Here is a 72,089-nt window from a genome sequence, read left to right on the forward strand (position 1 = left end):
ATATTGTCTCTAGAAACATCATTGGAACCAGGAGATGTCATTGCATGTGTGGGTGGTGGAACTAATAGGTTGGATAAGGTATAGTGAGCAGGACTAGAGGCTCTACAGTGAAATAAGCCAATAAACACTAACCAGAACAGCAATGGACAAGACATATTGACATTAAGGAGAGGCATGCTTAGTCGCGTGATCAAAAGGGTCCAGTGAGTGGAGAGGTTGGTTGGGGGTCACGGCGATTTAGACAGCTAGCCAGGCCATCGGTAGCAAGCTAGCATAAGATGGAGGTCTGTTATTAGCCACCTCTTACGTTCCGTCAGTAGATTAGTGGGGTTCCGTGTGGTAGAGGGGATTAATCCAAATCACACAACAACAACAAAAATAAAAACAATAGATATAGTTATAGAGGCCCAAGAAGAAAACATAATAATAATAAAAATAAATAAATTGTCCGATTGTCTATTCAGATAGCAGCCGGTAAGACAGCTAACGGTTAGCAGGCCGCAGATGGGCGTTCAGGTAACGTTGCGACGGAGGAGCCAGCCGGATAACTCCTTCGGGTAGATAACGTCGGCAGTCCAGTTGTGAAGGCCCGGTGGGGCTCTGCGTAGGCAGTAAAACGGGTCCGGATAGTTGACTGCAGCCCAGGAGTGATTGATGGAACTCAGGAGTGATTGACGGAGCTGGCTAGCTCCGGAATAATTGATGTTTGCTCCGGAATCGACGAAAGCCGATAGTCACACGGATAGCAGCTAGCTAGCTGTGAGATCCAGGTATGAATGTCCAGAAAGCAGTTGAAATCCAGGGACATGGAGAGAAAAATTGGTCCGGTATGTTCCGTTCCGAGCCGCGCTGCGCTGCGCCGTACAAAACTGGCGATATATTTTCGAGCTAAAGGATAGCTGATGACCACAAACCGTGGTTAGCTGAATACTAACGATTTGCCAGTAAAGAAGCTAACTAGCTTCTGAACTAGCTTCTGATTAGCTTCTGGATTAGCTTCTGGGCTAGCTTCTGGCTAGCTCCTGGCTAGTTTCTGGCTAGCTTCTTGGAGTTTCTGGCTAGCTTCTTGGAGGATTACAGATTTGAGGTAAATAATACTTTTTTATAAATATAAATTGGTGAGGCGGGTTGCAGGAGAGTGTTTTGAAGATGAGTTGATGGAAAATAAAAATAAAATGTATGTGAAAAAAGTTGTAAATATATATATATATACGGGACACGACAAGACGTGGACAAAAGACGTCTGAACTGCTATGCCATCTTGGAAAGCCAAGCCATTATCAGGTGTGGCAGGTAGCCTAGTGTTTATAGCATTGGGCCAGTAACTGAAAGGTTGCTGGATCGAATCCCTTAGCTGACAAGGTAAAAATCTGTCATTCTACCCCTGCTGTCATTGTAAATAAGAATTTGTTCTTAACTGTCTTGCCTAGTTAAATAAAGGTAGAAATAATAATAATTATGAATGTTGATGATTATATGACGCGCTCAATATGTCTCTACAGTATACCTCCATCAACCCAATCTCATAGCTCATCAAACCTCAGAATTCCATGGTGGCCATCTTGTGAATGCTCACACTTTCGGTGTCAGTATTTTTAGGCATGGTCAGGGACCTCTACAAAACTTAATATGGGAATGGAATCCTCCCTCTCTCTGTCACCCATACCTTCTCCCCTCCCTGACACTAGGTATGTCTCTCTCTCTTCTCGCTCCGTAGCCATGGCATCCAACAGGTGGCCCTAAGATAGCCCCTCCCACGTGTCCACCCATTTGCTATTTTCTAAACCCCCCAAACCCCTCGTCAGTAAGACCCCCCCTTCTACTTTCTCTCCCTACTTTTTCAGCGGTCAACTCTCCCTGGGTCTTCAGCCTGCTTCTCTCTCCCTCCAACTCACTCTCGTTATTGGAACCACTCCCCTCCCTCACCCCCCTGGCCAGTAGCGTCTAAGCCCACGCACCATTTTTTTTAAAGGGGGATTCAACACTCCGACCTGCTCTTCTCTGGCCGGCGTCGAAACGAAGTGGACCTTGTTCCTAGGTGTAGTGTTTTGTGTATTTTAGGAACAACGTAAAACATATATATATATATTTTTTTTTTACGAAACATTCAACTATTCATCCATTGACGTCCGAGTTGTGGGAGACTTGAGTGTCGGGAACCAACAATAACCTGGAACCATGAAGTGGGGTTGGGTGTTTCTGGGGGCCCTGCTCTCCTTGGGGTCCCTGTCCTGGGGGGAGAAGGGTCTGGAGATCCCTGAGTATGATGGGAAAGACCGCGTCCATGATCTCAACGCTAAGAATTACAAATCTGTGATGAAGAAGTACGATGTGATGGTGATCTACTACCATGTACATGTGGAGAACAACAAAAACGCCCAGAAAGCTTTTGAGATGGAGGAACTCGCCCTGGAGGTAGGTCCTATAAAGGGAATGAATGGAAAGATGGAGGGTGGGTGGATTGAGAGGATGAGTGAGGTAGTGAGGGAACAGTTAAGAGTCTTTGAGATGGAGTTGGCCCTCAAGGTGTGTCCCAAGGAGCATGAACAATCGGAGGGATGAGGGGAATAAGGGTTGTAGAGGCACAGAGTGGATGGAGGGATGTGAGTATGAGGGAGATGGAGGACATGACCCTGTAGGTAGGTGTTGGGACAGCATGACGAAGTGGAGGGATGAGGGGAAAAGGGTATTGAGGGATGAAGGGTTGAGGGTGGAGGAATGAGGGAGATGCAGGAGATGGTCCCGGAGGTCGGTCCTAGAGAGGTGCAGAGAAGAAGTTGAAGGGTGGAAGAGTGGATGTAAGGAAGCCGAGGAATGAGAGAATGGAAGGAGGGGCAACAATGAGGGAGAGACACACAGCATCAGTGGAGCTGTAGGTACATCCCAGGAAGCCAGCATCATCAAGCCAGAAGATATTGAGGAAAGAGATGATGAGAGAGAGGGGAGACAAGATGGCAGGGGAGAAGACTAAATGCTGAGAGATGCTGAAAAAAACACCTTAATAGCTGCGTCGATCAGTCTTTACCAAGTCTATTGTCTATCCCAAGTCAGTCTAACCTGGTTAGACATAGCCAGGATAGGGAGTGCTCCAAATGAGTGGACCTCGGTCACGTCATGTTATTGGTTGTTGTTAACAGAGTTGAAGCTGGTCTGGTTTGCATTGCTGAGTCCTAAATACATAGGTTTTTGCTTTGGGCTTCTCTAGGTTATTTGGTCCTGGTTGATGGTGTCCAATCAGCTTCTGTGTGTATGCAAGAATAGTATGTGGCTACAGTGGACGAACGGCCAAACTGATGAATCGGTAATGGGTCGGAAATAGACTATGACATCATAACAACAACCGATATGTTCTTCTTCACACTGCCCTCCCTGCAAGTGCACAGCCGACCAGGCTAAACCTGGGGCTGTATGCATCAGTCGTCTCAGAGTTGGAGTGCTGATCTAGGGTCAGTTTTTTAGATCCTAATCAATTACATGGACACAAGGGACCTGGGACTGTATGTATCAATCGTTAGAGTAGGATTGCTGATCTAGGATCGGGAACCCCCCCATCCATTTAATCTTATTCATTGTAATGAAAAGGAAAACACTGATCCTAGATCTGCACTCATACTCTGAGACTGACAGTGTCTTCTTCCAGGTCTAGAGTAGGGCTATCTGTAAACCACGACTCTAAATTGCTCTGGACAGGGGTGACGTGGTTAGGAAGAAGGCCTCTGGGGAGAGAGAGAGCATATCTCATAGCTCTAACTGTAAGGTGGCAGGTAGCCTAGTGGTTAGAGTGTTGGGCCAGTAACTGAAAGGTTGGTGGCTCAAATCCCCAAGCTGTTTAGGTAAAAAGTGCTTGTTCTGCCCCTGAACAAGGCAGTTAACCTACTGTTCCTAGGCTGTCATTGTAAACAAGAAATTGTTCTTAACTGACTTGCCTGGTTTAAAAAATTAACTGCTCTTTATGTGCCATAACACACAATGCTTGGTCTCAGGTTAGTGTCTTAAATCATTGTTTTTGTACCTATCACGCTTTGGATGTGATCAGTGGACTGGGTGAATGTGCCTGAGTTGAGCAGGTTTGCGAGTGTGAGGAGTTGTTGAGTAGCTAGACCCCTATTTTCATACTGCTGACTCCTAGCCAATCGGTAACTAGCTCTCAGGGGTCTAAAATACATACTGAAAATTGCAGGTCATTACTACCAAATGGGATTCATTCATTATACATTTACATTTACATTTAAGTCATTTAGCAGACGCTCTTATCCAGAGCGACTTACAAATTGGTGCATTCACCTTATGACATCCAGTGGAGCAGCCACTTATTAAATTATGGACCCAATAGAAAAATATGTTATTGGTTTTATCTCAAGATCTCAAGATATTGATCAGAGGAATGGTTTTGCATGGTGGTTTAGGTTGTGTGACATGCTCTGACACATTTCACAGCTGGGAACATTTCCTATGTCTGTGTGATGTCTTGTAATGCTATTGGACAGATGAGTAGCATAAGATGTGTAATCTAATGTTCTCTATCTAGCTCTAACTGTGTTGATCAGACTTCTGAAACTGCTGTCTCCTCATGGATATCCCAAAACCATAAAGAGGCTCAGCGTGGATACGATTGATTTAACCGTTAGATACAAATTACAGCAGTCTAGCCACATGGCATCATTTTTGTTGAGGCTTGTTTCTTTCTTTAGATTGAGCATTGTTGTTGAGGTTGTGACAGTGTCTGGATTCAAAAGCAGTGTTTATGTGAAAAGCTTATTTAATTGGTAGTCTAGAGGTTAACTGTTAAGACTGCTGAGTGAGAGATAAAGAGAGAGAGAACGCAGACACACCAGAAACACTGACAGTTAAGACAGGTAGTGTGACTCTCCATGTGTACGAGATCGCAAATATGTCCTCTTGTGTCCATAGCAAATAGGACCCCTGGTTTTACTGCCGCCCGAGACTGAACCATCCTCGTCTAAGTGTGGCTGTCGCGGACGACACCTTCAGCATCTTCTTCTCAGAGAGATCGAAGGTCAAAATGCTAGCGAGAGTCATCCTGGTCTGTCACCCCTCTAACCCTGTTGGAGTCAGGTTATAGTGTATCTCTCTGGGTTGAAAAACAAGACCACTGAGAGGAAGATGCTGTATCTATATGTGGTTGGGCGTATCGGTTTTTGGGTTTATGTGATGTTGAGGAGTATATGATTTTGCCTGAGGATGATTTGGGTGTGGGAGAGTATCAGTGCTCATATCTGTGCAGTTTGTGTTCATGGGGTGTGATTATAACAACCCTGATTGAGAAATGCTGATAGTGAGAGGGAGCGAGAGAGAAGAATAGAGAGAGTTCTTTGTTTTCAATGAAAGTACCAAACCTACTATAAATGGGTCCAGATTGCAGCTGTTTAGTCACTATGGAGATGTTTCTTAACTTGAGTCAGTCAGTGACTGCTGCAGTAGGCCTAACAACATTGACTCATGCTAGCTATAATTGCTGTACTGTAATAGGCTCAAACGCCAATGACTCATGCTAACAAAAGCTAGCATTTCTGCTCGAGGCATAACGACAGTGACTCATGCTAGCTAACATCGCTGCACCAGGCCTAACAACATCAACTCATGCTAGCTAACAATCACTCATGCTAGGAAAAGCTAGCATTGCTGCACTAGGCCTAACAACAGTGACTCATGCTAGCTAGCATTGCTGTACTTTACTAGGCTCGAACAACAATGACTAATGTAAGCTAAGCTAGCATTACTACCTTAAGTCATAGGGAACTGGTTGGCTCCATGGTGGATTCTATTGAAAATGTGTAGCATTGCTGCACTATGTGTAGTACTGGTGAGCTAGCATTTCTACACTACATTATGCCTAGGGAAGTGGTAGCTATGTGGTATTCTATAGAGAATATATTTGTCAGTGACTCATGACAGCTTAGCACACTACACTAAAGATAAGACGAAATGCCACGTTGAGTCAACGTAGTCACATTGATTTATTTGGTTGAAATGACGTGGGAAACAACATTGATTCAACCAGTTTTTACCCAGTGGTTAGGTTAGGGGTAGCTGTACTTGAATTTGTAACATTCTACCCTGAAAGTATCTATGTCTGCCTGTCAGGGTATTTTAACGGTGCAATATGTCTACTGGGTATACACATCCAAATCTCACAGGATTGCATCCAAAGTTAAAGACTTAATATGCTGAGTCCTCGCTAAGGCACCTAAGCATAGTAAAGTATCTAAGTAGCCTACAACATTGTTTTGCACTGTACTTTCAGTTTCACTATGGGACTCTAAAGCCGTTATGTTGACCAGACCTCAGGGTTATACCCAAGAAGAAGAACATGAAGAATGTTGGTATACCAGACATCAGATAACTCTGCAACAAACTTTACAGTGACTTTTCAGTCGTTGTCTGACTAACGCTCCTTGGACCTACATAGCCAATATTGGGCACCATTGCTCTACCACTATTTGCAGGGTAGGGACTGTGAGCTAGGTCTATACCATGTATCTTAGGTAGGGAGACAGAGAGTGGTCGAGGTCTGGTCAGTAAAGGAATACTGTAACCCAAAGCCTGAGGAGTGCCTTGATTTATGCATCTAGGAATGTACTCTAAGCAGAAAGTTCAAGGGTCAACCTCATAGGCTGAATGGGATACTGGCTAAAGGGGGCAGCAGGACATCTGGTTCTTCATGTCATAGAAGGGGGACAGTGGGCAGTTAGGCTTTTATGGCTCAATGGCTTTGAAAAGAGGGGAATAGAGTGAACAAGAGATGCATCCACTGTAGTAAGGTCCACATGATACTGAAGTTTCATGTTGTAGTTTTATCTCTTCTATGGGACAGGACTGACCTGGCCTAACATGAAGTGGGACACTAAGGGACAGCGGGCAGCTATAGGTTTTATGGGTCTATGTCTTTGAAAATATAAATGTACTTTATAGTTTGTATGAAAAGTAAATGGTACATGAGTTCACACGTGATACTGTATTTAACTTTGTCTCTGGTTTCAAACTGCAGTGTAGTTTTAACCCTCCTTTGGGACATGGATTGAGATATGGACTGAGATAGCCTGCAAACAGTGGGCTTACTGTCCCTACCCTATAAACAGTGAGCTCACAGTCCCTACCCTGTAAACAGTGGGCTTACTGTCCCTACCCTATAAACAGTGAGCTCACAGTCCCTACCCTGCAAACAGTGGGCTTACTGTCCCTACCCTATAAACAGTGAGCTCACAGTCACTACCCTGTAAACAGTGGGCTTACTGTCCCTACCCTATAAACAGTGAGCTCACAGTCCCTACCCTGTAAACAGTGGGCTTACTGTCCCTACCCTATAAACAGTGAGCTCACAGTCCCTACCCTGTAAAGCAGTGAACTCACAGCGCCTACCCTATAAGCAGTGAACTCACAGCGCCTACCCTATAAACAGTGAACTCACAGTACCTACCCTGCAAACAGTAATCTCACAGCACCTACCCTGCAAACAGTGAGTTCACAGTCGCTACCCTGCAAACAGTGAGCTCACCGACCCTACCTGTAAACAGTGAGCTCACAGTCCCTACTCTGCAAACATTAGTAGAGTATTGCGGCATCAACAGGCTGCAGTGAGTGCAGGCTTTTGCTCCAGCACAGCGCAAACATATTTAGTTCAACTAATTATTGTCTAGATCAGTTGCACTAGTTGCACACACAGTGGACATCCATAGCCCCTATCGGCCACCCATGGACAATACCACATTACCTTGTTCGTCTACACATCTTCCTTGCATGATTAGCCACATCTTCTACCAGTACCTTGTGGAGTAGACGATCTCTGTAGTATTGAGTTGAAAGGTCAGACTGCCATCATAGCAACCGTGTCACTCTTCATGGGGGGCCATGCCGTTTATGCAAAATAACATAATCACTGCTTGTTCATTAGGCAGCAGCGGGAACAACAAGAAGCTTCAGACTTTGATTACTGCAAGTTCTCCCGAGAGTAACGATGTTATGAAAGCCTTACTGCTAGTAACTAAGAAATGTAAAAACGTTTTAGAGCTGAGTAGAACATTTGGGGATGATTAAAATGCTACAAAGGATGAAGCAGCCTATGGTTAAGTTGTGCAGTGTTCTTGTGTGTCATAGTTTGCATTTTCTATACTCTGTTCCTTGTTCTGAAATGTGATAATCAAACTATTCTTTCAGTCCTGCTCTCTAATTCTTGACTGTTACAGTCCATACATACCTTTCCTCTGATGACACTTTGGAATTAACAGATCAACAGCACAACGTGGACCAGGTCCAGATCATAAGCTTAGTTAATGAGTGAATGAATTAGGAGCTCGTTGAAAGGATTTTCCAAAGCCTGGCGACTCTCTGCCAGTCAGCCAGACTGGAGACCACAGCCAGCCAGCCAGCTAGAAGACCATAGCCTCTTTAACTCTGGCCCTGACTGCAACAGACCCACTGGGCAAAAATTGGCTGAATCAATGTTGTTTCCATGTAATTTCAACAACAAAAAATCTATTTGATGACATTGAATCAACATGGAAAACTGATTGGATTTGCAAAAAGTCATCAACATAAGGGAATTTCATTTTTTTTTTACCCAACAAAAAAAAGACAAATTGTTGTTGATTTCACTTTGAATTCACATTAGTTGACAACTCATTCAAATGTAAATTAAAACTAGACGTTGAAATGACGTCTGTGCCCAGTGGGCAGTGTCATCAGGCATGAACTGAGAGGGAAACGCTAGGCTATATCCTGTAGAGTTTATTCTGGTTATGACAAACTCCTGGTTCTAAAGATGGCCCTAGTCTTCGAGGAAAGGGCGCGAGGAGAGGAAGCTATTTAAGTTATTGAGACACATCCAAGTTAGGAGGACACATTCCGTCATCATCTCACAGCTCCAATGGTTGGGGTATGATGTCACAGGGATTGAGGAATACACTCACACAGAGATTTCTTTCTTTTTCTCAGTGTGTGTGTGTGTGTGTGTGTGTGTGTGTGTGTGTGTGTGTGTGTGTGTGTGTGAGAGAGAGTGTGTGTGTGTGTGTATGTGTGTGTGTGTGTGTGTGTGTGTGTGTGTGTGTGTGTGTGTGTGTGTGTGTGTGTGTGTGTGTGTGTGTGTGTGTGTTGATTCACCCCCATGTGACAACATGTGACAGGAGGAAAACAACTTTATTCATATCCTGTTATTTAGAATAAGCGCAATCTAGAACTTCAACAACTACAGTTTCTCCTTGTGTGTGTGTTTGTGTGTATGTGTGTGTGTGTGTGTGTTTGTGTGAGACATCTCTTACCCAATGTTGATTCTACTGCGTTTCCACACCTTTCTAGGATATTAATAATTTCCAGACCTGAGTTCAAATACTATTCAAAATCAAAAACATTGAGCGTTTGGTGGGACTATTCTATTGTTTCCTCTGCGACAGGCAAGCTCAATCATGTGCAGCTAAAGTAGTTGAAAAGATTTCAAATAGTATTTGAACCCAGGTCTAGAAATGTGCAATATACAGGAGAGGTATGGCAAAACATATGGACAAATATCCTACCTTTGATGCTGTTACTGTACACCTTTCTGAGCAAGATGGACTCTGCACTAGAGAGATTTATTGCACATCAATCATTCGGATGACTATGCATTTGTGTGGGTATATGTAAGGTATACAGCATATGATGTCAGAGACATTTAATGTGATATGAAGATACTTTTGCATGAGAGTCAGGCTGTGTCCAAAATATCTAGGATTAAGTAGGTACTGATCATGGCATAGGTTACTATGCCTGCGTTAACACAGGCAGCCCAATTCTGATATTATTTCTACCAATTGGTCTTTTGACCAATCACATCAGATCGTTTTACATCAGATCTTTTTTCAGAGCTGATCTGATTGGTCAAAAGACCAATTGATGAAAAATGTACATTATAATTGGGCGTCCTGTGTAAACGCAGCCTATGAGTCATAAAAAGATATGTGTGTATACTCTAACTCTGAACACGGCCCTAACAGTAGATATGCAGTTTGTCAGTTTGTTGATGGTATGAACGTCTGTAGATCATCTATGGGGGACTATCTAAATAAGTGTGACCTAAATAGGTTACATGGTATAGGAGGTTATTGTCAGTCATAAAACGATGTGTTTACTGTGCATTCCGTAAAGTATTCAGACCCCTTCACTTTTTCCACATTTTGTTACGTTACAGACTTATTCTAAAATGTATTAAATTGTTTGTTTTTTCAATCTACACATACTACCCCATAGTGACAAAGTAAAAACAGGTTTCTAGAAATTTATAAAAAAAATTTAAACTGAAATATCACATTTTATCACACAATATCACACTTTACTCAGTACTTTATTGAATGACCTTTGGCAGCGATTACAACCTCGAGTCTTCTTGGTTATGACGCTACAAGCTTGGCACACCTGTATTTGGGGAGTTTCTTCCATTCTTCTCTACAGATCCTCTTAGAAAAAAAGGCTCCAAAAGGGTTATTCGGCTGTCCCAACAGGATAACCCTTTTTGGTTCTAGGTAGAACCCTTTTTGGTTCCAGATAGAACCCTCTAGGCTACACCGCAGTCCTAGCGATTTATTTGGTCATTGCTACAAAAAACAACAGGATATTGGTGTCAGGCCCTTACGCAGTCTCCATCTTCTTCCATCCCAGCAACAGTCTGTTTTCCCCCTACACTACAGCACGCAGCAGTTTTCTAACCTATCAGATAATCAGACTCCTATCCCCAGATTCTGGCAAAAGCACACACGCACGCGCACACACACACACACACACACACACACACACACACACACACACACACACACACACACACACACACACACACACACACACACACACACACACACACACACACACACACACACACACTGATTCTGCAGCGTTGGCTAGCTGCAGCCTGTAGCAGACAGCTATGCGGGTTTGATACTGTACTTGTCAGCAAGTCCCCAAAGCCTTGCCAAAATAGTGCCTGTTGAAGCGGCCGGCCGGCTGCTTTCTCTCTGTCTATGTCGGGCTAAATTTATCCAATGACACTGACATTTCACCCTTTAACGCTTCCCTCAGTCTAGCCTATCTAGTCTGTTTAGGCCCACGTATTTAAGCTAGGAAGTTCTTCTGAGTGGTCTTGTATCAGAGATGATTTGGGTGCTTTTAGTTCTATTACATCCCCTTCTTGTTTCTCACTATTTCCTGTGTGGGTTTGCACTGAATCTGCCCCCTTCTGGAGATTACAGTATGGTACAGTTGATAGTTGTGACTACTAGGTTGCTGAGCTCTATAATTAACGTATGCTGTGTGCACTGGAATAGCGTTTCATTCTAGAATCATTCAGGAAATTTTTGGGCCTCATCATTGCTGTCTGAACATCATATGTAGAATCGGAGGTAGAATTCAGAAGAATGTGGGACATCAAAGCCTTGGAATCTCTTTAATGTCTCAAAGAGAATACATTCCTGTTATTGTGCTTCTATGCGGGTCTGTTTATTGTGCTTCTATGAGGTGGATGATCACTGTTGTGTTCCTTTGAGGTGGATTTGACCTCGTTGAGGTTGTCGTTCCCAGATTTAGTCACAAGCGACAGGCAACGTGACACACTGTTGTTCCATTGTGTTTCTACTGGGAGGCTTAGAGAAGAGGCATACACACGTTGCTGTTGTGTTATAATAGTCTGTACTTCGTGTTTTGCCTAATGATTAATGAATGACCCTTCTCCCTCTCTGTAGGCGTACTGAATGTATTTGGAATGTATTTTTATATCTTATTCATAGGAGAGGTAATGTTAGGGCCGGGAAAGCACACACACACACACACACACACACACACACACACACACACACACACACACACACACACACACACACACACACACACACACACACACACACACACACTGAAAGACAGGGGAGTAAAAAGCCTGGTTAAAGTTTAAAGTTATTTTATTTCTTGCTTTATAGATCGGAACTAGAGGGAGAGGCAAAAGTGGGGAATGTACGTTGTCATGGTTTTCACTTGCTGTTGTCATTGTTACTCTGAAGTATAAACATATATAAACTCCTGTTTATTGGAGTATCATCTTGTAACATCTTGGGCCTAAGATGTACACAGGATTGAGCACATTTTTAGAGATATACAGTATACTACTGTACCATGGCTACTAATAGGAGCTGTAGTTACACAGTTAGTAGTATTGTATTGTCGGTTAAGGTCATGTGGTCAGGAAAAAACACCTAGTATTGTAGTATGGTTTACTGTGTGTTATTGTGCATCTTAGGCCTGTGTTCTGCCTCTTAAATACAGGCAGAATAGCCAGAATGAGGTACTCCAGGAGAATAGACTGTGTTTGATAAAGCTGTGCCACAAGGCCTCTCTTTGATAGATCTATCCTGCTTAGCTAACCAACACCTGACGACTGCAGGGTGATGCGAGGAGGGTATTGGCTGGTTGGCTGGTTTGGTGTGTGACAAAGCAGCGATGGAGTTCATGTAGTGAGCATGAGTCACTCAACAATGGTGACAAACAGAGCTCCTTAACACTCCTCCAGACGCTGATCTTGGGTCAGTTTAGCATTTCCCCCTCGAATGGTTGTAGGATTGAGGGAGGGGAAGCTGACCTTGGATCTGTACCTAGAGGAACCTTAACCCCGGAGCCCTCCAGCAGATACTGTAGTTGTGTTGGTGTTAAGTCTGATATGATTTAGAATGGATATTCAATGGCATGTAAAGCTAGGCTATTAAATGTGCATTCTGTAACTTTCAATTCATTTGATTCCCCCAGTGGAATTAAACTTAAACTGTGACTTAAAACTGACTTAAACTCTGATTCAAACTGTGACTTAAAACGGACTTAAACTCTGACTTAAACTCTGATTCAAACTGTTACTTAAAACTGACTTAAACTTTGATTAAAATTGTGACAAAACTGCCACTCAAACTCTGACTTAATAAGTCACACCCACGTGTTGCCTTTAAACAAAGCTCTGCTGGCTCCTTTTGCTCAGCACGTTTAAATCTGTTGTTTGAATCTTTAATGCACACCCAGTTATGTAACACGTCGCTGTAGGCTGTAGGGATGTGTTCAGCATCAAACATACATACTGTACACACACACACACACACACACACACACACACACACACACACACACACACACACACACACACACACACACAACACACACACACACACACACACACACACACACACACACACACACACACACACACACACACACACACACACACACACACACACACACACACACACACACATACTCAGACACACACAGCTACATCCATGACTTATTTACACTATAGCTGGGAGTCGATGGGATAGAATTGGAAGGCCTTGTTATTCTGCATCCCTGGGCTCTTAGGGATGTCCTGGTGTGTCCAGCACAGTGTTAATTTTGTCAACAAAAATTGTCACTAAAATATTCGTCAAGCACCTATTTTTCAGTGGCGAGACGACAACTGACTAAATAGACCCAGGAAAAACTATAACTAAAGATTTTTCATTTCAGTTGACTTAAAGGAGACCAGACTAAATTATCTCTGCGACTTTCTTGTTTCAACTTGGCTAAGCAGTCACCACCAGCCTTCTAGTTAGCTAACTTTTTCCTGGTTTAGAAACATAAGCTGCTTTACAAAATTAAAAACAATAGCAGCATTAAGTTTAATAGTAAAACAACAATCTACTTTACCAATACTTCTCTCTCTCTCTCTCTCTCTCTCTCTCTCTCTCTCTCTCTCTCTCTCTCATTCTCTCTCTCTCTCTGCTTGTGTGTGTCTGTTTGTTTTCTATGTAATGTGTAATATCTATTTAGGCTGAATTAGTAATTCACATGGCCAGATAATTCCTATATAATATTATTATTCTTTAATATATGTCTGCTGTTGAGAAGAGTATAGGATGTTATACAGAAAAATATGTTGGTAGGACCAGGCAATGTATGTTTGTTCACGTGGAAGCAGTGAATATGTTTACTATGGGTTATTGAGGCAATACAATTGTGACTGAAATGAAAGAGCATTTAGTTGACTTAAATGGCCCACTGTTTTCGTCATTTTGACAATAACTAGACTAAATAATTATTCAATGATATTTTAGTAAAAATGACTAAGACTAGAGACTAAATCTAAAAACAGAGTGCCACACACACACACACACACACACACACACACACACACACACACACACACACACACACACACACACACACACACACGCGTGTCATGAGCGATTCACCACATCCCATGCTAGGATCGGTTCCTGCTGTGCTGTGACACATTCTGTTTTTGCATCACTTTAGTTTTTATTCTGTTCCAGAAAAGTTTGTTTCCTGGTTTGAAAATGGGGAGAAAATCTCTAATTTAACAAAGCAGTCTTGCTATTGACTTTCTTTGTGTATTAGCATACACAGCATACATTAGCATACACAGTTGAGTTGTGAACTCCTAACAGTTATTCAGTAGCTATGGGTAGAAATGTGACTCTTCGTTGTCCTGGGGTCTCATACAGACCTCAAATCTCTCTGCATCAAAACTAAGTGGTTTAATCATAACATTGGTGCAAGGAAAAATGGCTTTTGACACAAATGAGAAGTCGGTTGTGTTAGTAATTGTATCAGTTTGTGTTCTTCTTTCCTTCGGAACAGAGAGGTAGAAGGGATGGATGTAATAAGCATGCACACAGTCATAAACACAGCCTCCTTTCTCGCCCTACCTAATTACATCAGGACAACCACAATATACTGGCGCTGTTAAGACCAAAAACTATGCTATAATAACATCATGGAGGCCGTCAGACGTCCAATGAGCCTCTCCACTCTGTGAGTGACTCACTCAAATCAGATGTGACGCATACACAGATGTGTTGTGACTCATCAAACAACGAGCAGCGTTCAGCTCCCAGATCAGTTTTTCTTTACATCAAAGGTCAGCCACACAGCAAGGTTGAAGATAAACGATTCAGCTCCCAGATCAGTTTCAGCAAGGTTGAGTTGACCTGCTAGAACTACCGCTTTACTTTAACAATGAAGCTATTTTAATTGATGGACATGATGTTAATGCGCGATTTACAGGAAACTAGGGATGTACTACCTCTTTGTTTCCCCTGTTTGCACTTAGACTGTCCTTCATTCACCCATAGAATATGAATGAGGATGCATCTAAGCATTGAAACAGAGGCTGGCATTTCTTCACCCCATTGGTAGGATTGAGGGTTGGTTAATCTGATCCAAGATCTTAGGGGGAATTGTACCCCATCATTCATCAACATTATCAAATTGAGTGTGGGAAGTGCCCTCTACAAATGTATTATTATTATTACTGTTATTATTATTACTGTTATCATGATTCATGTTATTATTATTACTGGTATTATTATTACTGGTATTATCATTATTACTGGTATTATTATTGATGTAATTATGATTACTATTATCATTATTATTGTTATTATTAACACTTTTATCATTATTACTGGTATTATTATTGATGTAATTATTATTACTGTTATCATTATTATTGTTATTATTAACACTTTTATCATTATTACTGTTATTATTATTACTAAAGACAGACAGACAGACAGACAGACAGACAGACAGACAGACAGACAGACAGACAGACAGACAGACAGACAGCGAAAGAGAGAGCGAAAGTGATAGTCACAATGAATCAGATAGGAAATGCAAGTCAGAGAGAAACAGAAGTGACAGTGATTTCTCTGTGAGGAGATGATTGATAGTCTAACATATCAGAGATATAGGTGGAAATGATCAGAAATGGCTAGATAGAAAGTTAGGAGATCAAATGGTCAACCTGTGGGAGGACGACTGGGCTGGCTAGTGGTTTACTATACAGCAGAACTGCATGTCATAATGGATCCTTTGTATGTTGCATAGCAAAATGTTCATTCAAAAAGCTTCTCAGAGTAGGAGTGCTGCTTCTAGATCAGGTCCCTCTTGTCATATTTATTATTATCTAAAATGCCCTACTGATTCTAAATCAGTACTCCTACTTTAAAACTTCTTGATGCACCCATCCCGTTAGCGGGATCATTTTCGTCAACATCCGCTGAATTGCAGAGCGCCAAATTCAAATGAAATTACTAAAAATATTTAATCTTCATGAATTCACAAGTGCAATATAGCAAGACACAGCGTAACTTGTTGTTAATCCACTTGTCGTGTCAGATTTAAAAAATGCTTTTCAGTGAAAGCATACCAAGCGTTTATGTAAGGACATCTCTCTCAGTAGACAAAACATTACAAACAGCTAGCAGCCAAGTAGATTGGTCATGAAAGTCATAAAAGCAATAAAATGAATCGCTTACCTTTGATGATCTTCGGATGTTTGCACTCACGAGACTCCCAGTTACACAATAAATTATTTTTATATCCAAAATACCTCCATTTGGTTGGCACATTATGTTCAGAAATCCACAGGCTCGAGCGGTCACGACCAGGCAGATGAAAATTCCAAATAGTATCCGTATAGTTCGTAGAAACATGTCAAACGTTTTTTATAATCAATCCTCAGTTTTTTTTACAATATATAATCGATAATATTTCAACCAAGACTGTAGCTTCTTCATTAGGAGAGAGAGAGAAAATGTCTGCTCCAAGCTGTTGCGCATGCAAAACGCTGCTGGCACCCAGCCATACAATGACGCGATGTGATCTTTCTCGCTCATTTTTCAAAATAAAAGCCTGAAACTATGTCTAAAGACTGTTCACACCATGGGGAAGCCATAGGAAAAGGAATCTGGTTGATATCCCTTTAAATGGAGCGAAAGCAGGCAATGGAACAGAGAGCATTCAGGAAAAACAGCACTTCCGGGTTGGATTTTCCTGCAATATCAGTTCTGTTATACTCACAGACAATATTTTGACAGTTTTGGACACTTTAGAGTGTTTTCTATCCTAATCTGACAATTATATGCATATTCTAGATTCTGGGCCTGAGAAATAGGCAGTTTCATTTGGGTACGTTTTTCATCCAAACATCAAAATACTGCCCCCTACACTCAACAGGTTTTTAAGACACTTTGTGAATCTTTGTGGTTCAAAGAGCATTTGTGCTTATTCTAAAGTCTGAACTCCGACCTCCATTGAAGTTAGATTGTTCTGTACTCTGCCTCTTGACCCGTCACCATCGCTGTGTTCTATGGACTGTCCTGTATAGTGGAAGTATTCTACATTCTATTCACTGTCCTGTGATGTCATGACTCTGTCCGTATGTTTTAATATCCATATTCATGATACTAACATAATATGTTTTATGATGACGTAATGTAATCGGCAAGTAATCCCACTGGGCACACACTGGTTGAATCAACGTTGTTGCCACGTCATTTCAACGAAATCACGTTGAACCAACATGGAATAGATGTTTAAGTGAAGTCTGTGCCCAGTGGGATATTAGTGAATAGTATATATTTACTATAAAGTAAAAAGTAATATAGTGACAATGCAGTCTACATGAATATGGATATTGGGACACATACACTATGTTATGCTTTGTTCACTGTCCTTGGTTCATTTGTTTACTATCCTTTGTTTACCATCCTTTGTTAACTGTCCCTTGTTTACTCAGTCTTGTAGTGGTTATACAATCAATCAAAGACGCATTGTCAACAACGCACCTTTTAAAGGCAATTTCTCCGTCTTTCGTGGAGATCACATTCATGGTAACTCTGCGGATGTTGGCTCAAGCGTAAATGACCTTAAAGAGTCTAGAGCGGTGCTCTTGTCGTCAACGCACCTTTGATTGAATCCCGGACTACACGTTAATGTCCTGTGCTAAAGCATGACTTCTCTCTACAGTTACTCACCAGTCCAGCTGCCCTGACGTTCCAGGTATGTCCAGGCCTTCGAACCAGCCCTCAACAAAGCTGCTGCCCTACAGCAAAACCCTCAGCAGCTTGCTCTATCGCAGCGTCCCAAATGGCACCATATTCCCTATGGGCTCTGTTCAAAAGTAGTGCACTATACAGGGAATAGGGTGCCATTTGGGAAGCAGGCTATTACTGCTTCTCTGTACTACAGCAGTGAAAGTAATGTTGCAAATTAAGGTCACCGAAATAACAAAACAAACAGAAACAGTCTTACAGTCTAACCCCTTTATCATTTCATTCATTCATTAATTCATTAATTCATTTATCCTTTCAACAATTTCATGCAAAACATAGATGCTGGCCCAAAGGAATTGCTTGGCACGAGAGCAGTACTTGTCACACTGGCTTTATTGTAAACCAGATTGAGCCACATAACGTTGGCCTTCTTGTTTTGCCGCCCATCTTGGTTTGGTGCTATCCGGGAATGGTCCGTGCTATCTGGGATCCTAGGGACTTCCCAAGCCCATTTGAAGTTGACATTTAAAATGGGTTAGGTAACGCTTAAGATTAGGTTTAGATAAGGGTTGTGGTCAGGGTTTAGGATAAGGCAGTCCCAAGGATACCAGGTAGCACAGTCCAAACCAAAATGGATCTCAGGGCTGTTGTTATGGCTGAGGTGGAGTTGAGGCTGGGACCGAACTGTGACCTGGCTATGGTGGATGTTGCCTAGCTTGACTGTGTGGGCTGGACATATCAATGGATATTCCTTGATGGATAGTGCCTGCTTTTGAATGATACCCATTCTGTAGACATTTGTAATTAAGACATTTGTAATTATGTGATTCTTAGACATCAATTGGAGTACAATGTTTTTTCTACTGATATTTTGTTCCATGTACTGCTATAGACTGCTATAAAATGAGAACAAAGTATGTGTGTTTGTGCGTCTGTGTGTGTGGGAGTCTGTGTGTGTGTGTTTGTGTGTGTCTTTGCAAGTAGGTGTTAGTGAGCGTGTGTATGTAAGTTTACTCTCGCAAAGCGTGAGCCCTTCTCCTTTTCCACCAGTCCACTGCACCTGTCGTGACCACGTCTCTTCCTGTTGACACACTAGGACCATGCCCCCCCTTCTCTTCTCTCTCTGCCCTCTCATTCGCTGGGCTAACTATCCATCAATAGGTCCAGTTTCACACAGATTTAGAAAGTGCAAGGCAGCGCTCTAATTCTTTTGCTTTTAAGGCCTTGAAAGAGGGAGGAAATGCTGTGGTTGGGGGTGTGAGTGCTTACAGAGTATGTGGGAAATATATTTTCCATGCAGTCCATTGGAGTGCAATGTGGTCATATGTGTCTAGGACTGGAGTGCTGAGCACCTCATTCCTGAGGTATGGCACATCTATTAACATAGGGGGGGCATACACATATCTATTCCGTTCTAAGTCAACCCCCTGTCCCTTTAGGCAGTTGTGTAGATCTGAAATGATTGGATAGGTATAAGCAATATGTTGAAAATGTCACCTAGCCTATCAGAGGACACAGTTGAGCTATAGCGATATTGCTGATACCTGTCAGATCCATTCAAGGTTGTTCAAATAAGTAAGATCTAGAAATCCAAAAATGGAGCGTAAAACAGACGTTAGGATGCTAGGGTCCATGTGCTCTGATACAGCTCCATCTCCTTTCTTTCTTTCTTTCTTTCTTTCTTTCTTTCTTTCTTTCTTTCTTTCTTTCTTTCTTTCTTTCTTTCTTTCTTTCTTTCTTTCTTTCTTTCTTTCTTTCTTTCTCTCTTCTCTCTCTTCTTTGTAGCTTGCAGCCCAGGTTCTTGATGATATCGATGATGAAGACATTGGATTCGGTCTTGTGGATGAGAAGAAGGACCTCTCTGTCGCCAAGAAGCTGGGTAAAAGCTCACTCATCTCTTGACCCCCTTTTCATCATCGATTAAACCTCAGTCTTTCTGTCTGACTTCACATAGAATCCTGATCTCTCCTGCCCTCTTCTGCCCGAGGTGTGGTATCTTTCCTGTTGAAATAGATGAGAGCAGTGGTATTCAAACCTCTCCTCGGGACCCCCAGACATTTCACAATTTTGTTGTAGCCCTGAACTAACTCAAATGATTCACAGTCAGTGCCTAGTGTAAGTCTAGACACCCCTTGCACACTCTTCACATTTTGCTATCTTAATATTAAATGTAAAAAGGATTAAATTAGATTTTTTTTCCTGCTGTTCTACACAACCTACTCCACATTTTGAAAGTGAAAGAAAAATTATAGAAAATGTTCTTAATGAATCAAATATGAAGATGTTTTGATTGCGTATGTCTTCACACAACAATGTGAATACTTGTTGGAAGCACGCTTGGCAGACAATTACAGCTGTGAATAATTTTGAATAAGATTCTACAAACTTTGCACAACTCTTAAAGCAACATGCTCAGACAATTTGGTTGGGAGTTATTGATGGACAGCAATATTCAAACCTTGTCTCTGAGTTCCTGACTGACTCGACCATTCAGAAACACTCAACACATATTACTCAACACACAAGCTTTAGAATTAACATTAAAATCTTGTGTAATTGTCCCAATGAAAATAAAAACTCCATCCCAGGGTTAGATTTTAGGGAGGTTTTCCTCTAACCGTTTACCTGGGGTTTGCTCATTTTTATTTTGATCCTGACAAACTCCCCAGCTCCTGCAAGTGACAAGCATACCCATAATATGATGCTGCCACCATTCAAAATACAGAGGGTTTCACTCTGTGTAGTGTTGTATTGGATTTGACCCAAACCTATTTTCAAGTTTAAACAAAATATAATAGCAGACCTACAGTAGTAGACCTACAGTTGTAGACTTACAGTAGTAGATCTACATACACATAAAAGCCTCGTTATAAACTGGGTGGTTCGAGCCCTGAATGCTAATTGGCTGCCCGCCGTTGTATATCATATCGTATACCACGGGTTTGACAAAACATATATTTGTACTGCTCTAATTACTTTGGTAACAAGTTTATAATAGCAATACGACACCTCGGGGGTTTGTGATATATGGCCAATATACCATGGCTAAGGACTGTGTCCTGGCACCCCACTTTGCGTTGTGCCTAACAACAGCCCTTAGCAGTCGTATATTGGCCATATATCACTCCCCCTTCGGGCCTTATTGCTTCAGTATCCCCCTCAGTACATCATTCAGCCACCAGAGAGCTGTAGTGGTCAACAAACATTCCTCACAGAAAGATCTGAGTCTCACTTTCAGTTTCTAAATGACTTGCAGCTGCTTATCTCGTACTGTCACTGCCTTGAACAAATAAATGTCTAAAGTTCAGTCCCTACACACCTGATTCCACTAATCAAAGGTTTGCCGATGGGCAAAAAAAGTTTGAAAAGAAACCTTTGCATTTACAGTAGGCAGAACTCTGGACCCAATCTAGTAACTGTGTAAGATATCTTTATAACACGGAACATGTTATATGGGAAGGGCAGAGTTTTTCCCAACAAGAATAAAATCTGTCCTAGTTGTGGTTAGGAAAGGTTATTGTCATGTTACATGTTCAGGAAGAAGTCAGGGCTCTACAGTCTAGACACGTATGAGCTTCACTATCACCCTCAGTAGATCATTCAGCCACCAGAGAGCTGTAGTTGTCCAACAACATTCCTTGCAGAGATCTGAGTTTCACACTCAGTTTCTAACTGAAAAAACATTCCTTTGCAGAGATCTGATTATTTCACACTTTCATTTTCTAACTGACTTGCAGCTCCCTCTGTCTAATACCAATCTTATCCTTATCTTGTACTGTCACTGCCATGGAAGAAAAAAAAGTTCTAGGTGGTTCAGTCACCGGTATGCAATTAAACAACTAATGCATTCTACTTCAGGAGGGAGTAACTCACTTTATGTTCATACTGTGTAGATAAAATAATACATTATTTTACAGGTGAGAAAAATGTCTTGTTACCAACTTACTTGCCCATCCCTTCCCTAGCCCCTATCTCCTAGCCCCTCGACAGAGTCTCTAACATGTCCCCCTAAATCCTCGACCCTAAGTATATTTTCTAACCTGTCCCCTAAACCATAAACCCTAACCAGAGTTCCTAGCATGTCCCCTAAAACCTAGATCCTAAGTAAAGATCTTAATCTGTCCTCTAGACCTTAAGTAGAGTTCAAAACCTGTCCTCTAAACCCTAGTCCCCAGAGTTTCTAACCTGCTTCTAGCCTATCCCTTGCCTAGCCTCTAGCCCCATCCCTTCCCTAGCCTCTAGCCCCATCCCTTCCCTAGCCTCTAGCCCCATCCCTTGCCTATTACCTAGCCCCCATCCCTTCCCTAGCCTCTAGCCCCATCCCTTGCCTAGCCTCTAGCCCCATCCCTTCCCTAGCCTCTAGCCCCATCCCTTGCCTAGCCTCTAGCACCATACCCTGCCTAGCCTCTAGCCCCATCCCTTCCCTAGCCTCTAGCCCCATCCATTGCCTATTACCTAGCTCCCATCCCTTCCATATACTCTAGCCCCATCCCTTGCCTAGCGTCTAGCCCCATCCCTTGCCTAGCCTCTAGCCCCATCCATTCCCTAGCCTCTATCCCCATGCTTTCCCTAAGCCTCTAGCCCCAACCCTTGCCTAGTCTCTAGCCCCATCCCTTGCCTAGCCTCTAGCCCCATCCCTTCCCTAGCCTCTAGCCCCATCCCTTCCCTAGCCTCTAGACTCATCCCTTCCCTAGCATCTAGCCCCATCCCTTCCCTAGCCTCTAGCCCCATCCCTTCCCTAGCCTCTAGCCCCATCCCTTGCCTATTACCTAGCCTCATCCCTTCCCTAGCCTCTATTCCCATCCCTTGCCTATAACCTGGCCCCATCCCTTCCCTAGCCTCTAGCCCCATCCCTTGCCTAGCCTCTAGCCCCATCCCTTGCCTAGCCTCTAGCCCCATCCCTTCCCTAGCCTCTAGCCCCATCCCTTGCCTATTACCTAGCCCCCATCCCTTCCCTAGCCTCTAGCCCCATCCCTTGCCTATAACCTAGCCCCCATCCCTTCCCTAGATTCTAGCCCCATCCCTTCCCTAGCCTCTAGCCCCATCCCTTGCCTATTACCTAGCCCCACCCCTTCCCTAGGCTCTAGCCCCATCCATTCCCTAGCCTCTAGCCCCATCCCTTGCCTATTACCTAGCCCCCATATTTTCCCTAGCCTCTAGTCCCCATCCCTTGCCTTTACACCTAGCCCCATCCCTTCCCTAGCCTCTAGCCCCATCCCTTCCCTAGCCTCTAGCCCCATCCCTTCCCTAGCCTCTAGGCTCATCCCTTCCCTAGCCTCTAGCCCCATCCCTTCCCTAGCCTCTAGCCCCATCCCTTCCCTAGCCTCTAGCCCCTTCCCTTGCCTATTACCTAGCCCCCATCCCCCCCTAGCCTCTATTCCCATCCTTTGCCTAATACCTAGCCCCATCCCTTCCCTAGCCTCTAGCCCCATCCCTTCCCTAGCCTCTAGCCCCATCCCTTGCCTAGCCTCTAGCCCCATCCCTTCCCTAGCTTCTAGCCCCATCCCTTGCCTAATACCTAGCCCCCATCCCTTCCCTAGCCTCTAGCCCCATCCATTCCCTAGCCTCTAGCCCCATCCCTTGCCTATTACCTAGCCCCCATCCCTTCCCTAGCTCTAGCCCCCATCCCTTCCCTAGCCTCTAGCCCCATCCCTTCCCTAGCCTCTAGCCCCATCCCTTGCCTATTACCTAGCCCCCATCCCGTCCCTAGCCCCCAAGCCCCATCCCTTGCCTATGACCTAGCCCCCATCCCTTCCCTAGCCTCTAGCCCCATCCCTTGCCTAATACCTAGCCCCCATCCCTTCCCTAGCCCCCATCCTCCCCTAGCCCCATCCCTTCCCCATTCCCATCCCTTCCCTATACCTAGCCCCCATACTTTTCCTAGCCCCCATTCCCATCCCTTCCCCATACCTAGCCCCCTCCTTTTCCTAGCCCCATCCCTTCCCTATTCCCATCTCTTACCTCTACCTAGCCCCATCCCTTCCATAGCCCCCATCCCTTCCCTAGCCCCCATCCTTTCCCTAGCCCCATCCCTTCCCTAGCCCCCTCCCTTCCCTAGCCCCATCCCTTCCCTATTTCCATCCCATCCCTTGCCTAGCCCCCTCCCTAACCTAGCCCCATCCCTTCCCTAGCCCCCTCCCTAGCCCCTAAACAGCATCTCTAACCTGTCCTCATCCCTCCTCAGGTCTGGACGAGGTGGAGAGCATCTACATCTTTATTGATAATGAGATCATTGAGTATGACGGTGAGCTGGCCGCTGACACCCTAGTGGAGTTCCTCTACGACGTGAGTAACTGTTATAACATTATATAGTCATTTAGTTGTCGTGCCACCTCATTTTGGTTACAGTCATTTGGTTGTAACTTCACTTTAACGTGTTTGTATTACTGTGTAAACACTCTCGGAAGTGAAGTGTATTAACAGGTGATTACATTGTGTTTACTAAATATTGTTCTGAAAAGGATAGAAAAAATAAGGCCAGTAAAATCTTCCTCGACCTTCTAAAATCTTCTCTCCACATCTCTTCTCCCTCATGCAATCTCTGTCCAGGTGATTGAGGACCCCGTGGAGATAATTGATAATGAGCGTGAGCTGAAGGGCTTCCACAACATTGACGAGGACATCAAGCTGGTCGGCTACTTCAAGAGTGAAAAATCGCCCCGTAAGTACAGCCAACAAACTCTGTGGGAAAGACCAGAGAAATCATGACTGAAATTACTAGCCTGGTCCCAGATGTGTTTGTGCTGTCATGCCAACTCCTATGGTCATTGTCACTGAATTGGCACAAACAGATCTGGGATCAGGCTAATGGGTTGCTAGTCACAACTCCTATTTCTGTGAGCCACATGCAGGGATTCTATGCCTGAATTCTGACAATTTTCTCAATCAAGTATGTCAATGACAATATCACGTTAGGTTAATGTTATTTTTCTCTTTTACAGACTTCATTGAGTATGACGATGCTGCCGAGGAGTTCCATCCATTCATCAAGTTCTTCGCCACCTTTGACCCCAAGGTACGGAACCACAGAGCGTAAAATTAGAGTTGACTATTGTTAGAGCCGATTTGGACATATTTGTACGGAGCTCCATATGGAGCTCCATGTATATTTGTGTAAATATATTAAATATGAATGTATATGATGAAATGTTAGGTACGTACCTTTTATGATTTATATTTACCTGATTGAGATATATTCATCTGTTAGTGTAATTCAGTTTTTGCCCCCCCCCTCTCTGGCCTATTCATTGTACTGTGGTAAGTGTGTTAGGATAAAGGCAGGAAGTTGGGCCTTCGGGAAGTTAGTCCTTGCTAGATGCGGGAGCGGTAGTTTTTTGACCATACAGACATACATACAGGTCATAATATGTATTTTCCATATCAAGTAATCTATGCATTAAGTTGATTGGAGAATCATTTCTTTGTTAGATATAAGAAGAATAAACTTTTTTGTTGCACCATATCCCTGGATGTCATTGAATGTTTGGCCGTTTGGAAACCTTGAGTGTGGACTGTATGTGTACCAAACAACCCCTAGCGAAGGGAGGGGGCTTGGGCAGTGGCTATGGTAAAAAGGAAAGGAAGCCACTACAACTATATTCTAAACTCCATTCTGGAATATTTCCATTGTCCCCAATGCAGACCAACTGTCTATACAGTGTACCCTTTTTAGTAGTCTTAACTTGAAAAGATAAGTTACTGCGCTACCTTGAAGTGTTGAGTCAACTTAGGAAATCAAGTTTAGTCCACAAAACATAATATAAGTTACATTGCAAATACTTTAATTCAAAGTGTTAACTCATCTTTTCATGTTGAAACAACAGATTTCTGATAGCCAAATTAATGTTCTTTGTCCATATCCAGATTGCCAAGAAGCTGAATATGAAGTTGAACGAGGTTGACTTCTACGAGCCCTTCATGGAGGAACCAGTGACCATCCCAGGAAAGCCGTACACTGAGGCTGAGCTTGTAGACTACATTGAGGAGCATGACAGGTGAGTTAGGGCCTGCAGTTCAGCTGAACTACAATGCAGAGCCAGAAGGCCTATACTATGTTATGTAGACAAAGTGTGGTTCAAATGACATTACTTATTTTTCCAAGCCACTGTGCTCTTGCTTCAGCCTTTCCTTGCTTGCTCTTTTGGGTCTAGGCCGTGTTACTGTGAATGCACTCTATGACTGCCTATGTAAAAGGGCTTGATAATCTAAATGTGATTGATTGATATCATTCTGATTCCAGGCCCACTCTGAGGAAGCTCGAGCCCCACAGCATGTACGAGACCTGGGTAAGATTTATTCACTCACTATTAAAACATTTAGAAAGCGGAACTGTCCGGTGGGCCTATTTCTCATGGAGATGTACAGTAGGCCTGAGTCACGTTCCTTCTTTCCTTCTTCCTTTAGGAAGATGACATTGATGGAGAGCACATTGTAGCCTTCGCTGAGGAGGATGACCCTGGTATGTACAGTGCACTAGTCCAAAGCAATGTTTCACTATATATTTTTTCTTATATTTACCATTTACTCTATATATATATACTACGTAAAAACATGTAAAAGTTAGATAATAAAAATACAATTGTCTTCCAATGTTGGGGTTTAGAAGGGGCTAAAAGACTACAGTATCTAACCTTTTACTTTTCCAAGATGGTTTTGAGTTCCTGGAGATCCTGAAAGAGGTGGCCCGTGAAAACACTGACAACCCCGACCTCAGCATCATCTGGATCGACCCCGACGACTTCTCCCTGGTAAGAACAGGCTGAAGATATTTGAACTGGCTGAACATACTGTGTACAGTGCATTCGGAAAGTATTCTGACCCCTTAACTTTTTCCTAATTTTGTTACATTACAGCTGAATTTAAAATGGATTACATTTTTTTATCAATCTACACACAATACCACATAATGACAAAGCAAAAACAGCTTTTTAGAAATGTTTGCAAATTAAAATAAATACATCGAAATAACTTATTTACATAAGTATTCATGCCATTTTCTATGAGCCTCAAAATTGAGCTCTGGTGCATCCTGTTTCCATTGATCATCTTTGAGATGTTTGTTCAACTTGATTGGAGTCCACCTGTGTTAAATTAAATGGATTGGACATGATTTGGAAAGGCACACACCTGTCTATATAAGGTCCCCCAGTTGACAGTGCATGTCAGCACAAAAACCAAGCCATGAGGTCGAAGAAATTGTCCATAGAGCTCCGAAACAGGATTGTGTCAAGGCACATATTTTGGGAATGGTACCAAAAACTGTCTGTATAATTGAAGATCCCCAAGAACACAGTGGCCTCCCACATTCTTAAATGGAAGAAATTTGGAACCACCAAGACACTTCCTAGAGCTGGCCGCCCGGCCAAACTGAGCAATCGGGAGAGAAGGGCCTTGGTCAGGGAGGTGAACAAGAACCCGATGGTCACTCTAACAGAGCTCCAGAGTTCCTCTAGTGAAATGGGAGAACCTTCCAGAAGGACAAGCATCTCTGCAGCACTCCACCAATCAGGCCTTTAAGGTAGAGTGGCCGGACGGAAGGTAATCCACAGTAAAAGACACAATACATATTGTTCCTGTTCCCAAGAAAGCTAAGGTAACTGAGCTAAATGACTACCGCCCCGTAGCACTCACTGCCGTCATCATGAAGTGCTTTGAGAGACTAGTCAAGGACCATATCACCTCCACCCTACCTGACACCCTAGACCCACTCCAATTTGCTTACCGCCCAAATAGGTCCACAGACGATGCAATCTCAATCACACTGCACACTGCCCTAACCCATCTGGACAAGAGGAATACCTATGTGAGAATGCTGTTCATCGACTACAGCTCGGCATTCAACACCATAGTACCCTCCAAGCTCGTCATCAAGCTCGAGACCCTGGGTCTCGACCCCGCCCTGTGCAACTGGGTACTGGACTTCCTGACGGGCCGCCCCCAGGTGGTGAGGGTAGGCAACAACATCTCCTCCCCACTGATCCTCAACACGGGGGCCCCACAAGGGTGCGTTCTGAGCCCTCTCAGGCTCCCTGTTCACCCACGACTGTGTGGCCACGCACGCCTCCAACTCAATCATCAAGTTTGCGGATGACACAACAGTGGTAGGCTTGATTACCAACAACGACGAGACGGCCTACAGGGAGGAGGTGAGGGCCCTCGGTGTGTGGTGTCAGGAAAATAACCTCACACTCAACGTCAACAAAACTAAGGAGATGATTGTGGACTTCAGGAAACAGCAGAGGGAACACCCCCCTATCCACATCGATGGAACAGTAGTGGAGAGGGTAGCAAGTTTTAAGTTCCTCGGCATACACATCACAGACAAACTGAATTGGTCCACTCACACAGACTGCGTCGTGAAGAAGGCGCAGCAGCGCCTCTTCAACCTCAGGAGGCTGAAGCACTCACAAACTTCTACAGATGCACAATCGAGAGCATCCTGTCGGGCTGTATCACCGCCTGGTACGGCAACTGCTCCGCCCTCAACCGTAAGGCTCTCCAGAGGGTAGTGAGGTCTGCACAACGCATCACCGGGGGCAAACTACCTGCCCTCCAGGACACCTAGACCACCCGATGTTACAGGAAGGCCATAAAGATCATCAAGGACATCAACCACCCGAGCCACTGCCTGTTCACCCCGCTATCATCCAGAAGGCGAGGTCAGTACAGGTGCATCAAAGCTGGGACCGAGAGACTGAAAAACAGCTTCTATCTCAAGGCCATCAGACTGTTAAACAGCCACCACTAACATTGAGTGGCTGCTGCCAACACACTGACATTGACACTGACCCAACTCCAGCCACTTTAATAATGGGAATTGATGGGGAATGATGTAAATATATCACTAGCCACTTTAAACAATGCTACCTTATATAATGTTACTTACCCTACATTATTAATCTCATATGCATACGTATATACTGTACTCTATATCATCGACTGCATCCTTATGTAATACATGTATCACTAGCCACTTTAACTATGCCACTTTGTTTACTTTGTCTACATACTCATCTCATATGTATATACTGTACTCGATACCATCTACTGTATGCTGCCCTGTACCATCACTCATTCATATATCCTTATGTACATATTCTTTATCCCCTTACACTGTGTATAAGACAGTAGTTTTGGAATTGTTAGTTAGATTACTTGTTGGTTATTACTGCATTGTCGGAACTAGAAGCACAAGCATTTCGCTACACTCGCATTAACATCTGCTAACCATGTGTATGTGACAAATACAATTTGATTTGATTTGATTTGATTTGACAGCCCAGTTGGAGTTTTCCAAAAGGCACCTAAAGGACTTTCAGACCATGAGAAACAAGATTCTCTGGTCTGATGAAACCAAGATTCAACCCTTTGGCCTGAATGCCAAGTGTCACGTCTGGAGGAAACCTGGCACCATCTCTACAGTGACGCATGGTGGTGGGAACACCATGCTGTGGGGATGTTTTTCAGCGGCAGGGACTGGGAGACTACAGAGAGGTCCTTGATGAAAACCTGCTCTAGAGTGCAAAGGACCTCAGGCTCGGGCAAAGCTTCACCTTCCAACAGGATACGAACCCTAAACACACAGCCAAGACAACACAGGAGTGGTTTCGGGACTAGTCTCTGAATGTCCTTGAGTGGACCAGCCAGAGCCCGGACTTAAACCCGATCAAACATCTCTGGAGAGATCTGAAAATACCTGTGCGGCGACACTCCCCATCCAACCTGACAGAGCTTGAGAGGATCTGCAGAGAAGAATGGGATAAACTCCCCAAATACTAGGCAAATCAGTTCACTTCACTAGGGTAGGGGCAGCATTGGGAATTTTGGATGAAAAGCGTGCCCAAATTAATCTGCCTGCTACTCAGCCATAAAAGCTAGAATATGCATATAATTATAGATTTGGATAGAAAACACTCTGAAACTGTTTGAATGATGTCTGTGAGTATAACAGAACTCATATGGCAGGCAAAGACCTGAGAAAAAATCCAACCAGGAAGTGGGAAATCTGAGGTTTGTAGTTTTTCAACTCTTGGCCAATCGAATACAGTGTCTATGGGGTCAAATTGCAATGCCTAAGGCTTCCACTAGATGTCAACAGTCTTTAGAACCTTGTTTGATGCTTCTACTGAGAGGTGGGGATGAATGAGAGGGGAATGAGTTAGAGATCTGCCAGAGAGGCACAAGATCAGTCTCGCGCGTTCACAGAGAGCGAGCTCTGTTCCATTGCAATTCTACAGACAAAGGAATTCTCCGGTTGGAACAGTATTGAGACTTATGTTAAAAACATCCCAAAGATTGATTCTATACTTCGTTTGACATGTTTCTACGGACTGTAATATAACTTTTTGGACTTTTCTTCCGTACCTTCCGCTGGACTTGCACGCGTGTCGTGAGGTTAGATTGTGTACTGAACGCGTGAACAACAAGGAGGAATATGGACATAAATGATGGACATTATCGAACAAAACAAACATTTATTGTGGAACTGGGATTCCTGGGAGTGCATTCTGATGAAGATCATCAAAGGTAAGTGAATATTTATAATGCTATTTCTGACTCCTTTTGACTCCAACATAGCGGATATCTGTTTGGCTTGATTTGTCGTTTGAGCGCCTTACTCAGATTATTGCATGGTTTGCTTTTTCCGTAACGTTTTTTAAAAATCTGACACAGCGGTTGCATTAAGGAGAAGGGGATCTAAAATTCCATGCATAACAGTTATCTTTTATCAATGTTTATTATGAGTATTTCTGTAAATTGATGTGGCTTTCTGCAAATTCACCGGATGTTTTGGAACTACTGAACATAACGCGCCAATGTAAACTCAGATTTTTGGATAGAAATATGAACTTTACCGAACAAAACATACATGTATTGTGTAACATGACGTGTCATCTGATGAAGATCATCAAAGGTTAGTGATTAATTTGATCTATATTTCTACTTTTTTGACTCCTCTCTTTGGCTGGAAAAATGGCTGTGTTTTTCTGTGACTTGGCTCTGACCTAACATAATCGTTTGGTTTGCTTTCGTCGTAAAGCCTTTTTGAAATCGGACACTGTGGCTGGATTTACAACAAGTGTATCTTTAAAATTGTGTAAAATACATGTATGTTTGAGGAATTTTAATTATGGGATTTCTATTGTTTTGAATTTGGCGCCCTGCAGTTTCACTGGCTGTTGACGAGGTGGGGCACTACCGTCCCACAAACCCTAGTGAGGTTAAGAACAAATTCTTATTTGCAATGACTGCCTACCCCCACGGCCAATCCCTCCGCTAACCCGGACGACGCTGGGCCAATTGTCACCACCCTATGGTACTCGATTGTCACCACCCATCACGGCAGGTTGTGACACAGCCTGGGTACGAACCATTTCCTTAGACTGCTGTGCCACTCTGGAGGCATACCCAAGAATACTCAAGGCTGTAATCGCTGCCAAAGGTGCTTCAACAAAGTACTGAGTAAAGGGTCTGAACACTTATGTAAATATGACATTTCAGTTTTTTTTATACATTTGAAAAAATCTCTAAAACCTGTTTTTGCTTTGTCATTATGTGGTATTGTGTGTAGATTGAAATAGAAATAGAAAACGATTTGATACCTTTTAGAATGAGGCTGTCACGTAACAAAATGTGAAGGAAGTAAAGGCGTCTGAATATGCTGCATGTGATCGAGACTGACTAAATTGGAGTTGGACAGTGTAGAATCACTGAATCCTGCAATCATTTTGTAATCCCAAATAACTACTCATTATGTGATCAAGATGATTAATTTTGCACCTGTATATGTGTATCGACTAGTCTAACAAGGGAATATTAGAAATGTCCAACAGATACACTAAGGACTTGAAAGGCAGAACTTTAAATTGTGGTTTCCAAGACTCAGAATAAGCCTATATGTAGTATTTTTATTTATTTTATTTTCTCTCTCTATCTCCCCTCTCTACCTCCCTCTCTCTTTTTAGCTTGTGCCCTACTGGGAGAAGACCTTCGGCATTGACCTCGGTTCCCCTCAGATCGGTGTTGTGGATGTGGAAGATGTAAGTCTGATCTTCCCACCTACTTTGTCTCTGTCGTCTCCTTTGTGTCATCCTCTTCTCTCTTCTCTCTTATCTATCTATCTATCTATCTATCTATCTATCTATCTATCTATCTATCCATCTATCCATCTTCTCTGGGAACCTCAGGTTTTTGATGGTCTACTCTCACTGTCTTCTCATCCAAGCCTCTCTTGAATCTCAGTGTCTTTCTGTCTTGTGCAGACTTAGTCTCCATCTTGATTCGTGACATTCAAATTGAGATCTCACTGTGTGTGTGTTCCCTCATAGGCCGACAGTGTGTGGATGGAGATGGATGATGATGAGGACATGCCCACTGCTGATGAGCTTGAGGACTGGATCGAGGATGTGCTGTCCGGAAAGATCGATCCAGATGATGATGACGATGACGATGATGACGACGACGATGATGATGATGATGACGACGATGATGATGATGATGACGACGATGATGATGATGATGACGATGACGACGAAGATGACGACGACGACGAGGATGATGATGATGATGATGATGATGATGATGATGATGATGAATAAAAGCTTACTTGCCATCCTTGGGTTGGATCGGTTTTAGCCAACAGTGGTCGAAAGCTGGCACCAATCATCAGTTTCCTAACATCTCGTCAAACACATGTTGTGTCCCTTCCTGTTTGCTTCCTGTATCTCTTTCTCAAAGCCCTGATCAGATAGTCCGGTGATATGCCTAAAGGGCAACACCTAAATCAAATTGACTCACAGGAGGTTGGTGGCACCTTAATTGGGGAGGAAGGGCTCGTGGTAATTGCTGGAGAGGATTAGGTGGAATAGTATCAAATACATCAAACACATGGCTTGATGCCATTCCCTTCGCTCTGTTCCAGCCGTTATTTTGAGCTGCCCAACCCTCAGCAGCCACCACTGATTTCACTGGGTGAGAAAAGACATGGAAGCAGGGGGAAATTTTTGTCTGTGAAAAGAAAATGGGTTGCGGCTCAAATGTAAGATCAGTGTTCCTTGTTCAGTATGAAACGTTTGTCTCTCTCTTCATGTGGTTATAACTGTGAGTGTATGTGAGGACAAATCTGAGGAAAACTAGTATGTTTGACTTAGTTTTATCTCATTTTTCACAATCAGGGTTGCTCCCTTTCCCCTCTCTCATTTGTTCCATTTGTCTGTACTCTGTAACATCTACATGTTTTCTACTGGTAAAGAGAAGAAACATTGTACTATATTGTACTATATTGTATTATTTTTTAAAGAGAAGGAAACTTAACCTCACTGAAATGTCTTAAGAAAAATACAGTTTCGAAGAGTGATTATGAAGATCTTGGAATTCACAAAAAGACAAAAGAACTTGATTGTTTCTGGTCGATTATTGGAAAAAATAGAAGAAAAAAAACAATTAAAAATGTAATATTGTTGTTTGTCATAATTTCTATATGAATGTGGAAGTGTCTTTGTGTTTGTGTGACACGACAAAATTTCTACAAATGAAAACTACATAATTGTGAAACCTATAAGAACCAGTACATATTTTGAAGATGGTGAAGCTTTACACATCAAATATAATCTAATTCAAGACTCTTGAGAATGTCAGGAGACAAGACTGTGTCAACTTTCATGGTTCCACAAAACTAAAAGGTGCCTTCAGAAAATTGTCATTCCTGTTCACTTTTTACACATTTTGTTTTGTTACAATTTGTGTGACTGATCTACCCATAACGTCAAAGTAAAATGTTGTTTTTAAGAAAGGTTTACAAACTAATTAAAAATAAAAACTGAAATATATTGAGTATTCAACCCCTTTGTTATGGCAAGCCTAAATAAGTTCTGGATTAACAAATCCCATAATACTTTGCATGGACTTCGTGTGCAATAATAGGGGTTACCATGATTTTTCAATGACTACTCCATCTCTGGACCACACAAATACAATGATCTGTGAGGTCCCACAATCACTTAGTACATTTCAAGCAGAGATTTGACCACAAAGACGGGGGGGGGTGATGCCTCGCAAAGGAGGGCACCTATTGGTGAATATGCATCCCTTTGAGCGTGGTGAAGTTATTAATGACACTTTGGATGGTGTATCAATACACCCAGTCACTACAAAGATACAGGTGTCCTTCCTAAGTCAGTTGCTGGAGAGGAAGGTGACTTTAAAACAGAGTTTAATGGCTATTTAGAAACAGGATGGATCAAGAACATTTCACAATTTTGTAGTAGCCCTGAACTAACTCACCTGATTCACCTAGTCAAGGGCTTGAGGATTAGTTGACCATTTGAATCAGGTGTGATAGCTGTGGAACAGTTACAATACATGGAACGGCTTAGGGTCCCCGAGCAGAGGTTTGAGAACCCTTGCCTTAAATGCCAGATCGATAAGACGGAAGCCTGGACAGAATACATTTATTCAAAAACTTAGATTCTATTTGTAAAAAGGCACTAAATTTATAACTGCAAAAATGTGGCAAAGAAAGTATATTTTGTTCTTTAATACAAAGCATTATGTTTTGGGGCAAATCCAACACAACACATCACTGAGTACCACTCTTCATATTTTCAAGCACAGTGGTGGTTGCATCATGTTATGAGTATGCTTTTCATTGACTAGGAGCAGATTCATTTTCTTTAACCTTGATTTACCTAGGCAAGTCAGTTAAGAACAAATTCTTATTTACAATGACAGCCTAGGAACAGTGGGTTGTCTGCCTTGTTCAGGGGCAGAATGACAGATTTTTCCATTGCTCAAGGAAACCTTTCAGTTTCTGGCCCAAAGCTCTAACCACTAGGCTACCTGCCTCTAACCACTAGGCTACCTGCCTCTAACCACTAGGCTACCTGCTGCCCCTGGATATTTGTTTTTGTTAAAAATAATGGAAAGGAGCTAAGCACAGACAGCGTAATGGTGGTTCAGTCTGTTCTCCAACAGGTTCAGTCTGTTCTCCAACAGACAAGTTCAGCTTTCAGCAGGAAAATACCCTAAAACCCAAAGTCAAATCTACACTGGAGTTGCTTAACAAGACGACACAGAATATTCCATAGTTACATAGTAACAATTTTGACTATATCTGCTGGAAAATCTATGGCAAGACTTGAAAATGGCTGTCTAGCAATGATCAACAACCAACTTGACAGAGCTTAAAGATTTTCTTTAAGGATAATGGGCAAATATTGCACAATCCAGGCCTGCAAAGCTCTTAGAGACTTACCCCGAAAGACTCAAAGCTGTAATTGCTGCCAAAGGTGATTCTAACATGTTTTGACTCAGGGGGTTGAATACTTATCCAATGTAATCAAAATAAATGTGTTTTATTTTCCATTAATTAAAAAAAATATATATATATATTCTTCCACTTTGACAGTAGAGCATTTTTATCACACTTTGTAACACAACAAAATGTGTAAAAGGTCAAGGGGTGTGAATACTTTCTGATTGCACTCTATGCTTCAATGCAGTCATATTCGTGGCTTATTGGGGGGGGGGGGTATGTATTTTTGGAAACCCATCCCATGAGAGTGAATATCATTCCAGTTCATCTGTTCTGTTCTCTTTTATCAAATCTGATTAACCCAGTCCACTGCTTGCTATGAATTCCATCTGACGGTGTTTGCACGTATAGGTAAAAAGACAAATCATGTCTAGTTTGGAACACTGACAACCAAAGAGCACAATTATGTATATATTTATAGAGTACCAGTCAAATGTTTGGACGCACCTACTCATTGAAGGGTTTTTCTTTAGTTGTACTATTTTCAAAATTGCAGAATAATAGTGAAGACATCAAAACTATGAAATATCACATATGGAATCATGTTGTAGCCAAAGAAGTGTTAAACAAATCATAATATATATTATATTTGAGATTCTTCAAAGTAGCCATCATAATCCTTGATGACAGCTTTGCACACTCTTGGCATTCTCTCAACCAGCTTCACCTGGAATGATTTTACAACAGGAGTTCCCGCATGTGCTGGGCACTTGTTGGCTGCTTTTCCTTTCCTCTCCGGTCGAACTCATCTCAAACCATCTCAATTGGGTTGATGTCAGGTGATTGTGGAGGCCAGGTCATCTGATGCAGCACTCCATCACTCCCCTTGGTCAAATAGCCCTTACACAGCCTGGAGGTGTGGTTTGGGTCATTGTCCTGTTGAAAAAACAATTATAGTCTCACTAAGCACAAACCAGATGGGATGGCATATCAATATAGAATGCTGTGGTAGCCATGCTGGTTAAGCAGTCAACCAGCCAAATCTTACACTGTTTCTCATTCAGCTGCATACCTGAATCGTCATTTAGTAAGCGGTTCACAAACTAGAGGTTGCGACTTCTTCTGGATTTGATAAAGAGACAACATACTGCAGCTATTCTGGTCAATGTGTAACCAGTAAGTTGAACTTTCCAGCAAGAATCACTTTCCTATAAAGCACTGTACTGAGTAAGTCAATAAGATCCTGTTGTGTTGATATAACATGGAGCTCCCAGTTTCCCTACGTGATTTTTGCTGGAAAGTTCAACTTACAAAAGAAAACAAAAAGTCTGTATACAGTGAGTGCAAATGAGGTAAGTTAAGGAAATAAATAGGCCATGGTGGCGAAGTAATTACAATATAGCAATTAAACACTGGAATGGTAGATCGGCAGAAGATGAATGTGCAGGTAGAGATACTGGGGTGCAAAGGAGCTAAATAAATAAATAAATACCAGTATGGGGATGAGGTAGGTAGATAGATGGGCTGTCTACAGATAGGCTAAGAACAGGTGCAGTGATCTGTAAACTGCTCTGACAGCTGGGGCTTACAGCTAGTGAGGGAGATGTGAGTCTCCAGCTTCAGAGATTTTTGCAATTCGTTCCTGTCATGGGCAGCAGAGAACTGGAAGGAAAGACGACCAAAGGAGGAATTGGCTTTGGGGGTGACCAGTGAGATATACCTGCTGGAGCGCCTGCTACAAGTCGGTGCTGCTATGGTGACCAGTGAGCTGAGATAAGGCGGGGCTTTACCTAGAAGAGACTTGTAGATAACCTGTAGCCAGTGAGTTTGGCGACGAGTATGAAGCCAGGGCCAACCAACGAGAGCGTACAGGTCACAATGGTGCGTAGTGTATGGGGCTTTGATGACAAAACGGATGACACTGTGATAGACTGCATCCAGTTTGTTGAGTAGAGTATTGGAGGCTATTTTATAGATGACATCACCGAAGTCGAGGATCGGTAGGATGGTCAGTTTTACGAGGGTATGTTTGGCAGCATGAGTGAAGGATGCTTTGTTGCGATATAGGAAGCCGATTCTAGATTTATTATTGGATTGGAGATGCTTAATGTGAGTCTGGAAGGAGAGTTTACAGTCTAACCAGACACCCAGGTATTTGTAGTTGTCCACGTGTTCTAAGTCAGAGCCGTCCAGAGTAGTGATGCTGGACGGGCGAGCAGGTGCGGGCAGCGATCGATTGAAAAGCATGCATTTAGTTTTACTTGCGTTTAAGAGCAGTTGGAGGCCATGGAAGGAGAGTTGTATGGCATTAAAGCTCGTCTGGAGGTTAGTTAACACAGTGTCCAAGGAGGGGCCAGAAGTATACAGAATGGTGTCGTCTGTGTAGAGAATAAGAATGTTGTGATTGACAGAGTCGAAAGCCTTGGCCAGGTCGATCAATACGGCTGCACAGTAATGTCTCTTATCGATGGCGGTTATGATGTCATTTAGAACCTTGAGCATGGCTGAGGTGCACCCATGACCAGCTCTGAAACCAGATTGCATAGCGGAGAAGGTATGGTGGGATTCGAAATGGTCAGTAATCTGTTTGTTAACTTGGCTTTCGAAGACCTTAGAAAGACAGGGTAGGATAGATATAGGCCTGTAGCAGTATGGGTCTAGAATGTCATCCCCTTTGAAGAGGGGAATGACCGCGGCAGTTCTCCAATCTTTGGTAATCTCAGACAATATGAAAGAGAGGTTGAACAGGCTAGTAATAGGGGTTGCAACAATTTCGGCAGATCATTTTAGAAAGAGAGGGTCCAGATTGTCTAGCCCGGCTGATTTGTAGGGGTCCAGATTTTGCAGCTCTTTCAGAACATCGGCTATCTGGATTTGGGTAAAGGAGAAATGGTGGGGGCTTTGGCGGGTTGCTGTGGAGGGTGCCGGGCAGTTGACCGGGGTAGGGGTAGCCATGTGGAAAGCATGGCCAGCCGTAGAGAAATGCTTATTGAAATTCTCAATTATAGTGTATTTATCGGTGGTGATAGTGTTTCCTAGCCTCAGAGCAGTGGGCAGCTTGGAGGAGGTGCTCTTATTCTCCATGGACTTTACAGTGTCCCAGAACTGTTTTGAGTTAGTACTACAGGAGGCAAATTTCTGTTTGAAAAAGCTTACCTTAGCTTTTCTAACTGCCTGTGTATATTTGTTCCTAACTTCCCTGAAAAGTTGCATGTTACGGGGGCTATTCGATGCTAATGCAGAACGCCACAGGATGTTTTTGTGCTGGTCAAGGGCAGACAGGTCTGGCGTGAACCAAGGACTATATCTATTCCTAGTTCTAAATTTTTTGAGAGGGGCATGCATATTTAAGATGGTGAGAAAGGCACTTTTAAAGAATAGCCAGGCATTATCTACTGATGGGATGAGATCAATGTCATTCCAGGATACCCCGGCCAGGTCGATTAGAAAGGCCTGCTCGCAGAAGTGTTTCAGGGAGCGTTTGACAGTGATGAGGGGTGGTAGTTTGGTCGCAGACCCATTACGGATGCAGGCAATGAGGCAGTGATCGCTGAGATCTTGATTGAAAACAGCAGAGGTGTATTTGGAGGGCAAATTAGTTAGGATGACATCTATGAGGGTGCCCGTGTTTACTGATTTGGGGTTGTACCTGGTAGGTTCATTGATAATTTGTGTGAGATTGAGGGCATCAAGCTTAGTTTGTAGGATGGCCGGGGTGTTAAGCATGTCCCAGTTTAGGTCACCTAGTAGCACGAGCTCAGAAGATAGATAGGGGGCAATCAGTTCACATATAGTATTGAGGGCACAGCTGGGGGCAGAGGGAGGTCTATAGCAAGCGGCAACAGTGAGAGACTTGTTTCTGGAAAGGTGAATTTTTAGAAGTAGAAGCTCAAATTGTTTGGGTACAGACTTAGAAAGTAACACATAACTCTGCAGGCTATCTTTGCAGTAGATTGCAACATCGCCCCCTTTGGCAGTTCTATCTTGGCAGAAAACGGTATAGTTAGCAATGGAGATTTCAGGGTTTTTGGTGGTTTTCCTAAGCCAGGATTCAGACACGGCTAAGACATCTGGGTTGGCAGAGTGTGCTAAAGCAGTGAGTAAAACAAACTTAGGGAGTAAATCGCCGTGACCCCCAAACCAACCTCTCCACTCCCTGGACCCTTTTGATCACTCGACTAAGGATGCCTCTCCTTAATGTCAATATGTCTTGTCCATTGCTGTTCTGGTTAGTGTTTATTGGCTTATTTCACTGTAGAGCCTCTAGTCCTGCTCACTATACCTTATCCAACTTATTAGTTCCACCACCCACACATGCAATGACATCTCCTGGTTTCAATGATGTTTCTAGAGACAATATCTCTCTCTTCATCACTCAATACCTAGGTTTACCTCCACTGTATTCACATCCTACCATACCTTTGTCTGTACATTATACCTTGATGCTATTTTATCGCCCCCAGAAACCTCCTTTTACTCTCTGTTCCAGACGTTCTAGACGACCAATTCTTATTGCTTTTAGCCGTACCCTTATTCTTCTCCTCCTATGTTCCTCTGGCGATGTAGAGGTGAATCCAGGCCCTGCAGTGCCTAGCTCCACTCCTATTCCCCAGGCGCTCTCTTTTGATGACTTCTGTAACCGTAATAGCCTTGGTTTCATGCATGTTAACATTAGAAGCCTCCTCCCTAAGTTTGTTCTTTTCACTGCTTTAGCACACTCTGCCAACCCGGATGTTCTAGCTGTGTCTGAATCCTGGCTTAGGAAGACCACCAAAAATTCAGAAATTTTAATTCCAAACTACAACATTTTCAGACAAGATAGAACTGCCAAAGGGGGCGGTGTTGCAATCTACTGCAAAGATAGCCTGCAGAGTTCTGTCCTACTATCCAGGTCTGTACCCAAACAATTTGAACTTCTACTTTTAAAAATCCACCTCTCTAAAAACAAGTCTCTCACCGTTGCCGCCTGCTATAGACCACCCTCTGCCCCCAGCTGTGCTCTGGACACCATATGTGAACTGATTGCCCCCATCTATCTTCAGAGCTCGTGCTGCTAGGCGACCTAAACTGGAACATGCTTAACACCCCAGCCATCCTACAATCTAAACTTGATGCCCTCAATCTCACACAAATTATCAATGAACCTACCAGGTACCCCCCCAAAGCCTTAAACACGGGCACCCTCATAGATATCATCCTAACCAACTTCCCCTCTAAATACACCTCTGCTGTCTTCAACCAAGATCTCAGCGATCACTGCCTCATTGCCTGCATCCGTAATGGGTCAGCGGTCAAACGACCTCCACTCATCACTGTAAAACGCTCCCTGAAACACTTCAGCGAGCAGGCCTTTCTAATCGACCTGGCCGGGGTGTCCTGGAAGGATATTGATCTCATCCCGTCAGTAGAGGATGCCTGGATATTTTTTTTTTTAAATGCCTTCCTAACAATCTTAAATAAACATGCCCCATTCAAGAAAATTAGAACCAGGAACAGATATAGCCCTTGGTTCTCCCCAGACCTGACTGCCCTTAACCAACACAAAAACATCCTATGGCGTTCTGCATTAGCATCGAACAGCCCCGTGATATGCAGCTGTTCAGGGAAGCTAGAAACCGTTATACACAGGCAGTTAGAAAAGCCAAGGCTAGCTTTTTCAAGCAGAAATTTGCTTCCTGCAACACTAACTCTAAAAAGTTCTGGGACACTGTAAAGTCCATGGAGAATAAGAACACCTCCTCCCAGCTGCCCACTGCACTGAAGATAGGAAACACTGTCACCACTGATAAATCCACCATAATTGAGAATTTCAATAAGCATTTTTCTACGGCTGGCCATGCTTTCCACCTGGCAACTCCTACCCCGGTCAACAGCACTGCACCCCCAACAGCAACTCGCCCAAGCCTTCCCCATTTCTCCTTCTCCCAAATCCATTCAGCTGAAGTTCTGAAAGAGCTGAAAAATCTGGACCCCTACAAATCAGCCGGGCTAGACAATCTGGACCCTTTCTTTCTAAAATTATCTGCCGAAATTGTTGCCACCCCTATTTACTAGCCTGTTCAACCTCTCTTTTGTGTCATCTGAGATTCCCAAAGATTGGAAAGCAGCTGCGGTCATCCCCCTCTTCAAAGGGGGGGGACACTCTTGACCCAGACTGCTACAGACCTATATCTATCCTACCATGCCTTTCTAAGGTCTTCGAAAGCCAAGTCAACAAACAGATTACCGACCATTTCGAATCTCACCATACCTTCTCTGCTATGCAATCTGGTTTCAGAGCTGGTCATGGGTGCACCTCAGCCACGCTCAAGGTCCTAAACGATATCTTAACCGCCATCGATAAGAAACATTACTGTGCAGCCGTATTCATTGATCTGGCCAAGGCTTTCGACTCTGTCAACCACCACATCCTCATCGGCAGACTCGACAGCCTTGGTTTCTCAAATGATTGCCTCGCCTGGTTCACCAACTACTTCTCTGATAGAGTTCAGTGTGTCAAATCGGAGGGTCTGCTGTCCGGACCTCTGGCAGTCTCTATGGGGGTGCCACAGGGTTCAATTCTTGGACCGACTCTCTTCTCTGTATACATCAATGAGGTCGCTCTTGCTGCTGGTGAGTCTCTGATCCACCTCTATGCAGACGACACCATTCTGTATACTTCCGGCCCTTCTTTGGACACTGTGTTAACAACCCTCCAGGCAAGCTTCAATGCCATACAACTCTCCTTCCGTGGCCTCCAATTGCTCTTAAATACAAGTAAAACTAAATGCATGCTCTTCAACCGATCGCTACCTGCACCTACCCGCCTGTCCAACATCACTACTCTGGACGGCTCTGACTTAGAATACGTGGACAACTACAAATACTTAGGTGTCTGGTTAGACTGTAAACTCTCCTTCCAGACCCATATCAAACATCTCCAATCCAAAGTTAAATCTAGAATTGGCTTCCTATTTCGCAACAAAGCATCCTTCACTCATGCTGCCAAACATACCCTTGTAAAATTGACCATCCTACCAATCCTCGACTTTGGCGATGTCATTTACAAAATAGCCTCCAATACCCTACTCAACAAATTGGATGCAGTCTATCACAGTGCTATCCGTTTTGTCACCAAAGCCCCATATACTACCCACCATTGCGACCTGTACGCTCTCGTTGGCTGGCCCTCCCTTCATACTCGTCACCAAACCCACTGGCTCCATGTCATCTACAAGACCCTGCTAGGTAAAGTCCCCCCTTATCTCAGCTCGCTGGTCACCATAGCATCTCCCACCTGTAGCACACGCTCCAGCAGGTATATCTCTCTAGTCACCCCCAAAACCAATTCTTTCTTTGGCCGCCTCTCCTTCCAGTTCTCTGCTGCCAATGACTGGAACGAACTACAAAAATCTCTTAAATTGGAAACACTTATCTCCCTCACTAGCTTTAAGCACCAACTGTCAGAGCATCTTACAGATTACTGCACCTGTACATAGCCCACCTATAATTTAGCCCAAACAACTACCTCTTTCCCAACTGTATTTAATTTATTTATTTATTTTGCTCCTTTGCACCCCATTATTTTTATTTCTACTTTGCACATTCTTCCATTGCAAAACTACCATTCCAGTGTTTTACTTGCTATATTGTATTTACTTTGCCACCATGGCCTTTTTTGCCTTTACCTCCCTTCTCACCTAATTTGCTTACATTGTATATAGACTTGTTTTTTTACTGTATTATTGACTGTATGTTTGTTTTACTCCATGTGTAACTCTGTGTCGTTGTATGTGTCGAACTGCTTTGCTTTATCTTGGCCAGGTCGCAATTGTAAATGAGAACTTGTTCTCAACTTGCTTACCTGGTTAAATAAAGGTGAAATAAAAAAATAAAAAAATAAAAAATGTTAACATGCATGAAACCAAGGCTTTTACGTTTACAGACGTCAACAATTGAGAGCACCTGGGGGTGGGAGTGGAGCTAGGCACTGCAGGACCTGGATTAACACATCACCAGAGGAACAGAGGAGAAGTAGGATAAGGGTACGGCTAAAGACTATACGAACTGGCCGTCTAGAACGTTCAGAACAGAGAGTAAAAGGAGCAGGTTTCTGGGCACGATAGCATAGATTCAAGGCATAGTGTACAGACAAAGGTAAGGTAGGATGTGAGTATATTGGAGGTAAACCTAGGCATTGAGTAATGAAGAGAGAGATATAGTCTCTAGAGATGTTTAAACCAGGTGATGTCATCGCATATGTAGGAGGTGAAACAACATGGTTGGTTAAGGCATATTGAGCAGGGCTAGAGGCTTTACAGTGAAATAAGACAGTAATCACTAACCAGGACAGTAATGGACAAGGCATTTGATATTAGAGAGAGGCATGCGTAGCCAAGTGAACATATGGGTCCAGAGAGTGGTTGGGCTGGCCGGGGACACAGCGATTCAGACAGTTAGCAGGCTAACAAGCTAACAGTTAGTAGGCCGTAGCTAAATAAGCTAGCAACTAGTAGACCAGGTCAAGCTAGCAGTTAGCAGGCCGGGTTAGCAAGCAAGCAGTTAGCATGGGCTAGCAGTCTCTCAAATGTCTCTGGAATTGAACTAGCATAGTAGGAAGTGATTTCGGTAGTACTTTATTTTACGGGTATATAAAATTACACATTTGCTAGGACATTATAAGGTATCTATTGTTACTTTATGGTACTTACTTTAAATAATTGTACACAATTGGTAACTTTTAGTGCTTGTTCCAATGAGTCCCAAAGGTAACAGTTTAATGTAGGTGTCCTTATTCAAACATTCATATAGCCTTTATAACAGCTATATAACACATTATAACGTTTGCCGTAATTAGTAGTTTCAAATAGTTTATGAGTAACGGCATAAGATGTTACAAAACTAGCTATAATGGGTGTTGAAATCAAACAGCTGATTGAGCTTTCATGTCACCAAATACATTCACGGGTCACTACGAAGGAGTTTTGGTTCCTGATTCAAATGGAATCCCGTTCCATCTGCTTTTCACCTTTAATGTCGCCTACAAAACAATTGGGAACTTGGAACTGGAACTCGGAAATCTTCAACTTCCGGAAAATATTTTGAACGGTCATTCAACTATTTTGAACGGTCATTCAACTCGGAATTCTAACTCGAGAACTCAGGCCTTTTTCTAGAGCATGAATATCCAACTTGAAAGTCAATGACGTCATGATTTGACCTCGATGTCCATGTTGTCTTAGAAGGACAATAAAAACATTGTACCCTTCGGCAGCTCATATCTGTGTGAAGCTAGATTCAGTGTTCTCATCTGCATTAAAACCAAATATCGATCCAGGTTGGATGTGACAGCAGAGATGAGGTGCGCACTATCGACCACATCCCCTGATTTTGAGAAGCTCCAGCGCGACGTGCATAAAGCCATCTCATTAGTGCTGGTGAGATACATCATGTCAGACTGATTTGTCACAGCCCCACATTAAAAATATGTGATGGTGAGTTGAGAAGATATTCAGAAACACTGTTAGAATTTTTCGAAATTGACTGCCATAGCCCCAAAATATAAAGTAAACAAAGGCTGTTAATAGCATGTTTTTTACATGGTTGGGGTCGCGATCCTTTTCAGATATCATAATGGGGTCGTGGGCCCAAAAAGTTTGGGAACCCCTGGTATATATAATGCTTCCAGTAACTAAACTGGCCATGAGAGAGAGGCAGCTTTCCTATAAAGTACTGTACTGACAAAGTAACTAAGATAATGCTGTCTTGATAAAACCTGGACGCTCCCTGTTTCACTACGTGATTCTTGCTGGAAGGTTCAACTGACTGGTTACACATTAACCAAACGAGCTGGGGCATGCTGTCTCATTATCAAATCTTTCTGTTCTCGTAATTATGGCCACTCGCTAGCATTTAGCATTAGTAAGTTGGTAAATGGGTACTTGGTATGAATAATATTTGAGACTATAGTGGTACATATACAGCATAACAGGACAGGTTTTGTACACAAGGTAAGTGTCTGAAAGATAATCACCATATGGTCCTGAAATCAATCTTCTTTGATTCACTCAGCGTTATTGTTTTATTACTGGGTCTTAGAACTGTTATACTAATGTTTTAAACAATAATCCTTTTGATACGAGACAACTTGAAATATCTCTGAAACAGAACACATTCATCAGGATAACTATACTGCCTTTCTGAAACGAAATACCCACGTTTAGAACGTAATCCTTTCTTCAAATGTCTCTGGAATTGAACTAGCACAGTAGAAAGGGATATGGGTAGTACTTCTTTTACAGTATTTAAATGACACATTTGCTTGGACATTTTAAGGTATCAATGGGTACATTCTGGTACTTACTTCAAATAACTGTACCCAATTGATAACTACCTGATACCAAATGCCTTTTACTGCTTGTTCCATTGAGTCCCAAAGGTAACAGTTTACTTTAGGTGACCTTATTCATACATTAATAAAGCCTTTATAACAGCTATATAACACATTATTACATTTGTCATAAGTAATGTAATGTAATGAGTAGTTTTAAATAGTTATTATTAACGGCATTAGATGTTATGAAACTAGTTATAATGGGTTTTATAGAGAACACACATTGTCATATGTGCTTATGTCACCTTTTAATAACAACTGATATTACACAGTCTGCATGACAGTCTGCATGACAACTTATTTCATGTGTTATTACATGCTACATAAGTGTCTACGTACCAGATGTTATAATAGGGGCGTTATAGAATTTATCAAACTCTGTGTCACATTAATATATTAAATGGAATTATGGGTGTCATAACCATGTCATAGGCCGTTATGGAGTGTGCACAGACACTTTAAATAAAGTGACATTAATTTGAGGTGTACCACAGAGTTGAGCGTATCACAAAACCATTCAAGATCACCCACTTCTTTTGGTGGTAACACAATAACAATTCTGTGTTTGAGACTGACCAAAGGCATTGCAAGTTACTTTTTCCAATTAAAATATTAAGGAGAGATAAAGTTTGTCTTCCTCTGTACTCAAGACATTTTCCATCGTTTTTTTGTGGCGCCATGTTTCCTTTACACTTGTCTCTTGGTTTTTGTTAACATTGTGAATCAGGTCTAGCAGACGTGAAATAAGGCTGATCGTTTCTTTATAGGTGCCGTGGTTCAGTATTGGAGAAGGACAAGACACAGCGTTGTTCTGGGACTATTTGGCTGTTAGCTATTACCATTTAGCCACCATCACCATGGGTAAAGCTGTCTCAGATATAGATACTTAAGGGCTGTATTAAATCTGTATTGTGAAAGATCCCCGTTCAAATGTAAAAGCAATTTTCCGATTGAGCCGACATACGGTATGCAGCATTTACCGTTAATGCAGTCTCCGCAAATTCTTGAACATTGTCTTTAAAATTCAATCGAGCTATAACGTGGATCTGCAACACTTCTGCGATATGGATTGAATCCAGCCCTCAATCATTAGCCCTAAATACATGATGTGATGTATTGGGGAATATTTGACTGTTAGCTGTTACCGTTTAGCCACCATCTCCATGGCAATAGCCACCATCACCATGGTAAAGTTGCTTGCATATACAAACCTAAATCATGACCCTAAATACATGAATTTACCCCTGACTACCATATTCATTACAACTATAGTACATATACCACTGGATCAAAATAAGCCACAACTCTTTCTTTCTTTTACAGGATGTTGTGGCTCAAAACCAGAAGAACAGAGTAAGTTTGTTTTCTTGTCCTTGCCATAAAAATATTGATATTTGTCTTTCAAAAGAAGAAAATGTATTATTCAATTACATGTTACCTTATACCGGAGAGAGCACAGTGGATTCAACAAAGAAGGGTAAGCTTACTTATTACAAAAGAAGATAATCATGAGTTGGTATATTTAAATACATTATCTCTGACTCTTCAGCACTTAATTTTTTAGTGTTTGATGTTATAAATAGTGGAGGAAATGTTTGTGTGGGGTGGGGGGTGGGTTTTGGAGCATGTGCAGTTATAGGGTCTGGCAAAATATTTCAGATGAAGAGTGTTAATTTACATGATTCTATTGTTTTGGTGATATGAAGGTTATGACTCAACTGCAGAGCAAGAAAACCCTTTACAGACAGATACTCATGTCAAACTATCTCCTAAGAAAGGTGAGAAATATTGTACATTAATACAGAGGATGCTGTATAACTTCTGGTTAAGCACCAACTTTGCACCAATTTACACAATATTAAGTCAGTGTCACGCCTTGACCTTAGATATCTCTGTTTTCTTTATATTTTGGTTAGGTCAGGGTGTGACTAGGGTGGGTACGCTAGTTTTTGTATTGTCTAGGGTTTCTGGTATGTCTAGGGTTTTGTAGGTCTAGGTGATTTGTATGTCTATGGTGGCCTGTTATGGTTCCCAATCAGAGGCAGGTGTTTATCGTTGTCTCTGATTGGGGATCATATTTAGGTAGCCATTTCCCTTTGGTGTTTGTGGGATCTTGTCTGTGTAGTTGCCTGTTAACACTTGTTTGTATAGCTTCATGGTTCGTTTTGTTATTTTGTTAGTTTGTTCAGTGTTCATTCTTTAAATAAATAAGAATGTACGCAACCCACACTGCGCCTTGGTCCGATAACGAACGTGACAGTCAGTATATTTTTGCTACACATTATCTTTCCCAGTTATTAGCTTTGTGTTCCATACCTCATTCTGGTTTATCATTGCAATTGTAGATGCATCAGCAAGATCCATCAAGAAGACTGCAAAGTTTTAAAATACAATATCATTTCAGATAATAGTCATCTGATATGTGAGACATTGAATTTCTCATTGCTATTCTTTTTTAAATGTATTTTTTTCCAGATATAAATCAAGCACGCTCACATGAAGGTAATGGGCTGTGACAACAGAATCTGTTTTTCAACTCAATTAAAATACCTAATAAAATAAAATACTTTCTCTGTCCTATATAACTAAGCTTTAAATCACTGAAGATTAAATTGCAATGAAAATTATGAGTAAATAAATATTTGGTCTTCCCATTCTCCACAGTGGATGTTACTCTGGATGTGGACACTGCTCACCCTAAGCTGAAGATACATGGGAACTCACTACAGTGGATAGATGAATCACCACAGAGAAACATTGACATTGAAAACTGTTTTGATGAAGAGCCTTTTGTGTTGGGCAAAATGGGCAGTCCTTTGAAGACTTACTGGGAGGTGAATGTGAAGGAGAAGGATGACTGGGTGATTGGCGTTGCCAAGGAAACAGCTAACAGGAAGGGGCCGTTGGCTTTCAGTCCAACTAATGGATTCTGGGTAATCAGACTATCCAATGGGCAAAGACTTAAAGCCATGGAGGATGAAGAACACGTTCTTGACAAAGGTATTCCAGATAAAGTTGGTATCTATCTAGATTATCAGGAAAGGAAGGTGACTTTCTACAATGCAGAAGACAGCTCACTCATCTATTCATTCACCAAAGGACCAAGTTATCAGGATGATGTCCGCCCACTTTTCTCACCCTGGAACAACGATGCAAAACCAATCACAATTTTGCCCTTCAAGGCAAAATAGAAAAACATAATTCATCACATTTATTTTATTTTACTAGGCAAGTCAGTTAAGAACAAATTCTTATTTTCAATGACGGCCTAGGAACAGTGGGTTAACTGCCTGTTCAGGGGCAGAACGACAGATTTGTACCTTGTCAGCTCGGGGATTTGAACTTGCAACCTTTCCGGTTACTAGTCCAACGCTCTAACCACTAGGCTACCCTGCCGCCTCTACACTCTACCCACTAGGCTACCCTGCCGCCTCTACACTCTAACCACTAGGCCACCCTGCCGCCTCTACACTCTGACCACTAGGCTACCCTGCCACCTCTACACTCTAACCACTAGGCTACCCTGCCGCCCCTGTTGACATACCCTGTATGTCAATAGCTTATTCTGGTATATGTGGCTATGTGAATAATTTTCGATTAAGTAATATACAGAATTGTGGATTCATTCTCATCCTTTGCTGTCATCTAACCAGGCATCAATGTTGTGTTCCCTATTCTTTAATATATTAGACATTCATTATTTCAGTAGGGTATTATTGTGTGTGACATTAAACATGCATTTTTGTTTTAAAACATGTTGATTTGTGAAAAATACAAGTTCTTATTTGGTATCTGGTTGTCAATGTGTTGATGACTAGGATTGAAAGAAACAACTGCCATCTACTGTAGTTGTTTTGACAAGTTTAATAATCATCCATCACATAAAACCTTGATTATCTTTACAATGACCAACAATGCAAGCTAGTTAGCCAGATACTTGACACAATATATTGACCCAGTGAAGCCTGTAGTTAGTTGTACAGTGTAACATCTAGTTGGATCATATTGTCATTACAGATATTTCTACCGACATTCTAGTTCTATCAGTCTGGGATATAAAGTAATTATATGATTTAAAAAAATAAATAAATATGACCAAACACTATGAATATGTCAAAACATTAATATGACAAATGAGTATGACAAAACAAACTATGTTAGTCATTACAGCAGATGATATTGTCTCACTTTACAGTAATGAGTATATACAGGATCAAAACAGAGATATTTGTAGATTTTTACAGTTACATCTACAGTTACATCAATAAGTTGTCAGTTACATCTACATCAAGGGGAAAACGTTCCATCTCAAATCGCTCAGATCAGTGAAGAAGTAAAAGATTAAAGTAACTCAATCTTCAAAAAGTTAATAATTGCTAAAGCTAAAAAAAAGCTTAAACAATGGAAGATACTCCACATTGCACTCTGTGCATCAGCTGTTTTTCCCATCGTCAAATAAAACCACAGATAGTTGTGGGGTATTAGAGTACTAATAAAACCACAGATAGTTTTGGGGTATTAGAGTACTAATAAAACCACAGAGAGTTTTGGGGTATTAGAGTACTAATAAAACCACCAGATAGTTGTGGGGTATTAGAGTACTAATAAAACCACAGATAGTTGTGGGGTATTAGAGTACTAATAAAACCACAGATAGTTTTGGGGTATTAGAGTACTAATAAAACCAGAAAGAGTTTTGGGGTATTAGAGTACTAATAAAACCACAGATAGTTGTGGGGTATTAGAGTACTAATAAAACCACAGATAGTTTTGGGGTATTAGAGTACTAATAAAACCACAGATAGTTGTGGGGTATTAGAGTACTAATAAAACCACAGATAGTTTTGGGGTATTAGAGTACTAATAAAACCACAAAGAGTTTTGGGGTATTAGAGTATTAATAAAACCACAGATAGTTTTGGGGTATTAGAGTACTAATAAAACCACAAAGAGTTTTGGGGTATTAGAGTATTAATAAAACCACAGATAGTTTTGGGGTATTAGAGTACTAATAAAACCACATATAGTTGTGGGGTATTAGAGTACTAATAAAACCACAGATAGTTTTGGGGTATTAGAGTACTAATAAAACCACAAAGAGTTTTGGGGTATTAGAGTACTAATAAAACCACAAAGAGTTTTGGGGTATTAGAGTTTTAATAAAACCACAGATAGTTTTGGGGTATTAGAGTACTAATAAAACCACAGATAGTTGTGGGGTATTAGATTACTAATAAAACCACAGATAGTTTTGGGGTATTAGAGTACTAATAAAACCACAAAGAGTTTTGGGGGTATTAGAGTACTAATTAAACCACAGAGAGTTGTGTGGTATTAGAGTACTATTAAAACCACAGAGAGTTGTGTGGTTTTAGAGTACTAATAAAACCACAGAGTTGTGTGGTTTTAGAGTACTAATAAAACCACAGAGAGTTGTGGTTTTAGAGTACTAATTACACCACGGAGTTGTGTGGTTTTAAGGTACTAATACATAATAAAGCTACAGGCAGTAGTAACTAAAGACTGACCAAACAATGCTATGGCCTTGCCTGTTAACTGCAATCTTTTACAGGTTCACTTTGCAGCTTGAGGAGGATTTCGCTTGTCAGACAGGTGCGTTTTTGAGTTCCTTTTTACAACCTAACAAAGGGCCGAAGAGTCCTCTAACACTCCCAGCTTTTCAGGTTTCAGTCCAGTCAACTATTTTCAATACTTTGTTTTCCACATCTATGCTCCAGTAGGCATTCTCTGGAATCATTTGGAGGTTTGAAACTCTCTTCTCTGGGTCCTGATACTGAGAACCTAAACTTTGATGACACATGGATAAAACAATGCCTCTGCTTTTTCTCTGTCTCATAAAACAACTCCTCAAGATGTTGTTTACATCCTTGTGTCAAGTGACATTTGACACGTTGCAAAAAAGCCCAATCATACACTCAACAAACATTTAGGTGTTTGTATTGTTACTGGTTTTGGCTTTTCAATTTATGTTTTGAGGTTCGAACCTTTAGCACTTATAGCACGTTAGCACGTAGGGTGCACCGATTGGTATCACCTCGTTAGTCAGTATGTGTTACATCCGGGATGCCATGACGTACAGTGTAGGAACCATGACGTTTAACTAATACTGACTCCCAAATGAGATGCTGCTTTCATGGGCTGTAGCTCGTGGGTCTCTGGAACACTGTACGATGGCGCCGGAGAAGATGGCAAACGTTTTACGTGCCCCCAGACGATTGTGTTTTTTGTTTGTTGATTTGAGTTGTTTGTAATTAATTGTTTTACTTATTTTGTACATAATGTTGCCTCTACCGTCTCTTTTGACCAAAAATAACTTCTAGACATCAGGACTGCGATTACTCACCACTGTAACTGTCTGCTTCCAACTCATACTCTCAAACACATAGATCCCCTGGAGCTAACTCTCCAGATCCCAATCACCTGAATTCTGATAACCTGTATGTCATTTACATACACTATTTAGGTCAGTTATTTGCACCCCATCATAGTGAGGTATTGTTTGTTTTGATACACATTTCTATTCGGAGCTCTGTTTTGTCCTGTATTAGTCCTCCTGTGTATCGTAGTTTTTGGCGATCCTCACTAACAATGCCTTTTTGCCTATTCCCTGCCTGTACTTTTGCCTATTGGATTTCCTGTCATCAACCTCTTTCTTGATCTCCCAGACTACGTTATTAGTCTTTTCCCTGCCTGTACTGTTACCTTTTTGGAGCCCTTGTGTATGACCATCTGCCTGCCCCTGGACCCAGTTACCTGCCTCCTCCTGTGGTACTTTACAATTAAACACCTGCTGCGCCCTGCACTTTAAACCAGCACTCTGTCTCCCATCGTATTCATGACAAGCACGGACTAGCAGAATCCTTTTTTTCCTTTCATGACTCTGACGAGCACAATGCGAAGAATACACTGCTTCCTCGTGATCTAAGTGAAGAGGAGGCGGAAAAAGAGAGGCTGAAGGCCTTCTGATAATTCGTAGGTGATCGAATAAACCCACACTTTCCTCCATTCTGCTAGCAAACGTGCAATCTTTGGACAATAAAATCAAAGATTTACACGGAAGATTAAACTACCAACAGGACATTAAATACTGTAACATCTTATGATTCACGTAGTCGTGGCTGAACGATGACAACATCAGTATACAGCTGACTGGTTATACGATGTACCGACAGGATAGAACAGCGGCACCTGGTAAGACAAGGGGCGCCATCTATTTATTTTTGTAAACAGCTGGTGCACGATATCTAAGGAAGTCTCGAGCTATTGCTCGCCTGAGTTAGAGTTTCTCATGATAAGCTGTAGACCACACTACCTACCGAGAGAGTTTTCATCTGTATTCTTTGCAGCTGTTTACAAACCACCACAGTCAGAAGCTGGCACTAAGACAGCATTGAATGAGCTTTATTCTGCCATAAGAAAACAAGAAGAAGCTCACCCAGAGGCGGTACTCTTAGTAGCCGGGGACTTTAATGCAGAGAAACTTATTTCCGTTTGACCAAATTTCTATCAGCTTGTTAAATGTGCAAACAGAGGAAAAATAACTCTGGACCACCTATACTCCACACACAGAGATTCATACAAAGCTCTCCCTTGCCCTCAATTCCTGATTCCTGGTTACAAGCAAGAATTAAAGCAGGAAGCACCAGTGATTCCCCCCCCCCCCCCCCCCGTACATACGACCTCAAACTACCAGTGCCCCTGTAACGGCTTTCTTCTGTGGTCGAAGGATCGGACCAAAGCGCAGCGTGGTTAGTGTTCAACATGTTTAATAAAGACCATAAACGTGACACTACAAAATACCAAAACAACAAATGTGAAAAACCGAAACAGTCCTATCTGGTGCATAGACACAAAGACAGAAGACAACCATCCACAAAACCCAACACAAAACAGGCTACCTAAATATAGGTCCCAATCAGACAATGACAAACACCTGCCTCTGATTGAGAACCATATCAGGCCAAACAACAAACCCAACATAGAAACACAAAACATAGAATGCCCACTCAGCTCACGTCCTGACCAATACTAAAACAAAGAAAACACAAAAGAACTATGGTCAGAACGTGACAGTACCCCCTCCCCAAGGTGCGGACTCCGGCCGCAAAACCTGAACCTATAGGGGAGGGTCTGGGTGGGCATCTGTCCGCGGTGGCGGCTCTGGCGCAGGACGTGGACCCCACTCCACCATAGTCTTTGTCCACTTTAGTGTCCTCCTAGGAACGGCGACCCTTGCCGCCGACCCTGACCTGGAAACCCTAATAAATAGGCCCACAGGACTGAGGGACACCTTTGGGCTTAACAAACTCCTCCGGAGTGAGGGGCAGCTCTGGACTGAGGGGTAGCTCAGGACTGAGGAGTAGCTCAGGACTGAGGGGTAGCTCAGGACTGAGGGGTAGCTCAGGACTGAGAGGTAGTTCAGGCTGTTTGACGGCTCTGGCAGCTTCTGGCTGACTGACGGCTCTGGTGGCTCCTGGCTGGCTGACGGCTCTGGCGGCTCCTTGCTGGTTGACGGTTCTGGCGGCTCTTGGCTGGTTGATGGCTCTGGCGGCTCCTGGCTGGTTGGCGGATCTGGCAGCTCCATGCTGACTGGCGGCTCTGGTGGCTCAGGACAGACTGGCGGCTCTGGCGGCTCAGAACAGAATGGCGGCTCTGGAGGCTCAGGACAGACTGGCGGCTCTGGTGGCTCTGGACAGGCGGGAGACTCTAGCGGCTCTGGACAGGCGGGTGACTCTAGCGGCTCTGGACAGGCGGGAGCACCTGTAGACAAAGGACGGAGAGACAGCCTGGTGCGGGGGGCTGCCACCGGAGGGCTGGTGCGTGGAGGTGGCACTGGATGGACCGTACCGTGAAGGCGTACTGGAGATCTTGAGAGCAGGGCTGGCACCATCCGCCCTGGCTGGATCTTCACCCTAACCCGGCAGATGTGGGGAGCTGGGATGTAGTGCACCGGGCTAAGCATGCGTACTGGGGACACCGTGCGTTCCACCGCATAACACGGTGCCTGACCAGTACAACGCCGGCCACGGTTTGCACTTCTAGGAGCACTGTAGCGCTGAGCTGGCACAGGACGTGCAGGGCTAGGGAGGTGCACAGGAGGCCTGGTGCGTGAGGCTGGCACAGTCTTCACCAGACGACTAGCACGCACCTCAGGACGAGTGCTGTGCATACTGCGCCAAACCAACAGCTCTCTCTCCTCACTCTCCTCCAATTTCATCAACAACTCCTAAAATGTCTCATAATCTCCCCTCCGTTCACTCTCCTCCAATCTGTCCAACAACTCCTCGACAATCGCCGACTGCTCCATTGCCGCCATGACCGGCTCTGGTTTTCTCCTTCGCTTCTTATGGAAAACAGGGGGAGTTGGCTCAGGTCTGACTCCTGACTCTGCCACACTCTCCCTGTGCCCCCGCCCAATACATTTTTGGGGCTGCCTCTCTCGGGCTTCCAGCTGCTCTGCCGTGCTGGCTCCTCATAATGCCGTCTCTCTGCTTTCGCTGCCTTCAGCTCTGCTTTGGGGCGGCGATTTTCCCCTCCTTTTCCGTCCAACTCGTCCTCCCATGTCTATTCCTCCTTCTTGCGCTGCTCCTGCTGCCGCTGCCTGTTACCACGCCGCTTGGTCCTTGGTTGGTGGGTGGTTCTCTAACGGCTTTCTTCTGTGGACGAAGGATCGGACCAAAGCGCAGCGTGGTTAGTGTTCAACATGTTTAATAAAGACCATAAACGTGACACTACAAAATACCAAAACAACAAATGTGAAAAACCGAAACAGTCCTATCTGGTGCATAGACACAAAGACAGAAGACAACCACCCACAAAACCCAACACAAAACAGGCTACCTAAATATGGTTCCCAATATGCCCACTCAGCTCACGTCCTGACCAATACTAAAACAAAGAAAACACATAAGAACTATGGTCAGAACGTGACAGCCCCCACACATTGACCCTGTAATGGTACCCCCCTGTATATAGTCTATATATAGTGTTGTTATTTCAATGCTGTTCTAAAATACTTGTTACTTTTATCTCTTATTCTTATCTGTATTTTTGGAGACTGAATTTTTGGTTATGGGCTCGTAGCATTTCACTGTAAGGTCCTACACCTGTTGTATTCAGCGCATGTGACAAATTTGATTTGATTTTCATATGTGTGTTTATGTGAATTGGCTAGCTAATTAGCAGTGTGCTAGCGGTGAAATCACCTGCTCTGAGACCTAGAAGTAGTTGTTTCCTTTGCTGTGCAAGGGTTTTTGTGACACTGCTGTTAACACTACTTTGTCGGTGACACGTGTCAATGTGTTCAGGGAGTCACTCGTTTGAGCACAGGTTCAGCCAACCAGAATCATGGAAGCAACACCGTTGGCCTCAGACAGCTCAGCCAATACCTCAAAAACAATTTCTTATCCCTCCGTGACAAAATGCTGTTTTTGCTAGTCAACTTTCAGTGGACACTCCCATGAGTGTCTTTCAGAACCCCTACTAAAACCTCAGCTGTTTCATTTTGGTTGTTACCGGTGACTCTTTGTTACTTCCTCCTTCTTTTGAGCGACGATTTTTGGTTTTCTTGGAACGTAACAGTATCTAAGAGGAAAGCCCTCATGCTCATCACATTGAGAAACAATCACGGATCACCTATAGACTGTGTCCCAAATCACTGTACAGTGCACTGCTTTTGACAAGAGCCCTATCAAAGTAGTGCACTAAGTAGGGAATAGCATGTCATTTCAGCTCCAGCCCTAGTAAAGCCATAGGTTGGTTCTACATGTATCTTACATACAGGACTGAATGCAGCTACCTATGATGACCACTGTGACGTCAAAACACTGTACCATAAAACAACTTTTTCAATATCAGACAAGGTTGAGTGGATTGTCAATATGAATTGAATAACCTGACTGACAATAAGTGTCCCAAACATGCTCATAATAACAACATTGACGAATAGAACATTTTTTCCACTGAAAGCAAATGCGTAGGATGTGTGAATAGTAGCTGCATTCTTCCTTGTTGTTGGTTGTAGGCAAGCACAGAGTGTCAAGTAACATGGCTATCAGTATTTGTATTACATGTTGTATTTGATTTGGGTATATTTGTAGTCACAGGGGTCATCTGTATAAAGAGACCTTGTTCTCAGCATGACTACTTGTAAAATAAAGATTACACATTAGGGTCATACTCACAAAGCAGTGTGACTATGGCGTTAGTGAAGTTTGGCAATGGAACAAACACACACACACACACACATACACGCACGCACGCACACACGCAAATTCAGCTAAGAACAAATTCTTATTTACAATGACGGCAAAGGAACAGTGAGTTACTGCCTTGTTCAGTGGCAGAACGACAGATTTTTATCTTGTCAGCTCAGGTATTCAATCCACCAACCTTTTGGTTACTAATAAACTAGTGTATGCCATAGGTTGGATATTGCCTGGTTCTTAACCAACTGCTGGATCACATGACAGTAAATGTTGTAAGTGTTGGTAAAAGCACAAACAGATCCGGCTACCAGGATAAGAGATAGACCGGTTGGGTGATTAGATCTTCATCAGCTTCTGATGCCCCACAAAAATGCAGTCCCACCTGTTCAGCAGCATGACAGGGGCCTTAACACTGAATCAAGGTTCACCACAAGAATGAAAGGTTATCGAGCTCTCCCTCTCTCTCTCTCTCTCTCTCTCTGTCTAGCTGTTAGGAGTGGTGGTATTTTCACAAGTATGTGGTACATTTTTTAACTCTAAAGTACAAAACTCTAAAATGATAACACTTGTATTGCCTGTTATCGTATGTTCAGAACCTTAATTTGCACATTCATTGCGGTTTCACACATCTTTCAACACTGAGTCATTCAGGAAAAATCTGTTTTCCACTAAATAAAATGAGAACATTTAGTTTAGTCACCAAAACATCAGATAATGACATGCTCACCATGTAATCATTTTAACTACCATTACATCTAATAGCAAAGAATACAAGATACACATTTCAAAGCTGTTATTTTTGTGCTGAATAGAACGAATAGTAGATGGTAAATATAATTTTCCAAACAGTATTTGACTAAAACTTGACACGCACAATTAAAAATAATAATTTGTATCCAAAGGCAGGTTATGAGGACGTTGAGAAATGTGTCAGTCTTACAGTTTCATTATCCTTATACAATAAATACTTGGACAAATAATCAGAAATATGGGTATTGTAAAGCAGTTGGCTACTGTAAAAACGTAGCATGGTGTTGTATGCCATTTCTTCCTCGTGCAACATTGTACAAGATCACCTTTTCTACGTGACTAATACAGTATTGCCTGTCAGAGAGAATAAAGTAGACGGCACACGTCAAACGTATGATTTATGACCCTATGTCAGGATGACGTGTGCATGCCCACATTTGGGCATCCGCTCAGGACATCCTGTTCCTGTTCTCACGCCTTAGAGGGAGTGTGAAATTATGTATATAATTCCGGGAAGTGATCACATGCTCTAGGGAGTGCCCATATTTGGACATCCGGTCAGGACATCCTGTTCCTGTTCTCATGCCTTAGGGGGAGTGCTAATTTATGCATATATTGTATCTATTCCTTTGAAGTTGTCATGATGATTGATGTGTAGGGACCTGGTTGAACTGGGGTGGTGTCTGTGTTTGAACGTTGGAAAGAGAATGGCCCCACACCCTCTATTTTATTGCCCTTAGAGTTGTTGTCTATGAAGCAGGAATGACTGGGAGGGGGATTGTGTGTGTGTGTGTGTGTGTGTGCATGTGTGTGCGTGCGTGCGTGCGCTGGCGTGTATGTGTGTGTGTTTCAAAAACAAAAAGGGTATGGGGGTGTGTGTCTCTGTAGGGATCGTTTGAAACCAAGGTTTGCACTATCATGCATACTGTATGTCCAGATATCTGCCTACCCCCCATCAAAAAGTGTGTGACGGCGTCTCTTAAAATGGGCACTTTCGATTCATTAACACATAGGTCTTTCAAATCTGAATTTATCTCACCCCAGAGGATGTGGGGGCTAAAAAGTCAGACACCCAGAGGATGTGGGGGCTAAAAAGTCAAACATCCCAGAAATAATACAGTATGGCGAGATAGCCTCCTAGGGTTTAAAACAATGTTATTTCTAATCAGCGCCAGGTCCCGCCACCCCGGTCTATAAATTTACATCGGACACCCCCCAAGTTGCTACCCCTGAGGATGTAGGAAATCAAAAGGCAATACATGAAATCACTACCTTTGTAATCTAAACCAAATATACAGGGTGTTGCATACAGGATATGGGTACTATCTCTAGTTAAGGACACGACCGCGAACGAGTCTAGTGAATCAGATACTTTCCCACTCTGTTCGCACCGCTTTAGCGCATCTACAAACCCACAGGCCAACAGATAAAAATATCATCCGTGAATCCCTCCTAATGGAGCTTTCTGAAGGTGAGTTAGTGAAAATAATATATTAGATTTGGAGTCGGGGAATTGTTTGAATATTATGGATATTATTGTACTATTAAACAGGAGTTAAATGTGTTTTAAACCGATGACATCGTTTTTTTTAATGTCAAATGCCCATATACTTGTAATTTAAACATGTATATATATCGTATAACATGTTAATATTATCTAATATGGCACACCTTTATTTGGGGAGTTTCTCCCATTCTTCTCTGCAGGATTCTCCCTGGTGCCCTGTTTGGCTATGGAGCTAAGGATTCTCCCTGGTGCCATTTTCGGGTATGGAGCAAAGGATTCTCCTTGGTGCCCTGTTCGGCTATGGAGCTAAGGATTCTCCCTGGTGCCCTGTTCGGCTATGGAGCTAAGGATTCTCCCTGGTGCCCTGTTTGGCTATGGAGCAAAGGATTCTCCTTGGTGCCATGTTCGGCTATGGAGCTAAGGATTCTTCCTGGTGCCCTGTTCGGCTATGGAGCTAAGGATTCTTCCTGGTGCCCTGTTCGGCTATGGAGCTAAGGATTCTTCCTGGTGCCCTGTTCGGCTATGAAGCTAAGGATTCTCCCTGGTGTCCTGTTTGTCTATGGAGCAAAGGCCACCCTATTTTCACTCTTCCATTTTCTCTCAGTCACCCATGTCTTTTTTACTCAAATTGTTGTTTCCTGAATTTCATATGAATTCATATTAAACTGAATAGTAATAATATAACAATGTAATAATATCTTCACTATAGGAGGGCATATTGGAGGTTCAGCCTCTGGAGATAACTACAGTTCCAGTACCTAGTGCAGAAATCCCTCTGGACACTGAAGATGCATGTACTGTACATTGCCTTTAGAAAGAATTCAGAACCCTTAACTTTTTCCACATTTTGTTACGTTACAGCCTTATTCTAAAATGGATGAAGAAAAAAAATATCCTCATCACTCTCTCTACCCACAATACCCAATAACGACAGCAGGCTTTTAGAAATGTTTGCTAATTATTGAAAACTAAAAAACAGAAATGTCTTATTTACAGTACAGAAGTATCCAGACCCTTTTCAATGAGACTCGAATTTGAGCTCAGGTGCATCCTGTTTTCATTGATCATCCTTGAAAAGTTTAAACAATTTGATTGGAGTCCACCTGTGGTAAATTTAATTGATTGGGCATGACTTGGAACGGCACACACATTTCTTTATAAGGTCCCACAGTTGACAGTGCATAAACCAACCATGAGGTCGAAGGCATTGTCCTTAGAGCTCTGAGACAGATTGGGTTGAGGCACAGATCTGGGGAAGGGTAACAAAAAAGTTCTGCAGCATTGACGATACCCAAGAACACAGTGGCTGAGAAGAGCCTTGGTCAGGGAGGTGACCAAGACCCAATGGTCACTCTACCATCAAGTAAGGTTTTGGATTTGCTAGAGTTGTGGATGTGGGTCTGTGGGCGTTGTCCCGTGACTCCGGATTGGATGGTTTTGTGCTCAATGCCAGTGGTAGACCAGTGTTTCTTTCTTTATTTTGTTTTAACACTTACTTTAAACTTTCGGAACCCTATCCCAAACCTTTACCTTAACCGTTGGTAACGAATGCCGAAATGTAACGTTTTAGGTTTTAGCAAGTTCGAAATTTGACGTTTGGAGAAACGTAACGATGCTGAGCAACCCAGTCCAGGGTGTAAAAAACAGTTTGAAATTTGACAATTGGAGAAACGTGGATAATCTTCAGAATCTGAAGTCAATTTGGTAGAACCCACAAGGTTTCAGACTCCAGGATGGGAAAATGCTAACAAGAAATGAAACAAAACACAGAAGGGGACCATGAGACCCTATGTTGTATTTAAAATACTTCATATTTTGTCAATTTCCATTCTGACTTTTAATGCTATAAACGGGAGAAAAAGACAATCTATGTCTATGTCGGATGCAACTGAGGAAAACCAAAATAATACATTGGTGAATTAATTGGAAACTTGCACATTTGTAACAAGCATGTTAACAAGCATTTGTTGTTACACCACTATAATTACAGACCACAATTACCACCTTAGGTGGACATCCTTCCAATCAATAGCCTCATCATCAATAGCCAAATCCTTTATACTTTCAGTTGCGACATTCCCTACAGGCATAACCATTTGGTAAATCTGTCTAAGAGTGTGTTACTACCTCAATGCCAAGAGGCACAACGCAGTCTTAGAAAAAAGGCTCCAAAAGGGTTCTTAAGCTATCCCCATATGATAACCCTTTTTGGTTCCAGGTAGAACACTTTTTGGTTCCATGTAGAACCCTTTTAAGTTCTAGATAGCACTTTTTTCCTAAGATCTACAACACATGAATAGGTGTTATGATACAGCACACACTGAGTATACATAAAACTTGCAGTAACTAAAATGGCCATGGGGGGAAGCTTTCCTATAAAGTACTGAGGAAGCCAATAGGATACAATGTGAAGTCTTGATAAAACCCTCCCAGTTTCCTCCCATGTGATTCTTGCTGGAAGTTGACAACGGACTGCTTACACATGAACCAGAGGAGCTGCAGTATGTTGTCTCCTTATCTATTTTTTCTGATCTCATATGGCCACAGCATTTAGCATTAGCAATTTGGTAAATGGGTACTTGGTATAAATCATATCTGAGACTATAAGTGGTGATATACAACAAAACAGGACAGACATTTATACACAACGTAACTATCTGAAAAATAATCACCATAAGAACTGGAAATCTCTCTCTCTCTCTGATACAGTCTACTTAGTAAAATGTCACGGTAAGCATTTCTTTCACTTCTTTTTTTGTGGTAACAATATAAAAGTTTATGGCATCATGCTTCCTTTAAATGTGTCTCTTGGTTATTGTTAGCAATGTGAATCAGGTTTAGTGGACGTGAAATGAGGCTGACAATATCTTTATAGGCGCTGTGGCTGAGAATTGGAAAAAAACAGAATTATTCTGGGACTACTTAGGACTATTTAATTGTTAGCTGTTACCAATTAGCCACCACCACCATGGGTAAAGCTGCTTGGTTACAAACCTAAATCATTACCCTAAATACATGAATTTACCCCTGACTACTATATTCATTACAACTATAGTACATATACCACTGGATCAAAATAAGACACAACTCTTTCTTTCTTTTACAGGATGTTGTGGCTCAAAAACAGAAGACCAGAGTAAGTTTGTTTTCTTCTCTTCTCTGCATGAAATGATTATGATGGATATTTGTCTTTCAAAATAATAAAATGTATTTTTTATACAGTGCCAATCATCAGGGATTAAACAAAGGATAAGAGTAAGCTTTTAGTCTGTTAATATAAATACTTTTAGTGGATCATTTAGTGGATCATTTAAAATAAGACAATCATGAGTCGGTAGATTCTATTTTAGTGTTTGATGTATTAACCTATCATTTTTTTTCACATTAAACAACAGAATCATGCAATTGATGGAAAGCATGTGCAGTTAGTGTCTGTCAAAATATTTCAGATGAAGATTGTATATTTAAAATGATTTAAGGAGAATTCTATTGTTTTGGTGATATGAAGGATATGACTCAATTGCAAGGCAAGAAAACCCTTTACAGACAGGAACTCAGTTCAAACCATCTCCTAAGAAAGGTGTGAAGTATATTACATCAATACAGTTGGTGCTGTGTATATTCTGTGTAAGCACCAATGTTGCACCAACTTACCCTAGTGCACACTCTTACCCAAGCGCATCTGTATTAAGTCAGTATATATTTTGTAATTACACAGTATCTTTCACAGTTATTAACTTTGTGTTCCAAACCATTCTGGTTTATCATTGCAATTGTAGATGCATCAGCCAGATCCAGGAAGAACACTGCAGAGTTCGGTAATGTGTCTCTTGTAAATACAATATAATACAAAATAATATTCATGTGAAATGTGAGACAATGAATTTGTCACTGTTACGCTTAAAAAAGTTTTTTCTTTCTCCAGGTATACAGTGCCTTGCGAAAGTATTCGGCCCCCTTGAACTTTGCGACCTTTTGCCACATTTCAGGCTTCAAACATAAAGATATAAAACTGTATTTTTTTGTGAAGAATCAACAACAAGTGGGACACAATCATGAAGTGGAAGGACATTTATTGGATATTTCAAACTTTTTTAACAAATCAAAAACTGAAAAATTGGGCGTGCAAAATGATTCAGCCCCCTTAAGTTAATACTTTGTAGCGCCACCTTTTGCTGCGATTACAGCTGTAAGTCGCTTGGGGTATGTCTCTATCAGTTTTGCACATCGAGAGACTGAACATTTTTCCCATTCCTCATTGCAAAACAGCTCGAGCTCAGTGAGGTTGGATGGAGAGCATTTGTGAACAGCAGTTTTCAGTTCTTTCCACAGATTCTCGATTGGATTCAGGTCTGGACTTTGACTTGGCCATTCTAACACCTGGATATGTTTATTTTTGAACCATTCCATTGTAGATTTTGCTTTATGTTTTGGATCATTGTCTTGTTGGAAGACAAATCTCCGTCCCAGTCTCAGGTCTTTTGCAGACTCCATCAGGTTTTCTTCCAGAATGGTCCTGTATTTGGCTCCATCCATCTTCCCATCAATTTTAACCATCTTCCCTGTCCCTGCTGAAGAAAAGCAGGCCCAAACCATGATGCTGCCACCACCATGTTTGACAGTGGGGATGTGTGTTCAGGGTGATGAGCTGTGTTGCTTTTACTCCAAACATAACGTTTTGCATTGTTGCCAAAAAGTTCAATTTTGGTTTCATCTGACCAGAGCACCTTCTTCCACATGTTTGGTGTGTCTCCCAGGTGGCTTGTGGCAAACTTTAAACAACACTTTTTATGGATATCTTTAAGAAATGGCTTTCTTCTTGCCACTCTTCCATAAAGGCCAGATTTGTGCAATATACGACTGATTGTTGTCCTATGGACAGAGTCTCCCACCTCAGCTGTAGATCTCTGCAGTTCATCCAGAGTGATCATGGGCCTCTTGGCTGCATCTCTGATCAGTCTTCTCCTTGTATGAGCTGAAAGTTTAGAGGGACGGCCAGGTCTTGGTAGATTTGCAGTGGTCTGATACTCCTTCCATTTCAATATTATCACTTGCACAGTGCTCCTTGGGATGTTTAAAGCTTGGGAAATCTTTTTGTATCCAAATCTGGCTTTAAACTTCTTCACAACAGTATCTCGGACCTGCCTGGTGTGTTCCTTGTTCTTCATGATGCTCTCTGCGCTTTTAACGGACCTCTGAGACTATCACAGTGCAGGTGCATTTATAGGGAGACTTGATTACACACAGGTGGATTGTATTTATCATCATTAGTCATTTAGGTCAACATTGGATCATTCAGAGATCCTCACTGAACTTCTGGAGAGAGTTTGCTGCACTGAAAGTAAAGGGGCTGAATAATTTTGCACGCCCAATTTTTCAGTTTTTGATTTGTTAAAAAAGTTTGAAATATCCAATAAATGATTGTGTCCCACTTGTTGTTGATTCTTCACAAAAAAATACAGTTTTATATCTTTATGTTTGAAGCCTGAAATGTGGCAGAAGGTCGCAAAGTTCAAGAGGGCCGAATACTTTCGCAAGGCACTGTATACACAGTTGAAGTCGGAAGTTTACATACAGCTTAGCCAAACAGATTTCAACTCAGTTTTTCACAATTCCTGACATTCAATCCTAGTAACAATTCCCTGTCTTAGGTCAGTTAGGATCACCACTTTATTTTAAGAATGTGAAATGTCAGAATAATAGTAGAGAGAATGATTCACTTCAGCTTTTATTTCTATCATCACATTCCCAGTGGGTCAGAAGTTAACATACACTCAATTAGTATTTGGTAGCATTGCTTTTGAATTGTTTAACTTGGGTCAAATGTTTTGGGTAGCCTTCCACAAGCTTCCCACAATAAGTATGGTGACTTTTTGGCCCATTCCTCCTGACAGAGCTGGTGTAACTGAGTCAGGTTTGTAGGCCTCCTTACTCGTACACGCTTTTTCAGTTCTGCCCACAAATTTTGTATAGCATTGAGATCAGGGCTTTGTGATGGCCACTTCAATACCTTGACTTTGTTGTCCTTAGGCCATTTTGCCACAACCTTGGAAGTATGATTGGGGTCATTGTCCATTTAGAAGACCCATTTGCGAACAAGCTTTATTTTCCTGACTGATTTCTTGAGATGTTGCTTCAATATATCCACATCATTTTCAAAGCACCCCCACAACATGATAATGCCACCCCCATGCTTCACGGTTGGGATGGTGATCTTCAGGTTGCAAGCCTCCCCCCTTTTCCTCCAAACATAGCGATGGTCATTATTAACAAACAGTTCTATTTTTGTTTTATCAGACCAGAGGCTATTTCTCCAAAAAGTATGATCTTTGTCCTTTGTCCCCATGTGCAGTTGCAAACTGTAGTCTGGGTGCTTTGCTGGTGACACTATCTGTGATTTATTTAGAATTCAAGGCATAGTTAAGCAGCATGCGTACCACAGCATTCTGCTGCGGTACTCCATCCCATCTGGTTTGGGCATAGTTTGGGCACAATCATCTGTTTTTCATTAGGACAATGACCTAACACACTTCCAGGCTGTGAAAGGGCTATTTTTCCAAGAAGGAGAGTGATGGAGTGCTTCATCAGGTGACCTGGCCTCCACAATCCCCCGACCTCAACCAAATTGAGATGGTTTGAGATGAGTCAGACCGCAGAGTGAAGGAAAAGCAGGCAAGTGCTCAGCATATGTGGGAACACCTTCAATACTGTTGGAAAAGCATTCTAGGTGAACCTGATTGAGTGTGCAAAAGCTGTAATTAAGATAAATGGTGGCTATTTGAAGAATCTCAAATATAAAATACATTTGGATTTGTTTAACACTTTTTTGTTTACTACATGATTCCATGTGTTATTTCATAGTTTTGATTATTCTACAATGTAGAAAATAGTAAAAATAAAGAAATACCCTGGAATGAGTAGGTGTCCAACCTTTTGACTGTTACTGTAAATATATATTTTTGGGGGTGCCAAACTACCTCCATGCTGTACTTCGATTTGCTTTTGAGTCTAGTGACACTTGTGGGGGTTGTACAGAAAAACGGAGATGACCATCGTGTTTGTGGACGTCTCCTCACACACACACATACACAAACACACATACACACACACACACACTTCAAGTCTCATGATCTTAAATGGCAAACATTCCTTTGTTTTAAAATCCCGATATCGGGATAAGTGTCATCACCAACCGCTGAATAGCAATAGCGCTACATTCAATAAATATTACTACAAATATTTATATTCATGAAATCACAAGTGCAATATAGGAAAACACAGCTTAGCCTTTTGCTAATCCACCTGTCGGGTTATATTTTGAAATTATGCTTTTCAGCGAAAGCAATCCAAGCGTTTGTGTAAATTTATCGATAGCATAACATAACATTATGTACACTTAGCATCAGGAAGCTTGGTCACGAAAATCAGAAAAGCAATCAAATTAATCGTTTACCTTTGAGGATCTTCGGATGTTTTCACTCACGAGACTCCCAGTTACACAAATGTTCCGTTTGTTCCATAAATATTATTTTTATATCCAAAATAACTCCGTTTGTTTGTCGCGTTATGTTCAGAAATCCACAGGAAAGAGCGGTCACGACAACACAGACGAAAATTCCAAATAGTTTCCATAATGTCCACAGAAACATGTCAAACGTTTTTTATAATCAATCCTCAGGTTGTTTTTAAAATATATAATTGATAATATATCAACCGCAAATGTCTTTCACAGTAGGAGAGGGAAAAGCAATACCTATCCAAATTCTGTTGCGTGAGCAAAACTCATGTGACCACTTGACACGATGTTATCGTTCTGGCTCATTTTCAAAATAAAATCCTGAAACTATGTCTGAAGACTATTGACACCTTGAGGAAGCGATAAGAAAAGGAATCTGGTTCATATCCCTTTAAATCCAGCAAAGGGAGGCTATGGAACATGGAGTTTTCAAAATAGAAGCCACTTCCTGTTTTCATTTTCCTCAGGGTTTCGCCTGCAATATCAGTTCTGTTATACTCACAGACAATATTTTGACAGTTTTGGAAACTTTAGAGTGTTTTCTATCCAGTACTAATAATAATATGCATATATTAGCAACTGAGGCAGAGGAATGGCTGTTTACAATGTGCAACTTTTCATCCAAGCTACTCAATACTGCCCCTGCAGCCATAAGATGTTAAGCCACAGGTATGAGAGGGCTGTCAGTTAAATATGCCACCTGATTTTATTTTCCAGTCTCTGGATCCTTTTTGCTGACTCAGGTACGCTGTCACTTCTTTACTACATAAGAGGAAGACAAACCAACTAACCCCAAACTCACCTGCTTTTCTTACCTGACATAGACCGAACCCAATGTTACATTTCCATAAGTCCTACAGCGTTCTATTGATACTTATTACCTGAACATTGACAAGACTAAAGCAATGCATCTTCTGCTTTGGTCTCTGACTCTAGAGGTTGTTTCCTTCGTTGTAGAAGGAAATCTTTAGACTAAAGAGGTGTCAAGCGACATTTTACAACAAGGTGAGATACTGTCAGCAAAGAAGCATATCGTTTTAACAACCATTTAGGTGTTTGGATCTAAGGCGAAAGACCTCATGATCATCACATTGAGAATCACGGATCATCTATAGACTGCGTCCCAAATCTCTGCAGAGTGCACTACTTTTAACCAGAGCCCTATCAAGTAGTGCACTAAATACGGAATAGCATGTAATTTCAGATGCAGCCCTAGTAAAGCGATAGGTTGGGTCTACATGTATCTTAGATACAGGGCAGAATGCAGCTACATATGATGACCACTGTGACATCAAAACACTGTACCATAAAACAACTTTTTCAATATCAGACAAGGTTGGATGTATCAGTCCCTGCATGGTAAATATGAATTGATAACATGAATGACAGACGTGCCAATAATCCCGAACATGCCAATAATAACAGTAACGATGAATAGGATAATTTTTCCAATGAGGCAAATGCGTAGGATGTGTGGCTAGTAAATGCATTAGTCCTCGTTGTTGTTTAAAAAGGTTGATTTTGGGGTTGCCTGTTTTTTTGCATGGTATTTTGGCAGTAGTACATGTCATATATCAAACAATGTAAAAAAAATCTAAATCATTGAGTTAATAAAGCCTCATACAAACATGGTCTCTTTTTTGCTTTCTTGAGTAAAGTAGAGCTTGAAAATTAAAGCACCTTGGGTGCTGCCATAGAGATACATTAGAAGTGCCCATCCAAGAAGGCTCAAGGTCATTGGACATAGATAAAATGACTTCAAATAACATTTTATCTACAGTAGTTTTGATTGGACATCATACCTTCAACATCTTAGCTGGCAGTCATCATCATGAATCAAGTCAACAATCTACTGGCAAATCCTTTTTAATCCTTGTCATATGAAGGGAAAATATAAAGAGAAATTACGGATAAAACGTATCGTGCTCATCGACCATTGGACATAAACATCACAAAAAAGTTGGAAATTGCAAAATCAACAATAAGTGGTTTGGAAGGAATCAGTGGCTAACTACAAGCATTGCAAAGCAATCACTAGCCTGCTATTCAGTGGAGTAGGTGTACGGTCCCAAGTCTCTGTTTAAGGGTCTCTTTTCCAGCTTAAAATGATAATCATTCAACATTGGCCATGCTGTCAATCCATCAGGATTTCTACCGCGCTCAAAACAACTGTTAACTCAAAACTGGGAAATCAGACTTCAGTGAGTTCAACACAACTAGCATCTTGGGAATATACATTTTGATCGTTAATCCAACTCAGAATTCAACATTGTTTTTTTCAGAGTTCCCAGATGTCTTGAAAGCACCATAAATCCAGAGATTGCCAGATTTGATGACAAAGTTTAATGACACATTTTGCCCACGAAGGATTGCTGTGCCACCTTCCTGTTCAATTGAGCACAGCACAACAAAGTGAGTCCAAAAATGTATTGCATGCTGCCGCACAAATTATGTAATATGGCAGGGAGATATGTAATCAAATCAAATCTAATTTTATTTGTCTTATACACATGGTTAGCAGATGTTAATGCGAGTGTAACGAAATGCTTGTGCTTCTAGTTCCGACAATGCAGTAATAACCAACGAGTAATCTAACCTAACAATTTCACAACTGCTACCTTATACACACAAGTGTAAAGGGATGAGGAATATGTACATAAACATATATGAATGAGTGATGGTACAGAACGGCATAGGCAAGATGCAGTAGATGGTATCGAGTACAGTATATACATATGAGATGAGTAATGTAGGGTATGTAAACATATAAAAGTGGCATTGCTTAAAGTGGCTAGTGATACATGTATTGCATAAAGATGGCAAAATGCAGTAGATGGTATAGAGTACAGTATATACATATGAGATGAGTAATGTAGGGTATGTAAACATTATATTAAGTGGCATTGTTTAAAGTGGCTAGTGATACATTTTTTACATCACTTTTTCCATTATTAAAGTGTCTGGAGTTGAGACAGTATGTTGGCAGCAGCCACTCACTGTTTTCCAGTCTCTTGGTCCCTGCTTTGATGCACCTGTACTGACCTTGCCTTCTGGATGATAGCGGGGTGAACAGGCAGTGGCTCGGGTGGTTGTTGTCCTTGATGATCTTTATGGCCTTCCTGTGACATCGGGTGGTGTAGGTGTCCTGGAGGGCAGGTAGTTTGCCCCCGGTGATGCGTTGTCTAGACCTCACTACCGTCTGGCGAGCCTTACGGTTGTGGTTGCCGTACCAGGCAGGGATACTGCCCGACAGGATGCTCTCGATTGTGCATCTCTAAAAGTTTGTGAGTGCTTTTGGTGACAAGCTAATTTCTTCAGCCTCCTGAGGTTGAAGAGGCGCTGCTGCGCCTTCTTCACCACACTGTCTGTGAGGGTGGACCAATTCAGTTTGTCCTTGATGTGTACGCCGAGGAACTTAAACTTACTATCCTCTCCACTACTGTCCAATTGATGTGGATAGGGGGGTGCTCCCTCTAGTGTTTCCTGAAGTCCACGATCATCTCCTTTGTTTTGTTGACGCTGAGTGTGAGGTTATTTTCCTGACACCACACTCAGAGGGCCCTCACCTCCTCCCTGTAGGCCGTCTCATCGTTGTTGGTAATCAAGCCTACCACTGTAGTGTTGTCTGCAAACTTGATGATTGAGTTGGAGGCATGCATGGCCACGCAGTCGTGGGTGAACAGGGAGTACAGGAGAGGGCTTAGAACGCACCCTTGTGGGGCACCAGTGTTGAGAATCAGCGGGGAGGAGATGTTCTTACCTACCCTCACCACCTGGGACGGCCCGTCAGGAAGTCCAGTACCCAGTTGCACAGGACGGGGTCAAGACCCAGGGTCTCGAGCTTGATGACGAGTTTGGAGAGTACTATGGTGTTAAATGCTGAGCTGTAGTCGATGAACAGCAATCTCACATAGGTACTCCTCTTGTCCAGATGGGTTAGGGCAGTGTGCAGTGTGATTGCGATTGCGTCTGTGGATCTATTGGGGCGGTAAGCAAATTGGAGTGGATCTAGGGTGTCAGGTAAGGTGGAGGTCATATGGTCCTTGATTAGTCTCTCAAAGCACTTCATGATGACGGAAGTGAGTGCTACGGGGCAATAGTAATTTAGCTCAGTTACCTTAGCTTTCATGGGAACAGGAACAATGGTGGCCCTCTTGAAGCATGTGGGTACAGCAGACTGGGATAAGGATTGATTGAATATGTCCGTAAACACACCAGCCAGCTGGTCTCCGCATGCTCTGAGGACGTGGCTAGGGACACCGTCTGGGCCTGCAGCCTTGCAAAGGTTAACACGTTTAAATGTTTTACTCACATCCTCTTCAGTGAAGGAAAGTCTGTAGGTTTTGGTAGTGGGCCTTGTCAGTGGCACTGTATTGTCCTCAAAGCGAGCAAAGAATTTGTTTAGTCTGTCTGGGAGCAAGACATACTGGTCCATGACGGGGCTGGTTTTCTTTTCGTAATCCGTGATTGACTGTAGACCCTGCCACATACCTCTTGTGTCTGAGCCGTTGAATTGCGACTCTACTTTGTCTCTATACTGACACTTAGCTTGTTTGATTGCCTTGAGGAGGGAATAGCTACACTGTTTGTATTCGGTCATGTTTCCGGTCACCTTGCCCTGGTTAAAAGCAGTGGTTCGCGCTTTCAGTTTCGTGCGAATCCTGCCATCAATCCACGGATTCTGGTTTGGGAATGTTTTAGTAGTTGCTATGGGAACGACATCGCCGAAGCTGGAAGCAACAAAATGGAGTTGTGGTCAGCTTTTCTGAAAGGAGGTCCAGGGAGGGCCTTATATGCATTGCAGAAGTTAGAATAACAATGATCCAGAGTTTTACCAGCCCTGGTACGATATATCGATATGCTGATAGAATTTAGGGAGTCTTGTTTTCAGATTAGCTTTGTTAAAATCCCAAGCTAAAATCCCAATGCAGCCTCAGGATATATGGTTTCCAGTTGACATCGAGTCAAATTAAGTTTGGTCAGGGCCATCGATGTGTCTGCTTGGGGGGGAATATATGCGGCTGTGATTATAATCGAAGAGAATTCCCTTGGTAGATAATAGGGTCGACATTTGATTGTGAGGAATTCTAAATCAGGTGAACAGAAGCACTTGAGTTCCTGTATGTTGCTATGATCACACCGCGTCTCGTTAATCATAAGGCATACCCCCCCGCCCCTCTTCTTACCAGAAAGATGCTTGTTTCTGTCGGCGCAATGCGTAAAGAAACGCGCTGGCTGTACCGACTCCGATAGCGTTTCTCGACTGAGAAATATTTCCGTGAAGCAAAGAATGTTACAGTCTCTGATGTCCCTCTGGAATGCTACCCGTGCTTGGATTTCATCAACCTTGTTGTCAAGAGACTGGACATTGGCGAGTAGTATGCTCGGGAGTGGTGCGCAATGTGCCCGTCTATGGTGCCTGACCAGAAGACTGCTCCGTCTACCCCTTTTACGGCATTGTTTTGGTTCGCCGGCTGGGATCCGATCCATTGTGCTGGGTGGTGGGCAAAACAGAGGATCCGCTTCGGGAAAGTCGTATTCCTGGTCGTAATGATGGTGAGTTGACGTTGCTCTTATATCCAATAGTTCCTCCCGACTGTATGTAATAAAACCTAA

The 72,089-nt window shown here is 42.3% G+C and overlaps 2 protein-coding genes across 3 annotated transcripts; both read left to right on the forward strand.

Annotated features, from left to right (window-relative positions):
- Positions 1 to 1,830: 1,830 nt before the first annotated feature.
- Positions 1,831 to 33,309, forward strand: LOC115115239 (calsequestrin-1-like). 2 transcript variants are annotated; one of them, XM_029643734.2, is made up of 12 exons: positions 1,831 to 2,415; positions 17,824 to 17,856; positions 19,635 to 19,728; positions 24,034 to 24,134; positions 24,399 to 24,510; positions 24,791 to 24,864; positions 25,713 to 25,843; positions 26,089 to 26,134; positions 26,253 to 26,307; positions 26,496 to 26,596; positions 31,814 to 31,888; positions 32,177 to 33,309. In XM_029643734.2, the coding sequence occupies exons 1-12, from the start codon at positions 2,179 to 2,181 to the stop codon at positions 32,444 to 32,446; spliced, it is 1,329 nt and encodes a 442-aa protein (XP_029499594.2). In that variant the 5' UTR covers positions 1,831 to 2,178; the 3' UTR covers positions 32,447 to 33,309. The 2 variants fall into 2 exon arrangements, with proteins under 2 accessions (XP_029499594.2, XP_029499595.2); XM_029643735.2 differs by lacking the exon at positions 17,824 to 17,856 and having other exon boundaries at positions 1,832 to 2,415.
- A 3,030-nt stretch (positions 33,310 to 36,339) lies between these two features.
- LOC135559621 (butyrophilin subfamily 1 member A1-like) lies at positions 36,340 to 49,263 on the forward strand. Its single transcript, XM_065025323.1, has 6 exons — positions 36,340 to 36,452; positions 46,240 to 46,333; positions 46,796 to 46,825; positions 47,179 to 47,250; positions 47,948 to 47,974; positions 48,137 to 49,263. Exons 2-6 carry the CDS (start codon positions 46,330 to 46,332, stop codon positions 48,661 to 48,663), a joined length of 660 nt encoding a protein of 219 aa, XP_064881395.1. The 5' UTR covers positions 36,340 to 36,452; positions 46,240 to 46,329; the 3' UTR covers positions 48,664 to 49,263.
- The last annotated feature ends 22,826 nt before the right edge of the window (positions 49,264 to 72,089 follow it).

Source organism: Oncorhynchus nerka, linkage group LG12, assembly GCF_034236695.1.
Source record: "Oncorhynchus nerka isolate Pitt River linkage group LG12, Oner_Uvic_2.0, whole genome shotgun sequence".
Taxonomy (NCBI): Eukaryota; Metazoa; Chordata; class Actinopteri; order Salmoniformes; family Salmonidae; genus Oncorhynchus; species Oncorhynchus nerka.

What these genes read in the sequence shown, in the direction of transcription:
- LOC115115239 (XM_029643734.2), top strand. Translation starts at nt 2,179, where the DNA reads ATGAAGTGGGGTTGGGTGTTTCTGGGGGCCCTGCTCTCCTTGGGGTCC. An exon ending in CAGCTGCCCTGACGTTCCAG is followed by an intron (nt 17,857 to 19,634) that starts GTATGTCCAGGC and finishes TCTTCTTTGTAG; the next exon opens with CTTGCAGCCCAGGTTCTTGA. An exon ending in CAAGAGTGAAAAATCGCCCC is followed by an intron (nt 24,511 to 24,790) that starts GTAAGTACAGCC and finishes TCTCTTTTACAG; the next exon opens with ACTTCATTGAGTATGACGAT.
- LOC135559621 (XM_065025323.1), top strand. An exon ending in CAAACTATCTCCTAAGAAAG is followed by an intron (nt 47,251 to 47,947) that starts GTGAGAAATATT and finishes ATTTTTTTCCAG; the next exon opens with ATATAAATCAAGCACGCTCA. An exon ending in TCAAGCACGCTCACATGAAG is followed by an intron (nt 47,975 to 48,136) that starts GTAATGGGCTGT and finishes CATTCTCCACAG; the next exon opens with TGGATGTTACTCTGGATGTG.